General features: G+C 41.7%; 1 protein-coding gene across 1 annotated transcript; it reads right to left on the bottom strand.

Moving 5' to 3' along the window:
- Positions 1-11,053: 11,053 nt before the first annotated feature.
- CYP2J2 (cytochrome P450 family 2 subfamily J member 2) lies at positions 11,054-55,450 on the bottom strand. The gene is made up of 9 exons (XM_014844655.3): positions 55,121-55,450; positions 45,686-45,848; positions 40,975-41,124; positions 40,420-40,580; positions 37,510-37,686; positions 34,911-35,052; positions 20,092-20,279; positions 17,068-17,206; positions 11,054-11,538 (listed from the first exon to the last, which is right to left on the bottom strand). Exons 1-9 carry the CDS (start codon positions 55,325-55,327, stop codon positions 11,252-11,254), a joined length of 1,614 nt encoding a protein of 537 aa, XP_014700141.2. The 5' UTR covers positions 55,328-55,450; the 3' UTR covers positions 11,054-11,251.
- Between the last annotated feature and the right edge of the window lie 7,695 nt (positions 55,451-63,145).

Below are 63,145 nucleotides of genomic sequence, written 5' to 3'. Positions count from 1 at the left end.
AGATCTGAAAGTAGAAATTGACAGCAGTACAATAATAGTAGGAGACTTCATTATTTCACTTTGGAGTAGGATAGGACATCTAGAAGGAAAATCAATAAAGAAACAGCTGACTTAAATAGCACTGTAGGTCAAATGAACCTAACAGACATATACAGAACTTTTCACCCCAAAGCAGAAGAATACACATTCTTCTCAAGCACAGAACATTCTCTAAGATAGATCACATGTTAGGCCATAAAACAAGTCTTAACAAATTTAAGAAGATCAAAATCATATCAACTATCTTTTTTGACCACAAGAGAATGAAACTAGAAGTCAATAACATCAAGAAAATGGGAACATTCATGAACATGTGGAAATTAAACAACACGTTCTTGAATAACAATTGGGTCAGAGAATTAATCAAAAAGAAATTTAAAAAATACCTTGAGACAAATGAAAATGAAAACACAACATACTAAAACTTATGAGATGCAGCAAAAGCAGTACTAAGAAGGAATTTGATGATAAATGCCTACATTAAAAAAATAGGAAACATCTCAAACAACATAACTTTACACCTTAAGGAACTGGAAAAAGAAGAAGAAACTAAACCCAAAGTTAGCTAAAAATTAGAGCAGAAATACATCAAATACAGCATAGAAAAATGATAGAAAAAATCAATGAAACTAAGAGTTGGCTTTTTGAAAAGATAAAATCAAACTCTTAGATATACTAAGAGAAAAGAGAGAAGTTTCGAGTAAAACCAGAAATGAAAGGGGAGAGAGACGTTGTAATGGATGCCTCAGAAATAAAAAGGATCATAAGGGACTATAATTATATGCCAACAAGTTGGATAACCAAAAAAAGGATAAATTCCTAGAAAAAAACTACCTCGACTGAATCAAGAAATAATGGAAAGTCTGAACAGACCAATAATAAATAAGGAAAATGAAGCAATAATCAAAAACTTCCCCACACAGAAAATCCCAGGGCCAGATGGTTTCATGGGTGAATTCTACCAAATATTCAAAAATAATACCAATCCTTCTTAAGCTCTTTCAAAAAACAGAAGAGAAGGGAACACTTTCAAACTCATTTTATGAGGCCAGAATCATCTTGATTCCAAAGCCAGACAAAGACATCATAAGAAAAGAAAACTACAGGCTAATATCTGTAATGAACATAGATGCAAAAATCTTCGATAAAATACTAGTAAACCAAATTCAATAGAGCATTGAAAGGATTATACACCATGATCAAGTGGGACTTATCCTCAGGATACAAGGATGGTTCAACACATGCAAATCAATGAATTTGGTTCACCACATCAACAGAAGAAAACATAAAAATCCCATGATCATCTCAGTAGACAAAGAAAAAGCATTTGACAAAATTCAATATCTATTCATGTTAAAAACTCTCAGCAAAATTGGTATGGAAGGAAATTACATCCACACAATAAGGCAATATATGAAAAGCTCACAGCTAGTATCATAGTTGAGGGGAGAACTGAAAGCTTTTCCTCTAAGAACTGGTACAAGGCAAAGATACTGACTCACCACTTCTATTCAATATAGCCCTGGAAATCTTAGAGCAATTAAAAATGAAAAAGAAATGAGGCATTTAAATTGGAAAGGAAGAAGTAAAATTATCTCTTTATGCAGATTACATAATCATATGTGCAGAAAACACTAAAGACTCAACAACAACAAGAAACTGTTAGGGCTAATAAACAAATTCAGTAAAGTTGCAAGATAAGAATCAACATACAAAAATTGGTATTTCTGTATACTAACAATGAATTATCCAAAAAGGAAATTAAAACAATTCTATTGACAATAACAACAAAAAGAATAAAATACTTAGGAATAAACTTAATCAAAGAGGTGAAAGACTTGTACACAAACTATAAAAAACAATTAAAGACGACACAGATAAAAGGAAAGACATCCATGTTCATGGATTGGAAGAACTAATATTGTAAAAATGTCCATGCTACCCAAAGTGATCTACAGATTCAGTGCAAAACCTATCAAAATCTCAATGGCATTCTTTACAGAAACAGAATAATCCTAAATTCATATGGAAGCACAAAACACCCCAAATAGCCAAAACAATTTTGAGCAGAACCAAGCTGGATGCATCACACTTCCTGATTTCTATAGGAATCTATAGCTATAGAAGTCAAAACAGTATGTTACTGGCATAAAAACAGACGTATATACCAATGGCCCAGAAATAAATCTACACGTTTATGGTCAACTGACCTTCAACAAGAGAGCCAAGAACACACAATGGGGAGAGGATAGTCTCTTCAATAAATGTTGTTGAGGATCCCAGATAAACACAGAAGAATGAAATTGGACCCTTATTCACACTATATACAAAAATCAACTCAAAATGGATTAAAGACTTAAATGTGAGACCCGAAACTGTAAAAATACCAGAAGAAAACATAGGAAAAAGCTTTTTGACATTGGTCTCGGCAATAATTTTTTGGTCATGACACCAAAAGCACAGGCAACAAAAGCAAAAATAGACAAGTGAGACTACATCCATATAAAAACTTTTGCACAGCAAAGGAAACAACCAACAGAGTGAAAAGGCAACCTATGGAAGGGGAGAAAATAGTTGCAAAGCATGTACCTAATAAAGAGTTAATATCCAAAATATATAAGGAACTCATACAACTCAATTAAATGGGGTCAGGAAAGTAAAGGAGCCTGTTTAATTAAGAAGCAAAAGTTCATAAATGTAAAACCTGGAATTGAATTCTGGCCAGCCTATCTCCAAAGCCCTGACCCCTCGTTCATCTGACTCCCCATGCAACCCCCCTGAGTCTTGTAATGTTGTTTTATGTGCGTCAGAGTTCTGTGGTATCTCTGCACTCGATGTACCAGGCGAAGAGCAGCCTCTGCTCTGACCCTGGCTGCTGGAACAGGCACCATCAATAACTCAGTGCCTGTCCTTGAAAGCTACTCTCTACATTTGACCCTTTCTTCAAGATTTTGTATCTGTTTCAAAAGCAGAGGGAAAAGTTCTTAGCTTTTCAGAGCAGAACAAATAGTTCACAGTGAATGCATAAAACCACAATGTGACCCAGATACTACAACATACCAATCCAGGGACATCAGCCTGTTCTTGAGAAATAAGCATGGGGAAATGGAATAGGTCACCATTCCAGAAAGCCAGCTGAGAAATGAAATGGAAACAGTGAGGTAAGAACAGGCCTATACTCCTCCACTGTGTTCCTGAAGAGCTGTAACAGAAGTCTGCATCAGGACTAAAAAAAAGATCATTGGTGTGAGGTGACAAGAGCAGAGGAGTAATGGCAGAGATCTAATTTCGGGCAATAGGTCCAATCTAGCACGAGCCCACAATGACTCTACCTTATTTTACTCAGTAACTCACTATTTATTGAGTTCTACCGTGTTCCAGGCACTGTTCTTGGTACTGAACAAGACAGATACTGTTCCTGCCCTCAAGGATTGTATCAGTTAACTATTGCTATGCAACAGTGCACCTCAAAACATACTGGCTTAAAACAACAAACATTCATTAACCCAAAAATCTAAGGTTGGCAGTTTAGGCTGGGCTCAGTTGGGCAGTCCTTGTCTCAGCTGGGATGGCTCATGTATCTGCATTCTGCTGCTGGATATGCTTGGGTCCAGCTTCTCTCAGATGATTTATGCACAGCTCTGGGGGTTGACCAGCTGTCAGCTAGGGCAATGTGACAGGAATGACTGGGTCACACGCTTTTCATCATCCCTCAGGGTAACATGGGTGTAAATGGTGGTAGCAGAGTTCCAAAAGAGCAGGCAGAAGCACAGAAGATCTCTTGAGCCCTAGCTCAGAAAACTCACGTCATCACGTTCTACTAGTCAACACTAGTCAGCAGGCCAGCCCCGCATTAATGGGAATGTAAATAGCTTTTGTCTCTTGAGGGGAGAAGTCATAAAGGGGCACTAAAGTGATGTAAACACAGGGAGGGGAAATATTAGGGACAATTTTGCAAATGTTCTCAGCCAATCTTAAGTTCCAAACAAACTACAACAATATGATGAAACTTCTGTTTCACACTATGAGAGTATCTGGCACTGGACCAGCCCTTTCGCTACAAACAACCAGAAAAGTAAGCAAAGTAAATAAACATAAGTTTTCAAATACTGGAAAACTGACAGTTCAGGACTGTGATCCCCAAGAGAAAGGGACAAATGAACTGAGCTCTACAATCTCTTTGACTTTATGCCTAAAGCATTTACTTGACCCCATTACAAGAAGCGGGGGAATCAGAACACAATTGTCTCATTGTGCTAAGATGAGAAAATACAGATTGGAATTTAGGGTGATGACATGGTCAGAATTGGTAGGGCAGAAATCAGAGAGGAGGAAGCTATGCCAAGAAAGAGCTCCATAAATATTCAGAGAGATCAACTAAATACCAGACTGCGCATATGCAGGGTGAGATTCCATGAGGCTGGCCAAAGAATATCTACTACAGATAAAACAACTGCCAGAGAGCTACCAGCTTATTGACCACCATGACTTTACGTGGTTGGAACTATTTGAATTCTGAAGAATGGAGAGACCATGTTGGACACCTTAAGTGACCAGTTGAGGCCCTAGAAGGCCTCTTTAGGAACCCTAGAACAAAAGCTGCCCTAGAACCACTCTAACAAAGCTATAATACAAGCCTCAAAAAGATCAAGGTGTTCTTCAGGTAAATTAACTGACTGTCAAAAAAACTCAACACTCTTTAAAAGAAGACAACATAATCCAAACACTCAACAATGAAAATTTTACATAGCTAATCCATAATTACTAGACATATGAAGAAGTGGGAATATGAGACCCATAACCAGGAGAAAAATCAGTTAATAGAATCAGACACAAAAGTGACAGAAATGATGCAGATATCAGACAAAAACTTTTAAATGGATATGATAAATGTATTCAAGGATTTATAGGAACATATGAAAATATCTGAGAGAAATGTAAAGTATAAAAATAAGAATTGGTACTTTTGGATTGGAAAAATAAAATACATGAAATAAAAAAATAATGGATGGGCTTAATGGCAGATTAGACACTTTGGGAGGAAAAAAGTGAACTTGAAGATAGGGCAATAAGGTCACTGAAATTCAATCAGGACAAACAGAGAGAAAATTATACAAATACTTGTTATAACCAAGTTGCTGAGGAGTAATGATAAAGAAAAAAAAACCTTAAAAATAGCCAGGGGCTGGCCCTGCAGCCTAGTGGTTAAGTTTGGCGTGCTCTGCTTTGGTGGCCTAGGTTCAGTTCCCAGGCATGGACCTATGCCACCCATCAGTGGCCATGTTGTGGTTGTGACCCACATACAAAATAGAAAAAGATTGGCACAGACGTTAGCTCAGGGTGAATCTTCCTCAGCAAAAAAAAAAAAAAAAAAAAAAGTCAGAGAACAAAAGATCCATAAAGAATAGGCAAACAAAGATATGAATCATTGTGGACTTTTCATCAGAAACAATGTAAGCTAGAAAATAATGAACTGACATCTTCAAAGAGCTAAAAGAAAAATCTGGTTAATCTAGAATTCTATATCTGGTAAAACTTGTTCTTCAAAAATGAAAGCAAAATAAAGATTCTGTGACATTAAAAAAAGAAGAAGAAGGATAAACATGGAGAGAATCCAGGGCACAATGTATTACACTGGTTTTCCAGAGAGGTGAAGTGGGGAGGGGAATCAACCTGCAGGACTTTATTGACACATCCCTCCCCATGAAGATTGTTATACAGTGATGAAAGGTGTTGTGAGGCTGCATATGTTTCCGAAGTTTTCCTTTGGTACCCATCCACAGTGGGAAACACCAGTGTAAACTTATTTGTCTGTTTATAATCCCCCATACCCCACTGCTATCAGCAGTGGACTGTGAGCTCTAAGAAGAGACAGGTCTGTACCTCCCGGGATAACCACTGTCTACCTGGCTCATGGTATGTGCTGAATAAATCATTGTTGAATTTACTTGAAAATACTATTTATGTGAGATGTGGTTCCAAAGCACAGCTCTATCCACTCTTTCCAAGCAGAAATGACAATTCCTAACTTTCGGTTTTTCCATACTTAGCAGACACCACAAGAGTACATGGATATTGAGGGAAGCAATACAATTTTATCGAGTAAGAAAATGTTAACTTATTAACCATACTGTAGGATGCTGCCATTCATCCAGAGCTCATCAGAGCATCATGAAGGAGCATCTTCCATTACAAATAGATTTGGAACTTTACTTTCAGAGACTTAATGGCAGAAACACCAGTGTACACATGTGATGATAGAATAAAAGTTAAAGAATCCTTCATGAAGTGTCTCACAGCTCTCTAAAGCTTTGGTTCAATCTCTGCTCCATTTACAGGCCTGTCCTGTCTGTGCTGTCCACAGTACTCACCTTGGGACACAGCAAGATTCTGAAGTTCCCTGTGGGCCATTCACCTAAACGTTCATTTAACACAGAAAGAGAAATAGCATTCATCAAGGTCTTATTGTGGGCCGGATACTATATTTGCAACAGGATATGAAAATGGGGTTCCTCCTTTCTCAGTTTCAGCTGGAGTCCCAGTTGCTGCAATCAACTAGTACATGCCAAGTGCTGGTGCAGCCCACAGTTCCAAGGAAGGCACTTGAAACCCTATGCAGGTCACGTCCTCCGCATCCGAAAACTGTGTTTGTGCCCCTTGTAGCCCAATGCCTACAGAGAGGGTCATAGTAGTTGAGAATTAAGGGAAAAGGGAGAGAGACTTCTGTGGTAAGGGGTGACAGAGACTGTCTCTTTGAGCAGACTTGAATCAGGCTGCTCTAAGTCCTGTCGGCCTTGACCTTGGTGTCTGTCCTTGCTGGGCTTGCAAGTTGTAGCAAGAATCTTGTTAAGTTAGTTTCGAGAGAACTCCCCACCCTCAATATCCAATCTCCCGGCCCGCCTTCAGCAGGAATCTTGTCAAGTCAGTTTAGCCAGAGTCCTCCCTTATTCCTGGTGTTTCCTCTGAGTAATTTTCTGTGCACTCACCCGCACCCTGCTCCTTGGCTCTAAATGGCCACTTGTCAGTGCTGTATTTGGAACTGGGCCCAGTTCTATACCAAAGTCTTTTCGTCTATTTCAGTAGTCCTGAATAAAATCTGTTTTGCCACTTTACTACTGTTGGTTTTCTTTGACAGGAGGGCCCTCCTTACTTCCTACCATCTCCTGTGAGGGAGGGAAGGGGCATAGTTTCTGCTCACCAGGTGAGCAGTTCAACCAAGAGGGAGTTACCTGTGCCTTGTGGAGGTCCCAGAGTACCAAGAATCAGTGCTCCATGAGGCTTTGAAACTTCCTATAGGACAGAGACTGGGTAAGCCATCTGTGGTGATGAGAGGGCTCTTTTGGGAGGGAACTCCACAATGTGCGACTGCAGGGGAGGAAGAAGTACTCCTCTACCCTCTAGGTCCTTCTGGCTGGTCTATGAATTAAATTGACATGAGACACAATAACAGGAGAAAATCAAAGTTTAATAACATGTATACATGGAAGAAACCCAGGAAAACTGAGTAAATTGCCAAAATAGCTGAAGCCACCACCTTAAATATTATCTTCAGTTAAAGACAAAGGACAAGGTTGAGGGTAGTGGTTTGGGACTACAAAGAGGAGAAAGGCAATTTATACAGAGATGGAAAAGCAACTGTTTGATACACAGTGTTTGCTGGGCCATCTATAGACTATGTGACCCGAGGGAGAGAACTTGGATAAAAATGGGCTCAGCGAGGATCCTCCCAGTGTATTATACCCAGAGTTATCTATGATGGTGACTTGTCCTGGCGACAGGCCTTCTAACTCAAATTCTTTTAGGCACTTAGGGGGAAGGTCCAGGTTTCTTTCAGAGTCTTTTGTCCTCAAAAATAATCAAGCCAAGAGATATGTTTTGGGTGGTCAATTCTGATGCCCCACATCAACTTTGGCACAATGTGACAAAGATGTGGGACTTAAGGTGGACCCTGTGGCACAGCAATCTTGGGGCCATCTTGGATCCCAGCAAGAGGACTGCCTCGAGGGTAATATGGCCTAAAGAGGCACTGAATTAGCAGATGCCCAAGAGTGAGAGAAGGACGTGAGCTAAAGGAGCAGCACATCCAGGTCCAGGGCACTGTATGATGGTCTTGAAGGAGGCAGCACATGGCACAGGGAGAAGTGCTGGCTGCACCCCCAGCTACCTCGCCCGGAAACCTTCCGGTTCTAAAACTGGGTTGCGCAGCTGAGTTAAATTAGGAAGTTATGTAAATTGTGTACTCACTGGCCGGCAAGTTGTAATGACCAAAATAAGTTCTTGGGAATGAATGTGACAAGAGGGGCATGTGTTATCTAAGAGTGAGGAGAAAAGTGATGGGCCCTGCCCAAAATTTCATTCAGAGGCAAAAAGGAGTAGTTCACAGAGTAGTGGGGGCTTGGTGGAGGAAGTAGTTTGTTTTTCCTTGTTCCCTATTGAATCCTAGGCCATCAATCTGCTACGCAGACAGGATTCCATGTTTGTGAATTTTATACTCACCACCACAGAGTAAGGTGTGTTTTTTTTTTTAAAGATCGGCACCTGAGCTAACATCTGTTGCCAATCTTTTTTTCTTTTCTTTTCCTCGTCTTCTCCTCCCCAAAGCCCCCCAGTGCATAGTTGCATATTCTAGTTGTAGGTCCTTCTGGTTGTGGCATGTAGGACGCCGACTCAGCATGGCCTGATGAGTGGTGCCATGTCTGTGCCCAGGATCCGAACCAGCGAAACCCTGGGCCGCTGAAGCAGAGTGTGCGAACTTAACCACTCAGCCACACAGCCGGCCCCCAGAGTGAGGGTTTTACCCTCAAACCCATGTTTTAGAGGAAGAAAATGGAAGCTTGCAGGGTTAAAATTCTTGCTCCAAGTCACAGTAAGGGGTTGAGGAGAGACAAAACTGGATGTCCCTCTCAGACACTCATCTCTAATGCCCTCCCCCTTCCCTCTCGGTAGCCTAGCAGTAAGCTGGATCCGATGCTGGTCAGCTCAGGGGCAGAACAGCTTGACACCAGACCTAAAGCTCTGGAGTCCCCAGTTCTGACAAAGCTGCCTCCTCACCCAGGAAGCTGTCCTTGTTACCCAGACAGGCCCCCTGCCAGCCCGTGCCTCCTGTCATACATACACAGGGCATTGTGAAGCAGTTCCTCTGTGGAACCCCTCCCCGGTGCCTGCACTCCAGCTGTGCTCAACCTGGCACATTTCCCTAGGAACTTGGGGTTCCTGCACACCCTGCTTCTTCTCTGCTCCTGAGTCCTCTGCTCTCCAGCCTCATTTTAAGTTTACACCGCAGCCTGCGTGTGTGTGTCTCTCCACAGGACAAGGCTGGAGAGAAGTTTCACAGCCTGGGTTGCTTTCCAGTAAAGTCTGTGTCTCGTCCACAGCCACAGAAAACGTCATATGCCTGCGCACTATGTGTCAGGCACCCAGACAAAGGAAGAGGGTAGGGGCCCTGGAGCTTCCAACATAGAAAGGGACTAAGAGTTACAAAAGTGCAGATAACAAAATCTTCCATATTCAAATGAGTTTTGAGAAAAAAGGGAGACATTTCACGTGGCCAAAAAATTCAATTACTCCCAATCATCAATTCCTCAAGGTTTCTGGTTAATTGTGGTCACACTCTGCTTGGCTTTGGGGCCCATTCCATCCAGTAGGTCAGGGTGAGCACCCAGTGGTTTTACAGTTACTCCCCAAGGCGTGGTGAACCCCGGCCCATCCAGAATCACAGACAATGCAGAGCAGAGCAAGAATGGAACTGAGAGATGACTTTGACAGAGTCCTTCATTTTCCCAGTGAGGAGCCTGAGCATATAATATAAAGTATTTTGTAAAGTAGAAGTCTCCTCCTTGGGTGATCTGATTGGAGGGGCAAAAAATGGAATACAAGCTGTTCGGGAAGTTCAAGGCCTGATTTGGTTGGTCTTCTTCTAGGACTATCATTTGGGTGTTTTCTAGAGATGCAGCTTTCCAGCAGGTTACAAAGAAAGTGCGCCCGGGTGGGGGTGGGTCCTTACTTCCCATTCTTCTACAAGGCAAGTGGGACCAAGTCCTGTTCCCACACATTAGGAAACCCAATCCTTTCTTCCAGAAGTACCCGTGGCTCCCAGACAAGCTCAGGCCAGCTCCAGCCAAACTCTCTCTCTCCCCCTAACTCTGTTTCCCTTTCCAATGGTGTCCATTGAATTTGCTTTTCTCTGCAGCCCAAACAACAGAAAAGAAAAGCCCTATGGTCTCATGGCCCACTTGGCTCTGAGCTGTTCACATCATTTGGGACTAACAGAAAAAGCCCTTCTGTACAGTCGAGTCCCGTTTACCGGTTTGTGTGTGTGTTTCGTGGCACTGGGCTGCTGTCAAAGCTCTGTGGAGCATCAGTGTGACCTGGCCTCGCATTTCACGGCCACTACGTCCCCTCAGCGACTCACGCAGGAGGGTCAGGTCGAGCAGGACTCCAGCATTTCTGGGTCCCCACCAAAAAATACTCTACCAGGCGCCTCTGAGTTTATGCTGGTGATGCGTGCCCTCAAAGGCTGACAATCTATTGGCCAGAAAAGACCACACCCACCACACAGTAAATCCAACGTGAAAGGGCTTGGGAATAATTGGTTGATAAAGGACTTGAACCAAGAAGGTCTCTTTAAAGATAGGAAGTATTTCCACATTTGTTCCCCAAACCTGCTTTCCAGGTTTATTTATCGTGGTCACACTCTACTTGGTCTTGGATCTAAGGCCAAGGTAGTGTTTCCTTAGGTAAAGCACAGACGCCACTTCTTCCCAGAAGCCTGCCTCATATCCGAATAGGGAGTGCCTGCCCTGCGGACTGGACTGCCCGAGCCCCCGTTCGGAGGCAGGAGCCAAATAAATCTCCCACAGCGCTGCCAAGAGTGAGCGCCTTCACGGCCAACCTCTGCGGCCACCCCAGGGCCCAAGGCGCCACCCTCACCAGCCACGTGGTGTCACCTGGACCCGAGCCCTGTCAACAGGCCAGAAGTCAATCCATGGTGAAGGAAGGAAGCAGACCACAGCTATCACTTTTATGATGTGCTTTATGCTTTCAAATCACTTAAAGTCCATTGTTTCCTCTGATTCTTAGGGCAATTCTTCCTTCAGAGAAGGAATTATTATTCTCTGTGCATCTCATTCACAACACAAATGATTTGCTCCAGGCTACACTGGAGGAGACCGCAAAGCGGCTATTTGGATCCTGTTTCCTCTGAGCTCGCTTCCTATGATCTTTCCTCGGAGCCGCCTTCATCCTGCTCCCTCACTTCTGAGAAGGGGCCAGAGCCCTCAGAGGACTCCTCTTGCTCACTTTCTCCTCTGGCTGCAACACCTTCCTGCCGAGGAACAGCACAGATGCGGTGGCCGGCGGGGGCGATGGTGAGGCCCATTCTAAACCTCAGGCTCAGCTGCTCATTGCTTGGGGGCCTGAAGGTAAATCTTTGCAGAAGGGACGTAAAGAAAATGAACAACTCAGACTTGGCCAACTGCTCTCCAAGGCACATGCGCTTTCCTGCAAGACCAGAAGAGAAGAGACGTCACCCTCCAGGTGGTGCCAGTGTGCAACAAGGACTGGAAGCTTCACCACATCCTCCAAAACCTGAGCAGAGGAAGGGCCGGAGAGGCCCCAGGGCCCTACACACAGTGACTCCTTCAACCTGGCAACCACCTGGGTTAACCAAAGCACAGAAAGCATAAGTCCGTATTCACAAACTCCAACGCATTCAGGGGTGAGGCAGGTGCGACGCAGGGGTGAAGACGCAGGGCATAGGACGACAGAAGTGGGAGGCCTAGGTGGACCCAGAAAGTGGATGTCTACTCTAACGGCTTTTAAAAATTCACAGAAAGCAGAACAAAAAAACCCTGTGTTAATGTTTTCAATCCTTAAAAGAAAACTGTCCCAAAGTATAAGCAAGTAAGTATCAGAGCAGGGTTTCTAGTGTCCAGAGCATCCTTCCCTACGTTTCCCCCTTACTGACTGTGGGCCTCGCTGCCATGGATTCCGTCCTCCTTATACACAGCAGTCCTTCCCCGAAAAGGGTCTCTGCTTCTAATGTGGGAGCCTAGGCTGGATCCTTCACTCCACGGCTCCCACTTGGCACTGTCCATCCATATCCCACTACCTGTGACGTGAGTTCAGAACTGGGAGCAGACGGACGGAGATGCGGTTCAACTCTTCCCACTTTCCAGTGATTTGGGGTAAATTGAGTGACCTCTCCAGGCATTTGTGGAAATGCGTGCGTATGCTTAAGATGGGAATTTCATTTTATATACTGTGTGGGCTGCACACTGAATGCAAACAGACCAAATCATTTAATAATTTATACAGCAAAACCAAGTATTTTATCGCATCACCCTGATAATAATAAACATTTTAGCTGTAAAATAGCTTATCATTAACTTCACCTGGTTAATTCTCGAAGAATGGAGACAGTTTAAAGCACTACCTTTAAATAAGATTTTTTGGGTGGTAACATTACTAAAATAGCTTTCAGTATATCACAAGTCTTTCCTGGGATCCTTTCCATACCATGCCTCTTAATCTAAAATAATTTCAAAGTACAGAAAACCTGTAAGAATAAAACAAACAACTTGTTTCTCATGAGTTATCTGAGAGTAAATTGCCTACCTTACCCATGAAATCTTTAGTATGTATTTCCTACAAATAAGGACATTCTCCGCCATAACCAAAACAGAACCACCCAATCAGGAAATCAGAACTGATGCATATTTCTTCTTCTCCTCAGATCCCAATCAGATTTGGGCAGTTGTCCCAATAATGTCCTTTATTGTAAAAGGATCCAGCTGAGAGTCACGTGTTGCATTTGGCTGTCACGTGAGTGACTCCGCAGCTTTCATGCCTTCAGCATTTTTGAAGATGACAGGCCAATTATTTGGTAAATGTCTCTCATGGTCCCTCACGATTAGATTCAGGTTGGGAGGCTACGCATTTTGGGGAGGAATTTCACCAAAGTGATACTGTGTTCTTCTCATTTCACCCTATCAGGTGGCTCATGATTTTGACTTGTCCCATTATTGGTGATGGTAACTGTGATCTCTTGATTAAGGTGTTTACCAAATTCTCTCCTGTAAAATTATTCTTTTTCTCTTTCTCACTAATAAATACTTTGAGACTATGTTAATAAACCATTCCTCACGGAACTTTCATCTACTAGTTCCCACTGCTATTTCTTGGACAAATTATTTACTATTCTGATGGTTGCCAAATATCCTTAGTATGTTTCCTTCTTGGATCAGTCTCCCTCATATAAAGCTTATCTCCCATCACTGCCCCAGCCACCCATGCAAACCCCACCTCAGCTCCCTTGAGCTCTGACACCCACTCTCGGTTTCAGCTGCCCCTTCTCCTTTGCTAATCCCGCCTCACCCACAACAGCCCCCAGTGGTCACTACCACCATCTCTCTTGCGTGGTCTCTAACAACTTACTTCCTCTCTAAGTAACACATTGTCACTGCAAAGAAAAAAAAAGGTGTGAGAAGACAAGTATAAAGAAGACAACAAAAGATGTAAAAGATGTTTGTAACCCCATAATCCAGACCACATCCTTGTTAACACTTTGACATATTTCCTGCTGTCTTTGTGGGGAGTACCCTGCAGACCATTGCTGTATTATCATCCATAGTTAATTCTACGTGCTGCACTTGCTACTTTGTATTTTCCCATGTAGTGAAATGCTCTTGGAAATCGTAGTGTACGCATGCCTCCATTTTGCCGTCTACCAATTAGGGATTGTTGAGGAAAGAAAGTTAGACTGGACCTGCAAAAGTGTGCAGTTAATGTAAATGTGCTTCACAATGGTATCATCGTTGCATTGTTTTGTGCCTGTGTTTCTCACCAGCATGTGTCCAATGCCCCTGTGCTCCCCTCTTCCTTATCTCTTTACCTGTCACAAAGAATGCGATGAGGAAATTTGTTAGAATAATAAAAACTCAGCAGTATTGCAAATACCCAAGAATAATCCTCCTGGAAGAGTCCATTCATCAGGACAAAACTATACCCACAGGTCAGGAACTAGGGTCAAAGGACTGGTTCCGTCAGTAACCAGCTGTGGGCGGCGGGTCACTCTCACACAGTTAAACATTCACCACGTGTCAAACACATGAAATAATCTCTCCCCTAACTATATTATGTGGCTGGCTGAGGATACCAATAAGGTGGCAGGTATGAATTTGCTTTCAAAAGCATGAAAATGAAGACTACTTGATTTCAAAGCTTCAGCCTGGATTCCAGGAAACTTGGGCCTTGTCCTTGGGGTTTCAACTAACTAGCTGACACTAACTAAGCAGGCCAGTTAACTCATTAGTAAAATGAGAGAACAAACCTAGGGTTTTTTGGGCAAAGTTCTTCCCAACTTATCTCCTATGATCCAATGATTTTATTTGAACAGTGCGGACCTGGACTCTTGCCTTTCATGAAGCTGGCTGCTGCCTTGTTGAATCAAACAGCAAGGGCTTACACGAGGAAAGAAAATAGGAGCCTGCAACAAAAGCTTTGCAATCTGCCCTGATTAGGCACATGGAATGCCACACCTGGTGATCTCGTCCAAGAGAATGGAAGAAGCTGTCCACATCTCCTTCTTCCAGGGAGGCTGTCTTTAGAAAGTGCAGGGCCAAGAACAAGGGGAAGCCACTCTGTGCCAAAGACGACAGTGTGGTGGAAAAAACCCAGACAGTTGTGTTGACATGTTGTTAATTCATTGGATTTTTCAGGTTTTTATTTCTTGTTCTAACTAGTCCTCACTCTGTCAGACGTTCTGTGGTAATCCTCAAATTGCTTGCCTTCTCTGAATTTCATTCTTCTCAGTCAAAACAAGAGACAGTGACAACAATTGACTGAAAAAATGGCTCCAATTGCCTCCCCTCTCCCTGTATCTACATCATTTGTAATGTGAGTTCATAGCCCTTCCCACCAGAAATTGTACAATTCTCCTCCTCGCCTTAATTGGGGCTGAGCTTATGACTTGCATTGGCCAACAGACCGCAGTGGAGGTGACGGTGTGCCAGTTCCCAGCCTCGATCTTAAGAGGCATTGTGTGCTTCCATTCTCCCTCTTGGGATCTTATCACCACCAAGTCAAGAAGCCAGGCTAGCTTGCTGGAGGACGAGAGAGAACATGGAGAGCAGCCTCACTGATCCAGCTGAAGTCATCCTAGATCAGCCCTCAGCCAGCTGACCTCCCAGTCAAGATCAGCAGAGCTACCTAGCTGACCTGTAGACTTGTGAGCAATAATACATACTTACTGTTTTAAGCCACTGCATTTTGGACTGTTTATTATGCAGCAACATGCTAACTGATACATTTGACATGAACTCAGTGAATCTTAAAGTGGAAGGGCCGCTAAGTGGGAAGGTGAGTCACATTCTATCTGTGCTAGAGAGTATACACTACACTAGAAGTATAAAACTTCAGTCTTAGGCCCTGTCCTGCCAGTTCCTTGGGTACATGATCTTGGATAAGAAACAGTTCTCTCTTATTCTTAGTTTCCTTATATTAAGAAAGGAGATACCAATTCACTTCTTGCCTAACTATTAATAACTGGGTTTCTATAAGGATTAAATGAGATAACTTTCTTGCAAATGAAGACTTTCATTAAGGGAATGTGATATAATTCTCAATAGCAAAGCACAAGTGGGGCAAGAATAATTATAACACTGGAAATATACAGCTGAAACGTACTGTAATACAAAACGTGAAGCTATTGTAGACAGAAGACTGAAGGTATTCCTACGTCTCGTATCAGCTTTCATACTAGGAAGTGACTTGTCTCATGTGAGCAAAGGTGACAGAGAACTAGATGAAGAAAGACAAAGAAAATCCAATCAGAACTGGCCTGGATACTCTCAGGACAGTGTCACACATAGGCTTTGGGTCACGCCGACATGGTTCAAATCTCAGTTCCTCCCTTTCTGAGCGTCAGCGTCATCATCAGTAAAATGATACTGTCTCAGAAAACCAATCTGCATTTAATTTTAAGTTAATGATAAGCAAACTAGCATGCATCCACACTGTGGATGCTGTGTAGCATTTAGTTACTTTTTTTTAGGAGATAGTGTTAGGGAGAGCACAGGCTTTAGTTTTTGGTAAATCTTGTTAACATTAAGTTCTAGCTCTGCCACATGAGTTTATGACTTTAGATGTCATAGTTCTCCCTCTAAGCCTCAGCTTTCTTATCTCTACAGCGGTGACAGTAATCTGAACCTTGTAAGGTCGCACTAGAACACATGCTCCATGAGAGCAGTGTTTTCTACTTCTTTCATTGTCATATCCTCTGGGCTGAATGCTTGACACAGAACAGATGCCCAGGAAATATTTATAGAATTAAGCAATTGGGAAATTACTTGAAATAATCCAGGCAACACATCTAACTCGGTAGCTGGAATATACCAAAAATGTACATTATTCATTTTACAATTTTGTAAGTTAAAACACCCTTCTGGAACTGGCTGGCTTGGAAACATGAGTTTTCACTGCATCCTCTTTTGTACCTTTCAAGTTGTGTACCATATAAATGTATTAACTAGATGTTTAATGGGTAATTAAAATTTAAAAAGGCAAAAGGACCTCTTGAAGGAGCACTTATGGAGTAGAATCCCATTCAGGTAAGCCCAGGGCATTCAGAGTCACTCGATGCCCATAGTGAGAAGCAAGAACCCCTTTCCTTGTCCCCTCCTCGTCTCCTTATTATAAATTGGCTCTAGTTCTGTGTGTGTGGGTGGCCCTTAAAAAGAATTTCGGACATTTAAAAACTCCAGGAAGATGGCAAGTGTCCAACCTTCTTCGGGAGCAAGAGGCAGGGTCTGCGTCTCTGTCCCCAGTGTCCCCCCAGAGGGAGGATTTAGGAAGTGCGGATAACCTGAAGCAACACCCAGCTTGGGATCCTGCGGGCCGAGGAAGAGCAAGAGGGAGTCACGCTCAGCAGGCTATCTGGAGACACTCCAACCACAGCAAAGGATGTTGGGAAAAGACCTGGGAGGGCTGAGGGGAGGGCGGATTCTTCCACTCCTGTGTATCACAACTCACCTGCTGAGAAAGGCAGAAAGGTTTCCCTTTTCTTAAACTGTCCATTCTCCAGGAAGTGCTCCGGATTGAAGGTGTTTGGAGTGGCCCACTCTGCAGGGTCCCGGTGCAGCGCAGTGAGATTGGTCAGGATCATGGTCCCCTAGGGAAGGCAGCAAAAACTCAGGCAGGCTGGTCCCAAGCGACACACCTATGCAGAGGACTGGCAGTCCTCGGGCTCCCCCGCCAGGACCCGACCACAATCTGAACTCCCTCACCCTCCCCAAACCACCGTCTTCTGAGACAGTCCCCAGAACCCTGCTCTTGGGCACAGGACAGCTTACGATGATGAACTGGAATTACCTGGTGAGAAGTTTACCAGGGAAGTGCAGCCACTCTTGACTGCAGAACAGATCTTCTCTCAGGGGACTTGTCAGTTAAGAACTTGGGAGGGGACACGTATGCCCCAATGAGAAAATAACGCAACAGCTGATCAGTCAGTACTGTACCAAAATTAACTCAACTGCTCAGTGAAGTGATAACTATGGCATCTCTACCAAGGTCTCAGCTCTGTTTCTTCCATTCTCTTCCCTCCAATGTCTAGGACACTCCACAGGAGGGTTCATAATAGATTCAGGTCGCCCAGCGAAAGGAACAACGAGCCATCCAGGCACATGGCAAGAAACCCAGGAGTTCTCCTTAATGCCTCCCCTTCCGCCTTCACACAACTCTTCAGCGAGCCTGGTCAACTTTAAATTTCTCTTGATTCTGTCACCTCCATTCTATGTCCACTGCTGCCATCTTCGTCCAGGCCATACTGCTTGCCCATACTTCTATAATAGATGCCTAGCTATGCCCCATATCCCTTCTTTCCCCTTTCAATCTGCTCCACAATCTGAAACCCAAGTGAGCTTTGACCACAATTTAACCAAGTCATACCCACCCACCCACACCTTGAACTTGGTACCCTTCAATAGCTTCCCATCATTCTTAGCTGAAGGACCCATCACCTGACCCCTGTCTGCGACACTCTCCTGCCTGCACTTCCACTACAGCGCCCTTCAATCAGTTTCTCAAAAACACCATGTCCTCACTCATTTCCATGCCTTTTTACATGCTGCTCACCTCGCCTGGAACGTTCTTCCTCCTCTGTCATGGAGCTAACTCTTAATCATCCTTTAATCCTCAGCTCAAACATCACTTCCTCCAGAAGCCTTCTCTGACCACTCCTGCCTCTACTCCCCAGCCCAGCTCACCTGCATCTTTATAGAAACCAGTGAGTTTTTTCCTTTGGGCAGTTATCAGGGTTTGCAAGTACGTACTTGTGTGATTATTTTACTCAGGGTTGTTTTCCGAGACCTGAGCATTATTGGTGCTTAATGAACATTCGTTGAATTAATACAAAAAATAAAAACTATTATTTTGAGCACTTTCTGTACTAAGCACTAAATTAAATGTTCTACATGCATGACCTCATTTTCCCTCCACCTGTGAGGTACGTTTAAATGCATTCTGCAGACAAAGAAACTGAAGCTCTGAGAGGTTAAATAACGTGCCCAGAGTCACACAGCGGGACGAGGTAGAGCTATGATTTGAACTAGATCCCTGTGACATCAAAGATGCGGCTCCCAGCCTCTACAACACACAGTCGACTAGCTCTCTCAGTTTCCAGGATGGTTATTAAAGTCGATCTTAAAAATCAGTGGTAGAACCAGTCTATTGAGCTGGGCTGGTTCCCTTGAGCTAAATGAATTGCTTGAAAAACACAAACAGTACCTGTGAAATAATTTAGACCTCTGCCTGCACCCACACGATGGTCAACTGGTAAGAAAACAGTGAATGCAACAGCTGCAGAAATAGCTGCTCCTCCTAGCTCTGCAGGGACAGTGACCAAGTGGTGTCCAGTGGGTAAGGTCCTCTGGGTCTATCTCCAGGTAGGACATATGCAGAGGGACACAGACAAATTGGAATGGGTCCACAGAGGCTGACCCAGGTGGTGAGAAAGCAAGGACCTGTGAATGTACAGTGTGCACAAAGGACACGCGGGGGCGCAGGACAGCTGTCTGCTGAGATCATCTGACCCGTGGGCGCAGTGAAATGGAACTTCCTCTGTGAAGGCGGAATCCATCGTGGACCTACCTACTGAGCACAACTGCAGGGAGATGCGTTCACAAAGTAAAGCACAGCCTGTGTAGAGAACACGGTGTAGTGCAAACAAGATAAGCCTGGGAAGCAGAACAGATCTGGTCTGGAACCCAACTCCCATCACTCTGCAGTTGGGACCTTCCACAGGCTCAATCCCCAGGAGCCTCGACTTCCCAACTGATCAAACATGAATCACAGAGCTACTCTGAGCCCTGAGGAGACACTTTGAAAGAACCTATAGAGTCTGTGGCACATAATTATTGCTTAATAAGCATTGGTTCCTTTCTCTCCCTGTCTCATAATTAATACTGCACACACTTGCACTGGTTTCCCTTGTGGACAGCCCCATCGCAGAGTTGTAAGTAAAAGCAGGAAAATACCTCTGGGGGTATTATGTTAGAAACACCAGCAGTAATGTGATGCTGGCCCAAGTGGTCTCAAACGTCCCTTGATATTTTAATATTCTAGAACCCCAGGATTGTGAAGCAGAATTTTCCAAAGTCAGTCTGGCAGGCCCTAGTCCTGAGATGCTCTACCAGGCAAAGAAAAAGGTTGCACGGCAAACTCTGGCTGAGACCTGCTGCCCTGCAGCCCCACACACTCATGGCACACACTGCACAGTGAAAACGCGGAGAAATCCCACAGCAAAGAAGATCAGCATGTGCCTAAACGCATCTCACTAGGAGTCCCTTTCCCCTCCACGATAACGATTAAGATCTACTTGAATTAATGTTCTGAAGACCACACGTGGAGAATAAAACCCGGTATTAAGTCACGCATCATACATCTCTCTCCCCATTTAAGTGATTCCTCAGGACAAGAATACACGTCACTTTTCAAGTTCAGATTCCCACCATTTAAAAAGATGAGCGTGAAAAGCTGAGGCTGGGAGGCCCTCATCACCTTGGGCAGGTGGTACCCGGCCAGGCTGGTGTCGACCACCACCTCCCTGGGCACGTTCAGGGGGATGATGTTCCCCATCCTCTGCACCTCGTGGATGACGGCATTGGTGTAGGGCATGGACGTGCGAGCCGCTGTGCTCGGCTGCTGCCCCGGGCCTATCACGCTGTTGATTTCAGCGTGTACTTTTTCTGGAAAAGAAGAGATGTTTCCATTATTGCATTATTTCATAACTTCCCTTGAGCGTAGTTAAGCCAAGGAATGGAATCACCAGGATCAAAATGGCTAAAGTTACAGTAGGCCCTAGAGACGCTAATTTCTCAAGAAGCCAGGGGAGAGCGGAGAGCAGGCTGCGCGATACACAGATCGGCTGGCAAACTCTTGCCCTGCAACGTTACTGCTGCGAGTTACCTCGACTCTGAGCCTCAGTTTTCTCTTTTTATTGATGAGGAGAAACCTTCATCTTAAGGCTGTTTTGAGATGTACATGAACTGATGTAGGTGAGCACTCAACAAATGACAGAAACTTCTGTCTCACAATTTTCCTCTTTTTCTACAATAATAGAGATTTTAGCTGGACACCTGGTTGCCCAGCTAAAGATTACATTTCCCAGGGGCTGGCCCAGTGGCATAGTGGTTAAGTTTGTACGTTCCACTTCGGTGTCCCGGGGTTCGCCGGTTCAGATCCCGGGTGTGGACCGATGCACCACTCATCAAGCCACGCTGTGGCAGGTATCCCACATATAAAGTACAGGAAGATGGGCACGGATGTTAGCTCAGGGCCAATCTTCCTCAGCAAAAAGAGGAGGACTGGTGGCAGATGTTAGCTCAGGGCTAATCTTCCTCAAAAATAAAATAAAGATTGCCTTTCCCAGATTCCCTGTGATCCAGTGGACCAAATTCTGGCCAGTTGAATGTAAGTAGGAAGGATGTTCAATATCTGAAACAGGCCCTTAAAGGAAGCATGTGGGCCCCTCCCCTCTGCCTTTGCTGCTGGTGGAGGCAGACCGGACAGGGCCACCTCTGAGAATGCAACAAGAGCGCCACTCTAGATACGACAGGGCAGGGCACTGGGAGGACCTGGAATGCAGAGGGCTCTGCAGAGTCCAGCTTAGATCTGTTACCTGAGAAAGAAATAAAACTTCTGCCTGTTTTTTTTACTGTCCATGAAAATTTTTCTGCGGGGGCCAGCCCCATGGCCGAGTGGTTAAGTTCACACACTCTGCTTGGCGGCCTCGGGTTCACAGGTTTGGATCCTGGGAGTGGACCTACATACTGCTCATCAGGCCATGCTGAGGCAGCGTCCCACATAGACGAAGTAGAATGACTTACACCTAGTACAACTATGTACTGGGGCTTTGGGGAGAATGAAAAAGAAAAAGAGGAAGATTGGCAACAGATGTTAGCTCAATCTTCCTCACACACAAAAGATTTTTAGCTGTGGTAAAATACACCTAACACACAATTTACTATCTTGACCATTTTTAACTGTACAGCTTAATAGTGTTAAGTATATTCACAGTGTCAGGAAACCAATTTCCAGGACTTTTATTCTTGCAAAACTGAAACTCTACATCCATTAAACACTAACTCCCCACTTCCTGCTCCCCCAGCCTCCAGCAGCCACCATTCTACTTTCTGTTTCTATGAATTTAACTACTCCAGGAACCTCATCTAAGTGGAATCAAGACAAGACTTGTCTTTTTGTGACTGGATGATTTAACTTAGCATAACATCTTCAAGGTTCATCCATGTTGTACCATGTGCCAGAATTTCCTTCCTATTTATAAGGCTAAGTAATATTCCATAGTATTCCAGATTTTATCTATTCATCCATTGTGGACACTTGGGTTGCTTCCACCTCTTGGCTATTGTGTATAATTCTGCTATCAACATGGGTATAAAACTGCTATCATTTTAAGCCATTGCTATTTTGAAGCCTCTATTACAAAAGCCAAATCTATATCCTAACTAGGCAGCTTTTAAACTTTTTAAAAAATGTAATTCACAGTTAAAAATGCATTTTACATCATGACTCAGGACACATAAACATACATATATACACATATTAAACACACTTTTATGCATACATACAGAAAGAAAGCTTCATGAACAAACTTACACTTAGTACATGGGAGACACTGATCTTTTCTATTCTATTTTTATTTTAGGAAAAAAGTGAGTTTTGATCCACTAAATTGATTTTATGTCCCATTAATAAACTGTCACTCATAGTTTGAAAAATTGTATCCTAACAGATCCCATTCCCGATGTGCTCAAACTGCCTTGGGACCTGGAGAAAGAGATAAATGATTAGAACAGTCACTGCCCTTGAGTGGACTACAGTCGTGTGGAAGATACATAGAGTACATGTGTTAAGGACAGTAATGGAGGAGCACTCGGTCATCTCTAGAGGAAAAACATGCTAGTAATTTCCCAGAAGAGCGGGAACACATCTTAGAGGAAGTTGTATGTGAGCAGATTCCTCAAGCAGAGCTTGTGGTTTTAGAGAAATACACTCTTGGTAGAGGGAAGAGCAAGGGCGATGGCACAAAGGCATAAATGAGGACAGCACAAAAAGAATGACACATGACTCAGTGAGGCCACCATTGGGGTGGGTGGAGTTGGGGCTGGAAAGGCACAAAGAGGCACAGCAGAAGGTACAATATACCAGACTGAGAAGTTGAACACTATGTAAAGAGCAATGGGAAGGCATTACAGTCATGTGTCACACAACAATGTTTTGGTCAACAATGGACTGTATATATGACAGTGGTCCCATAAGATTAGTACCATATAGCCTAGGTGTGTAGTAGGCTATACCGTCCAGCTTTGTGTAAGTACACTCTGTGACATTTGAACAATGACAAAATCGCCTAATGACGCATTTCTCAGAATCTACCCCCATTGTTAAGTGACACAGGATTATACTCAAAGAAGGGAAGGCGATAGCTTTGGATCTTGTCAAGATGGCAGCATAGGTGGATTCTGAACTCACCTCCTCCCACCAACACAACCAGGTTACAACTATTCTTGGAAAAATTACCCTGGAGAGAGAACTGAAAACTGCATAAAAAGAACCACCACAACAAGGGACAGTCCTGGCTGAGGTAGGAGAGGCAGAAATTCCTTCTGGACAGAAAAACCACCTTCGTGAGCTGCAGGCCTTCAGAGCTGGCTGGACAGGAGCCATTCTATGGTACACAGCCTTCCCTGGAGGAGTGGGGGACCTGAGTGGGGGCACGTTACTGCTATAAGCATCCTTCAGACTCAGCACAACTGAGACAAGTCTCATAATATCTGGCTTTGCTGGCTATTAACTGCAATGGGGAATACCCCCAGGACAGGCATCTGACATAAGCAGAAAAACCCAGCTGTTAAAGGGCCCATGCACAAATTCACCTGTCTCAGAAAGCAACTTAAAATCACCAGAAAGAAAGGTGCACATTCCTTTGGTGAAAAGAGACTCAGCTCATAAGCTCTGGGTGCATCTTGGTAAGAAGTGAGACCTCTCTGGAGACTAAGACATTGGCAGCAGCCATTATTGTGACCTACTGCAGGTGTGCTGACACAGACACTAACAGATGCTATTGGAGTTCTTGCATTCACCTGTTAGCCCAGGGGTCTGCCACACCCACTAGAGTGCAGACTTAATCCTGCTCAGCCAGGGCAGAGAGCCTGCCGTAGGGACTGGCCCCACCCAACAACAAGCACTCAGGCTACTTGTTGGCCTGCATAGACTAGGTGCCTGGATCCTCTGCAACCTGGCAAGTATGTCTGCCTCTGTGGGGCAGAGTGTGCACAAGGAGCGGGTGGAGTGTGGGGGGCGTGGTTGGAGAGTGTGGGGCCTCTGCAGTGGAGCCACTGAGTACAAGCCAGGAGGTCGGGAAGTGTGCATGGAGCAGGATTGTGTTGATGGTGTCTGTGGACCTTTGGGGATGGGGCTTATCAGTGGCAGAAGACCTGTGCTTCACAAACAGCCACACAGGGCATCAGCCCTGCCTTCCAAGGCCTGAAACAACTGGGTGCTCCTGTGCCTAGGGCCAGCCCCACTCAGCTGCCATCCTAAGAGAGCTGACAACAGCCTTGCAGGCCAGAGGCCTACAGCAATTCTAAGCCCCTGAGCCTCAACCAGCCACACTGGGGGCCTGCCCACTTAACAGGAAAACTGCAACAGGAATGTGTTATTAGGCCTTGCAGCCAACTGTACTGGGGCTCCCCAAACCTGATAAATGGACTGAAGGGTTCACAGCAGCCACATGCAACTGAACATTACAACCAGCCATCCAAGGGCACAGCCTAGACTCCCTGGGCACGTGCAGCAAGAGCAACCCTGCTGCCACAACAGAAGGACACAAGCAGCTTACACAGAGTTCACACCTGGGACATTTGGAACTGGTAACAAGAGAGAAGCACAATGCTGGGCCTGAAAAGGTGTCTCCTACATAAGGCCACCTCTCCAAGATCAGGAGACATAGCTGACACACCTAATACATAGATATAGGCACAGAGAAAGAGGCAAAATGAGGAGGCAAAAGAATACATTCCAAGCAAGGTAACAGGACAAAACCCCAGAGAAAGAACGAAATGAAACAGAAATAAACTATCTACCTGACATAGTTCAAACAAAGAGTCATAAGGATGCTCACTGATCCTGGGAGAAAAATGGATGAACAGAGTGAGAAAATGAACAAATAACTGGAAAATATAAAAAAAAAACAAATCAGAAATAAAGAATATAATACCACAAAAGAAAAATTCACCAGAGGGGTTGGCCCCTTGGCTGAGCGGTTAAGTTCATGCACTCAGCTGTGGCGGCACAGGGTTTTGCTGATTTGGATCCTGGGCGTGGATGTGGCACCGCTCATCAGGCCATGTTGAGGTGGTATCCCACATGCTACAACTAGAAGGACCTGCAACTAAGATATACAACTATGTACCAGGGAAGTTTGGGGAGATAAAGCAGAAAAGAAAAAAAGAAGAAGATTGGCAACAGTTGTTAGCTCAGGTGACAATCTTTTCAAAGAAAAGAAAAGAAAAGAAAAATTCACTAGAGGGACTCAACAGCAGGGTAGATGATACAGAAGAATGGATCAGTGAGCTGGATGAAAGACTAGAGGAAATCACCAAATAGATAAAAGAAAAAAGGACTAAAAAGAATGAGAACAGTCTAAGGGACCTCTGGGACAACATCAAGCACACTAACGTTTGTATTATAGGTGTCCCAGAAGGAGATGAGAGAGACAAAGGGACAGAAAATCTATTTGAAGAAATAATAGCAGAAAACTTTCCTAACCTAAGAAAGGAAACAGACATCCAAGTACAGGAAGCACAGAGGGCACCAAACAAGATAAACCCAAAGAGGCCCACCCCAAGACACATTATAATTAAAATGTCCGAAATTAAAGAGAAAGAGAGAATCCTAAAAGCCACAAGAGAAAGGCAACAAGTGACATACAAAGGAAACACCATAAGGCTATCAGCTGACTTGTCAGCAGAAACCTTCCAGGGAAGAAGAGAGTGGCATGATACATTTATTTAAAGTGCTGGAAGGAAAAAACCTACAGCCAAGAATACTCTACCTGGCAAGGTTATCATTCAGAATGGAAGGAGAGACAAAGAGTTTTCCACACAAGCAAAAACTAAAGGAGTTTATCACCAAGAAACAAGTTCTACAAGAAATGCTGAAGGAACCTATTTAAGTGTGAAAGAGAAAATCACAAATAAGAATAAGAAAATCATTAAAAAAAAAAAGCAGGCAATAAAGTCACTGGTAAAGGCAGAAAACCTATTCAAAGAAATAATGGCTGAGAACTTCCCAAATCTGGTGAGGGAGATGGATCTTCAGGTGACAGAAGCCAATAGATCTCCAAACTTTATCAATGCAAGAAGACCAACTCCACGGCATATAGTAGTGAAGCTAGCAAAAGTCAACGACAAGGAGAAAATATTAAGGACAGCCAGGCAAAAGAAACTAACCTACAAAGGAACCCCCATCAGGCTATCAGCAGATTTCTCAGCAGAAACTTTACAGGCTAGAAGAGAGTGGAATGATATATTCAAAAATCTGAAGGACAAAAATCTACAGCCGAGAATTCTCTACCCAGCGAAAATATCCTTCAAATACGATGGAGAAATAAAAACTTTCCCAGATAAACAAAAATTAAGGGAGTTCATTGCCACAAAACCTCCTCTTCAGGAAATCCTCAGGAAAACCCTAATTCCTGAAAAATCCAAAAAAGGAAAGGGGCTACAAAACCAAGAGCAGAGGAGATAAGTAGAAGGACAACAACAGAGAGTAGCAGCTCTACATCAGAACAGATTAAACCATGGGACGAGAAACAAAGGAAACTGAAGAAAACTGGAAAACAAGACACAAAATGGGAGTGGTAGGCCCCCACGTCTCAATAATCACTCTAAATGTAAATGGATTGAACTCCCCAATCAAAAGACACAGAGTGGCAGGATGGATCAAAGAACAAGATCCAACAATATGCTGCCTCCAGGAAACACACCTCAGCCCCAAAGACAAACACAGACTCAGAGTGAAGGGATGGAGAACAATACTCCAAGCTAATAATGAACAAAAGAAAGCAGGTGTCGCTATACTAATATCAGACAAGGTAGATTTCAAAGCAAAACAGATAAAGAAAGATAAAGAGGGACAGTATATAATGATAAAAGGGACTCTCCACCAAGAAGACATAACACTTATAAATATATACGCACCCAACACAGGAGCACCAAAATTTGTAAAGCAACTCTTAATAGAACTAAAAGAAGACATCAACAACAATACAATAATAGTAGGGGACCTCAACACACCATTAACACCAATGGACAGAACATCCAGACAGAAAATCAACAAGGAAATAATAGAATTAAATGAAAAATTAGACCAGATGGACTTAATAGATATATATAGAACACTTCATCCAAAAACAGCAGGTTACACATTCTTCTCAAGTGCACATGGAACATTCTCAAGGATTGACCATATTTTGGGAACCAAAGCAAACATCAATAAATACAAGAGAGTTGAAATAATATCAAGCATCTTTTCTGATCATAACGCTATTAAACTAGAAATCAACTACAAGAAAAAAGCAGAGAAAGGTGCAAAAATGTGGAGACTAAACAACACGCTTCTCAACAAACAATAGATCATTGAAGAAATTAAAGAAGAAATCAAATATTATCTGGAGACAAATGAAAATGAGAACACGACATACCAAATCATTTGGGATGCAGCAAAAGCAGTCCTAAGAGGGAAATTCATCGCAATACAGGCTCACCTCACTAAACAAGAAAAAGCTCACGTAAGCAACCTCAAACGACACCTAACGGAACTAGAAAAAGAAGAACAAACAAAGCCCAGAGTCAGTAGAAGGAGGGAAATAATAAAAATAAGAGCAGAAATAAACGATATTGAAACAAAAAAGACAATAGAAAGGATCAATGAAACAAAGAGTTGGTTCTTCGAAAGAATTAACAAAATTGACAAACCCCTAGCCAGACTCACCAAGAAAAGAAGAGAGAAAGCGCAAATTAATAAAATCAGGAATGACAGAGGAGAAATCACAACAGATACCAATGAAATACAAGAGATCATAAGAGAATACTATGAAAAACTATATGCCAACAAATTGAACAACTTGGAAGAAATGGACAAATTCCTAGACTCCTACAATCTCCCCAAACTGAATCAGGAAGAAATGGAGAATCTGAATAGACCAATCACAAGTAAGGAAATAGAAACGGTAATCAAAAACCTCCCCAAAAACAAGAGTCCAGGACCAGTCGGCTTCTCTGGAGAATTCTACCAAACATTCAAAGAAGACTTAATACCTATTCTCCTCAAACTGTTCCAGAAAATTGAGAAAGATGGAGAACTCCCTAACACATTCTATGAAGCCAACATCACTCTGATCCCCAAACCTGACAAGGACAACACAAAGAAGGAGAACTACAGGCCGATATCACTGATGAACATAGATGCAAAAATCCTCAACAAAATTTTGGCAAACCGATTACAGCAATACATCAAAAAGATTATACACCAGGATCAAGTGGGATTTATACCAGGGACACAGGGATGGTTCAACATCCGCAAGTCAATCAACGTGATACACTACATCAACAAAATGAAAAACAAAAACCACATGATCATCTCAATAGACGCAGAGAAAGCATTCGACAAGATCCAACACCCATTTATGATAAAAACCCTCAGTAAAATGGGTATAGAAGGAAAGTACCTCAACATAATAAAGGCCATATATGATAGACCCACAGCCAACATCATACTCAATGGACAAAAGCTGAAAGCCATCCCTCTGAGGACAGGAACAAGACAAGGGTGCCCACTTTCACCACTCTTATTCAACATAGTACTGGAGGTGCTGGCCAGAGCAATTCGGCAGGAAAAAAAAATAAAAGGAATCCAAATAGGTAACGAAGAAGTAAAACTCGCGTTGTTTGCAGACGACATGATCTTATACATAGAAAACCCCAAAGAATCCACAGAAAAACTATTAGAAATAATCAACAACTATAGCAAAGTAGCAGGGTATAAAATTAACGTGCATAAATCAGTAGCATTTCTATACACTAACAATAAACTAACAGAAAAAGAACTCAAGAACTCTATCCCATTCACAATCGCAACGAAAAGAATAAAATACCTTGGGATAAACTTAACCAAGGAAGTGAAGGATCTATACAATGAAAACTACAAGACTTTCTTGAAAGAAATAGGCGATGACATAAAGAGATGGAAAAACATTCCTTGCACATGGATTGGAAGAATAAACATAGTTAAAATGTCCATACTACCTAAAGCAATATACAGATTCAATGCTATCCCAATCAGAATCCCACGAACATTCTTCACAGAAATTGAACAAACAATCCTAAAATTCATATGGGGGAACAAAAGACCACGAATTGCTAAAGCAATCCTGAGCAAGAAAAACAAAGCCGGCGGAATCACAATCCCCGATTTCAAAACATACTACAAAGCTACAGTGATCAAAACAGCATGGTACTGGTACAAAAACAGGTCCACAGATCAATGGAACAGAATTGAAAGCCCAGAGATAAAACCACACATCTATGGACAGCTAATCTTCGACAAAGGAGCAGAGGGCCTACAACGGAGAAAAGAAAGTCTCTTCAACAAATGGTGCTGGGAAAACTGGACAGCCACATGCAAAAGATTGAAAATCGACCATTCTTTTTCACCACACACCAAAATAAACTCAAAATGGATCAAAGACCTAAAGATTAGGCCTGAGACAATAAGTCTTTTGGAAGAGAATATAGGCAGTACACTCTCTGACATCAGTTTCAAAAGAATCTTTTCGGACACTGTAACTCCTCAGTTGAGGGAAACAATAGAAAGAATAAACAAATGGGACTTCATCAGACTAAAGAGCTTCTTCAAGGCAAGGGAAAACAGAATTGAAACAAAAAAACAGCTCACTAATTGGGAAAAAATATTTACAAGCCACTTATCCGACAAAGGGTTAATCTCCATAATATACAAAGAACTCACACTGCTTAACAACAAAAAAACAAACAACCCGATCAAAAAATGGGCAGAGGACATGAACAGACATTTCTCAAAAGAAGATATGAATATGGCCAATAGACACATGAAAAGATGTTCATCATCGCTAATCATCAGGGAAATGCAAATCGAAACTACACTAAGATATCACCTTACCCCCGTTAGATTGGCAAAAACATCCAAAACCAAGAACGACAAATGTTGGAGAGGTTGTGGAGAAAGAGGAACCCTCATACACTGTTGGTGGGAATGCAAACTGGTACAGCCACTATGGAAAACAGTATGGAGATTTCTCAAAAAGTTAAAAATAGAAATACCCTATGACCCAGCCATCCCATTACTGGGTATCTATCCTAAGAACCTGATATCAGATATCTCAAGAGTCCGTTGCACCCCTATGTTCATCGCAGCATTATTTACAATAGCCAAGACGTGGAACCAGCCTACATGCCCAGAAACTGATGATTGGATAAAGAAGATGTGGTATATATACACAATGGAATACTACTCAGCCATAAAAAAAGACGAAATTGGCCCATTCACAACAATGTGGATGGACCTCGAGGGCATTATGTTAAGCGAAATAAGTCAGTCAGAGAAAGACGAACTCTATATGACTCCACTCATAGGTGGAAATTAGTATATTGAGAAGGAGATCTGATCGGTGGTTACCAGGGAAAAGGGGGGGTGGGGGGAGGGTACGGAGGGGGAAGTGGTGTACCCACAACATGACTAACAAAAATGTACAACTGAAATTTCACAAGCTTGTAATCCATCATAACATTAATAAAAATAATAATAATAATAATAATAATAAAAAAAAAATAAAGAAAGCCTTCAAACCACAAGGGAAGAGAGCAAGAGAAGAAGAAAGGAAGAGAACTACCAAAACATGCAGAAAAAAAGTAGCAAAATGGCAATAAATACATATTTATCAATAGCTTCTTTAAATGTCAATGGACTAAGTGCTCCAATCAAAAGTCATAAGGTGGCAGATTGGATCAAAAAACAAGACCCATATATATGCTGCATACAAGAGACACACTCCAGACCTAAAGACACTCACAAACTGAAAGTGAAGGGATGGCAAAAGATACTCCATGCAGATGGCAAAGAAAAAAAGTTGAGCTAGCAATACTTACATCAGACAAAATAGACTTTAAAACAAACACTGTGACAAGAGACAAAGACGGGCACTACACAACGATAAAGGGAACAATCCAACAAGAGGATATAACACTTGTAAATATCTATGCACACAACATAGGAGCACCTAAATATATAAATCAATTATTAACAGACATAAAAGGAGAAATAGACAGTAACACAGTAATAGTATGGGAATTTAACACTCCACCTACACCAACAGATAGATCATCCAAACAGAAGATCAACAAGGAAACGTTGGTCTCAAATGACACATTAGACCAGATGAACTTAGTAGATATAAATAGAACATTCCATCCAAAAACTGTAGAATACACATTCTTTTCAAATGCTCACAGAACATTCTCCAGAACTGATCACGTATTAGGCCACAGAACAAGTCTCACTAAATTTAAGAAGACCAAAATAATACAACCCTCTTTTCTGACCACAAAGATATGAAACTAGAAATCAACCACAGGAAGAAAATCAGAAAAGCCACAAACATGTAGAGATTAAACAAAATGCTACTGAACAATGATTGGGTCAATAGAGAAATCAAAAAATATGTGGAACAAATCAAAATGAAAACAAGACATGCCAAAATCCATGGAATACAGCAAAAGCGGTTCTAAAACAGAAGTTTACAGCAAGTCAGGCCTAGCTCAACAAACAAGAAGAGTCCCAAATAAACAATCTAACAGTGCATCTACAGGAAAACTGGAAAAAAGAAGAACAAACAAAGCCCCAAATCAGCAGAAGGAAGGAAATAAAAACCAGAGCAGAAATAAATGAAATAGAGACTGAAAAAACAATAGAAAAAGTTAATGAAACCAACAGCTGCTTCTTTGAAAAGAAACAAAATTGACAAGCCTTCAGCTAAACTCACTAAGAAAAAAAAGAGAGAAGGCTCAAATAAATAAAATCAGAAATGAAAGAGGAGAAATTACAACAGACACCTCAGAAATACAAAAGATTCTAAGAGAATACTCTGAAAAGCTATACGCCAACAAACTGGATAATCTAGAAGAATGGATAAATTCTTAGAATCATACAACCTTCCAAAACTGAATCAAGAAGAAGTAAGAGAATTTGAACAGACCAATCACCAGTAAGGAGTTCAAAATAGTAGTCAAAAACCACCAAAAAAATAACAGTCCAGGACCAGACAGCTTCCCTGGTGAATTCTACCAAACATTCAGAGAAGAGTTAATACCTATCCTTCTCAAACTTTCAAAAAGCTGAAGAGGAGGGGAAGCTTCCTAACTCATTCTACAAAGCCAATATTATCCTGATACCAAAACCAGACAAGGCCAACAGAAAAAAGAAAATTACAGGCCAATATCACTGATGAACATCAATGCAAAAATCCTCAATACTAGCAAACCAAATACAACAATACTTTAAAAAGATCATACATCATGATCAAGTGGGTTTCATTCCAGGGATGCAGGGATGGTTCAACATCCACAAATCTATCAACGTGATACACCACATTAACAAAATGAAGAATAAAAATCACATGATCATCTCAATAGATGCAGAGAAAGCATTTGACAAGAGACAGCAACGATTTATGATAAAAACTCTAAATAAAATTGGAATAGAAGGAAAATACCTCAACATAATAAAGGTCATATATGACAAACCCACAGTAAATGTCATTCTCAATGGAGAAAAACTGAAAGCTATCCCTCTAAGAAGAGGAACCAGACAAGGATGCCCACTGTTACCACTCTTATTTAACATAGTGTTGGAAGTCCTAGCTAGAGCAATCAGGCAAGAAAAAGAAATAAAAGGGATCCAAATTGGAAAAGAAGAACTGAAACTGTCACTATTTGCAGACGACATGATTTCAGATACAGAAAACCCTAAGGAATCCACTAAAAAACTTTTAAAAATAATAAATGAATATGGTCAAGTTGCAGGATACAAAATCAACATGAAAAAATCAGCTGCATTTCTACCCACTAACAACGAAGCAGCAGAAGGAGAAATTATGAATACAATCCCATTTACAATTGCAACAAAAAGAATAAAATACCTAGGGATAAACTTAGCCAAAGAGGTGAAAGATCTGTACACCAAAAACTATAAAACATCATTGAAAAAAATTGAAGAAGACACAAAGAGATGGAAAGATATTCTGTGCTCTTGGACTGGAAGCATTAACATCGTTAAAATGTCCATACTTCCTAAAGCAATCTATAGATTCAATGCAATCGCTACCAAAGTTCCAACAACATGTTTCACAGAAATAGAACAAAGAATCCTAAAATTTATATGGAACAACAAAAGACCCTGAATAGCCAAAGGAATCCTGAGAAAAAAGAACAAAGCTGGAGGTATCACACTCCCTGATTTCAAAATATACTACAAAGCTATAGTAACCCAAACAGCATGGTACTAGGACAAAAACATAAACACAGATCAATGGAATAGAATTGAGAGCTCAGAAATAAACCCACACATTTATGGACATATAATTTTGACAAGGGAGCCAAGAACATACAATGGAGAAAGGAGAATCTCTTCAATAAATGGTATTAAAACTGGACAGCCACATGCAAAAGAATGAAAGTAGACCGTTATCTTATACCATACACAAAAATCAACTCAAAATGGATTAAAGACTTGAATGTAAGACCTGAAACCACGAAACTTCTAGAAGAAAACAGGCAGTACCCTCTTCGACATGGGTCTTAGCAGCATTTTTTCAAGTACCATGTCTGACAGAGAAAGGGAAATAGAAAAAATAAACAAATGGGACTACATCAAACTAAAAATCTTCTGCACAGCAAAATGAAAAGACGCCCTAACAATTGGGAGAAGATATTTACAAACCATATATTACATAAGGGGTTAATAGCCAAAATATACAAAGAACTCATACATCTCAAGAACAAAAAAACCAACAACCCAAGTAAAAAAATGGGCAAAAGATCTGAATAGACATCTCTCCAAAGAAGATATACAGATGGCCAACAGGCACATGAAAAGATGTTCAACATCATTAACTATCAGGGAAATGCAAATCAAAAACTACAATGAGATATCACCTCACTCCCATAAGAATGGCTATAATTAACAAGACAGGAAACACAAAGTGTTGGAGAGGATGTGGAGAGACAGGAACCCTGGTACACTGCGGGTGGGAGAGCAAACTGGCGCAGTCACTATGGAAAACAGTGTGGAGAGTCCTCAGAAAATCAAGAATAGAATTACCATATGATCCAGCTATCCCACTGCTGGGAATTTATCCAAAGAACTTGAAAACTCTAATGTGTAAAGATATACGCACCCCTATGTTCATTGCAGCATTACGCACAATAGCAAAGACTTGGAAGCAACCCAGGTACCCACCAAGGGACAAATGGATAAAGAATGGTATATATACTCACTGGAATACTGCTCAGCCATAAGAAACGATGAAATCCAGCCATTTGTGACAACATGGATGGACCTTGAGGGTATTATGCTAAGTGAAATAAGTGAGAGAAAGAAAGTCAAATACCATATGATCTCACTCATAAGTGGAAGATAAAAACAAGGACAAACAAACACATAGCAACAGAGATTGCATTAGTGGTTACCATAGGGGAAGGGGGGAGGGAGGTGGGCGAAAGGGGTGATTAGACACATGTGTGTGGTGATGGATTGTAATTAATCTTTGGGTGGTGGACATGATGTAATCTACACAGAATTTGAAATATACTATGATGCACATCTGAAATTTATATAATGTTATTAACCCATGTTACTACAATTAAAAAAAAAAAAGAAAAGAAGGGACGGCTACAACCAGATTCCATATGAGACTGTAAGTCTTTCCTGGCACTCAGTGTAATGTCAACTGACTTCACTGCTCTCTCCACTAGACTCCAAGTCCCCAAGGGCATGGACCCTCTGTTACATTTGTATTACATGGACCCAGCACAATATTGACATAAACTGAAGAACGTGCCTGCTATGAAGTCCACATGGCCTTGGACTGTCCTACCTATCTTTCCATTCTACCGTGTTATCTTATGGCCTTGCCTTTGGGGCAGTATGCTCCAGGAAGAACCACTCTGTCCGGGCCCAAGCACACTCACTGCCGTGCTCACCTTGGACTTCTGGGTAGAGGGCCAAGTAGAGCAGACCCCAGCGCAGTGTTGTCGAAGTCGTCTCGGTTCCAGCAAAGAAGAGGTCCAGGGTACTGTAGATGAGGTTTTCTTCATGGAAACTTGAAGTGACATCGCCCTTATACTAGAAAGGACAGTGTTTATTGGTTTATTCAGAGGGTTCTTGCTTGCCACAACATGCAGCGGCATCATCCGAGGGAGAGAACATGGAAGGAAAGACCCCCAGGAGGAACGACTCTCTCTGTGGCCATCTCAGGAGGCAGAGGCTTATCAGAGCAATATCACCAGCATCCTCCTGCCCCAAGAGCTGGAAGCTTTTGTTAGCTTGGGTGGGTGAAAATCAAGACTATTATTTCTTTATGCCTATAATTTGGGAAAAGCTACTAGTACAGTGGAAAGATAGACTTGGGTTTCAATATCAGCCACATCATCCACACCTGAATGACCTATAAGGCAAGTTAACCTCTCTGTGCTTCAGTTTCCTGTTTTATAAAATACAAATAATAGGGGCCGGCCTGGTGGCGCAGCGGTTAAGTTCACACGTTCCACTTTGGCGGCCCGGGGTTCGCCGGTTTGGATCCCGGGTGCAGACATGGCACTGCTTGGCACGCCATGCTGTGGCAGGTGTCCCACATATAAAGGAGAGAAAGATGGGCATGGATGTGAGCTCAGGGCCAGCTTTTCTCAGCAAAAAGAGGAGGATTGGCAGCAGTTAGCTCAGGGCTAATCTTCCACAAAAAAAAAATTGAAATAATAACACTCTCCCCAGAAGACGACATTATAAATTACGTGAGATGCGAAAGGCAAATAGCAAATATTCAGCAAATGGTTGTACTGACACCAGAAAGTATAGGCTGAATTCCTCTTCTGTACAACAATCCTCATAGGCCCCCATTAATCTTTCGCATTCTAGGTTAAACTTCTCTGATTCCATCAACCATTCCTTACGGCATTCCATCATCTTTACCACCTTCCTCTGGAAGCTTCAATTTGTCAACATTCCTCTTACTGTGTGGTCCCATACCTGCACACTGCATGGCAAGTGAAGTCTCCTCCTCTGAGCAGAAATCAATGTTTCTGTTAATGCTATATCAATAAGATGAAAAAAAGAGAGGATATGGAAAGAAATCCACCATTCTTCCAACTCCAGGAGGAGGAACAAAGAATCTGATGAGTCAAAGATTCTGACGCTGATGCAGTGATGTATATAAACAGACGCTTTTCTGTGTTAAAGGCTGTATATCCAATTTGGGTTTTTTTTTTCCCTGCTTCTTTCCTATAATGTTGGAAAGTGAATGATATGGGCTCCAACTTAGGCCCTGAGGCTAAACTCTGGCCTCTGACTCAGCTTTACTTTGTTCTGCACTGGGGGCTGAGGGAAGGTGTCAATAGCTGGGCATAGGATCAACTAATAATGAAACAGTGCTTTGAGGTTCAATTCTTATTTTTCCTTTTGTGTACAGCTCCTCCAGACATGAGTACAGGGTAGAGAAGAGACAACGAAAAGGCAGTATTTGGGCATTCCCACAGCCTCAAGACGAACGCTATTAAACCCCTATCTTTATTTCCACTTGCCTCATCAGTCCTGAGTTAATGCTATTCCTGCACTCTGTGAAATACTGCCTCTTCAGGTAAGAGGCTGAACAATGACCCACAAAGATGTCCACTTCCTAGTCTCTGGAACCTGTGAATATTACCTACTATGGCAAAAGAGGTTTTGTAGATATGATTAAATTAAGGGTCTTGATATGGGAAGATTATCCTGGATTATCCCAGTGGGCCCAATATAATCACAAGAGTCTTAAGAGGGAGGCAAGAGAGTCATAAAGAGAAGATGTAAAGATGGTAGCAGAGAAGATGCTACATGGATGGCTTAAAAGATGGAGAAAGGGCCATGAGCCAAGCAATATAGGTAGCGTCTACAGGAAGCTGGAAAGTCAAGGAAAGGAAAGGATTCTTCCTTGAGCCTCTAGAAGGAGCCAGTCCTGCTGACACCTGGACTCGAGCCAGTGAGGCTAATCAGACTCCTGACTGCCCGAACTGTGAGAATCAACTAGTGTGGTTTTAACATCCCAAGTTCTTGGTAATTTGCTATAGCAGCAATAGCAAACAAGCCTGCCCTCATTTGCTTGTTAAAAATGAAACACAGGAGGGGCTGGCCTGACAGCACAGAGGTTAAGTTCGCGTGCTCCACTTAGGCAGCCAGGGGTTCGCCGGTTTGGATCCCGGGTGCAGACCTATGCACTGCTCATCAAGCCATGCTGTGGCAGGCGTCCCACACGCAAAACAGAGGTAGATGGGCATGGATGTTAGCTCAGGGCCAATCTTCCTCAGCACAAAGAGGAGGATTGGCGGCAGATGTTAGCTCAGGGCTAATATCTCCCTCAAAAAAAAAAGAAAAGAAAAGAAAAATAAGTACTACAAGAAGCTATACAAAATAGAAACCAAGGACAAAAAAAGAGGTGTTAATAATTGTAGAAGTAAAAACCTGAATACATAGGTTGAGCAAAAAAGATAAATAGATGGAAAACAGACTTTAAAAAAAAGAATAAAACACAGGAAACAACTTTGGTATCCTCACCTTTTCCATTTCCTTGAGGTAAGCATCAATAAAGTCTCTTGTTTCGGCAGGGTTCCAGTCTCTTTTGTGGTTTTCAATTACACGAGCAACAAACAATTTCAGTTTCTCCCAGTTGCTAAAGAGTGTTTGGTGGGGGCCAGGAAGGAAGTTCATTATCCGTGGAAAGGCATTGTAGAGCTGGTGGAGAAAAACAAGACAATCACACGACTACGTGGTGCCAGTTCTCCCCTTTTAAGACAACAGAAATCATCTTCTCTTTCTCTCTCTTTTACTTGCTTACGCTTAAACCTTGGGGTCATCCTTGACTCTCATTTCTCTCATCCCTCTTCTCAGCGCTCTAGCAAGGCATTGCAGTGCTTAGTTCCAAAACAGATCCAGTTTCAGACCACTTCTCACCACCCCAACTGCTTCGTCACCTTAGTACAAACCACCAATACTTCCTATCTGGTGTTGTAATCACCTCCAGCAGTCCTCCTGACTCCATTCTGAACACCGTTCCCAGTCTGTTCTCCACAGAGCTGCCAGAGTGATCATTTAACAGTCCCATCAGCTCATTTCACTCTGGCTGTCACTCTTCAATGACTTCCCATGACACTCAGATAAAGTTCTAAGTCACTCTCCAGGCGTATAAGCTCTGTGTGAGCTGGCCCCTGCACACACCATCGCCTCCTTTGCTATCACTCCCCGCCATCTCACTCTCTCTCACTCTCTCCAGTCCAGCCCCATTGGCCTCTGTGGTGACATCAAGGATGCACCTCTTGAGGTGCTGCATTTGCTGTTCCTTCCACCAAGAATGCTCTTCTTCTGAAATCTGTATAACTCCAGCCCCCCATTTCATTAAGGTGCTGCTCACATGTCACCTCCTTGGAGTGCTCTTACCCAATGAGCCCATAAGTGGAAGCACCCCTGTCACCCTCTTTCCATTCCCTTATCCTGTTTTATTTTCCTTCATGGCAACTATCACTAATATGCGTGTCTGTGTGAGATTATATACATATATATATATGCGCTAAACATACATATGCAATTGTCTGTCCCACTAAGATGTAATCTCCATGTGGGTAAGATATTTTTTACTGAAATAAAGTGTTTTCTTAAATATATTTGCTCTAATAATTTCTGGTAGAAAAGAGATAGCATAAGATAATGGAACATCACCCAGACATCAAAGGAGACAGCCGTGGCTTTGACTGTTAGTTCTGCTGCTTTGCAACTATAACGCTTTGGTAATAATAATTAAGATGATGATGTGACTTGTTGCTCCTTAGTTTAGCTAGCTGCCAATGGGGCCACAGGGTTATTATAGTGGCTGAATGACATGAGCTCCAATGAGCACTTAACACAGAGCCAATGGACCACTATCTGGAGTTACTCACGCAACCCGTATCTGCTTGCACACACATCATGGTGCTTCATTTTATCTTTATGGGGTTCTTGTAAAAATCAACTGAGATAAAGTATGGATAGCTGTTGATCAAAGTGCGCGGTCTATTTTGGGACTCCAAGAAGCACTTACTATCCCTAACCTATTGCCCCTTCTTACCTCCCAGGCATTTATTTTCCCTGGGAAAAGTCAGCTGTGTACCCACTGAACTCTCAAGACTTCCTAGATTCTGTCTAAATAGGAGAAAAGAAAATGGAATTACTGAACTGGGGACGACCATGGCTAAAAGTGAGAACAAGGAATTCAAAATAAGTCGACAATAATAACAATAGGCCACATTCCTTACACCCTTTCAATGCGCCAGGAATCATGCTAAGTGCTTTAGCAGTTTTGGTGTGGCAGGTCCATAAAACTCCAGGAAAATATGTTTTCCAGGAATAAATAAAAATAAATCCACTTCTAGATACCAGAGAGGTGACCATGACACTTGGGGCTCATTTTCCCCTAAACTTGTCTTCCAAATCTAGAAAAGTGGCTCAGAGACCAAGAAGCTGAGCAGAGTTGGGTTTTTTTTTGTTTTTTGCTGAGGAAGATTCACCCTGAGTCAACATCTTTGCCAAGCTTCCTCTATTTTGCACCTGGGTCATCGCCATAGCATGGCCACTGATGAGTGGTGTCAGCCTGCTCCTGGGAACAAAACCAGGGCTGCTGAAGCAAAGCATGTCAAACTTACCCACTAGGCCACAGGGCTGGTCCCTGAGCAGAATTTTTGACAGACTCAAGGCCTAGAGTAATAAAACTGGAGTGAAGGCCCACCAAGAAAGTGGTGGTTTGAGGTTTGAATCTCAAAGATCTACACCCTATGAATTAGAAGATTGATAACATCAAATGTCAATGTGTATGTAAATAGTGCAACCACTGTGGAAACTTTTAGGACCTTTGCTGTCCAGGTATACACACAAGAGAGATAAGTAGACGTGTCCACATGAACAACTATGTAAGAATGTTCATGTCGGCTTTATTCATAACATTCAAAAACTGGGAACAACCCAAGTGTCTGTCAATAGAGAACAGAATAACAAACAGTGGCATCTTCATACTATGGGATACTGCTGAGAATTTTAACAAGAGAGCAGCTAACACAGATGAATCTTAATACAGTCTGCCAAGTGAGAAGCCTGGCACAGAAGAGCGCCTGAGGGAGGAAGGAGATGCGTGGTCAGGGAGGGATGTGGAGTGGAGACGCTCAAGGCAATGGCAACACGCACTTCTCAAATAAAACATACATGCGCAGGCGTGTGTTATGTAAAGTCTGTACTTTCCAGGAATACTAGATATGTTTTTTGTATACAGTAAATATTTAATATTATCAAAAACACTAAAGTCAACAGATTGATTTCAAATAAGTCTGAGTTGAAGTCAATTTAATAAGCTTATATTTTAGATTAAAAAATAAAGAACAACTCATCTGTGTCTGACATCAGCTCCAATATCCTCATCCAAGATATGGAAAGAGAAGCCCTTACTTGGCACCACAGTGATGCCTCCAGATGGGTGACCTCATCCAGCATCCTCAGGAGTTCTCGAAACTGACCATCCTCGTACTCAAAGCGCTCTCCAAAGGTGATGGAGCAAATAATATTGGAAACTGCATTGTTGATCTTGAAGTGAGGGTTAAAAGGCTGTCCTGGAGACGGAAGAAGACAAGGATCTTTCAGAGTGGTTGTTTCTTTTTTCTACTGAACGTCTACGCTACACGCACATGACACACCGAGTACAGAACCACATATGCGGCTCTGGTCACAGCACCCTACACATGGTCTGACTTATGGCAAGTACTCACTCAATGCCTGGGAAGTCAAAGTGATGACTATGATTTCAGATCAGTAATGTGTTTAATACTCATCTTCTTGTGCTTAATCCTAGAGCTCCATGACGGCAGGGTCATGGTTAGTTGTTCACTGTTATATCCTCAGTGCCTAGTACAGTCCTTGGCACAAGACAGGCACTTATGTACGTAATAAGTATCTGCTCAGTGAATTACTGAGCCAGCCTCCTGCACCTGTGCTAGGAACACTCACCATTCTCCTCCTCTATTGCCTGGATGAGGTGGTGGGCCTCCTCCTGAATGCGTTCCTCCAAGTTCTTCTTTCCCAAACCAAAGTTCCTCAGCGTTGTCAGGGCAAACCTTCTTTGCTCCTTCCATACCTGGCCATTGGACATGATCAGTCCTGGGAAAAAGAAAGGCAATATTCTATAATATGAATAAATGGCAAATGGTATGAGGATGTACACTGGAGGGAAGAAGGGCATTAAGGCACTTGAAAACTATTCAGAGAAATAATCCCAAGGCAATGGATACTATGGCTAGCATTTACTGCCTGCTTGCAATGCTAGGCACTTTAGCATTTTTAATATATTATGTAATTGAGTACTCACAGAGACTCTATGAGGTAGCTACAATTATTATTGTCCCCCCTCATTATGCTGATGAGAAAACTGAGGCACAAGGGACAAATCAAATTTTGCAAGGTCACAGAATTAGTAAGCAGGTGAACAGGCATCCAAATCTACATCTGCCTGACTCTGAAGCCCAGGCTTTAATCACCAGTCACACAAGTAGATTCAAGTTATCTTACACTACAAGCATAAGATGAAAGATGAAGGAATGATCTTAAAAGATGACAGAATGACTCAAGAAAGCAAGGAGGAGTGAAGATTCTATGCAGAAAGAACAGCACAGGCCAAGGAAAAAGAGCTCAGTGTGTTGAACAGACCACCCTTTGTTTTGTAGCACAAGTAAGGCCACACTCCTTTCATTTTTTCACTTCCAGAGCACTCTTCATCTCCTTTTAACATCTGGCTTTGGCTTCCACATTTAGATGAAATGGTCCTACTAGTTGACAAATTGAGGGATACTTTTCAACCTTATCTTACTTGATACTTCAGCAGCGTCAGACACTTCTTTCTTCCAGTGGTACCCAGGACACCAACCTCTCCAGCAGAGAGCTTCCATACTTTTGCTAGTTCATCTTCTCCTACCAAATTTTAAAATGATGGAGTTCTTCAAGATAAGGTCTCTTCTATTCTTACCCTATACTCCATTTCTGGGAAATCTCATCAACTCCTAAAATTTTCAATAACATGCCTTGATAGTGACCACCTATTTTTGTCTTGAGCTCCAGACACATAAATACAACTGTCTGCTTGACTCTGCCAACTTAAAGGCATTTCAAACTCAGCATATTCATGATTGAATTCATGATTTTCTCCATACAACTTGTCACTCAAGCCAAACCAAACACCTTGTCCTCCTCCAAATGTTCCTTCTTTCCATCATCTTGCTGATGAAAATAATCCATAACCAATCTATAAATGAAAATTTGGGAGAGTTTATTCTGAGCTAAAATCTGAGGACCATGGCCCAGGGCCTCTCTTCCCAAAGGAAGAAAGGGCACCGAAGAAGTGGGGTGCACAGAATGGTTATATACCCCCATACAGGATGTTTCACATAGGATTGAAATGTCCCTTTTACAACAGTCGCGAGACTGCTCTGTCGGCACAGTGATTGATGGAAACAGCAGGTAGGTCTGCTGTCTCGGTGAACACAGCAGGGTGGCAGGTCTGTTGTCCCGAGCTGGGTGGTCACAGGTGAGCACAGCAATAAGTTCCTAGCCTAAGGAAAGATGCTTATCCCTAAGGAAATGCCAATGTCGGGGGAAGTCACGCCTTTATCTTAAGGCCATTTGCTCTTGCCGTAGGACATGTTTAAAGCAGATATACAATGCATGCTCAATGCCACAGTCAGGCCCTTTTGAAAAAAAACAAAGTCAGGCAGAATTAGGTTTACACCAAATGGCTTCCTCCTATACTCTAATATATCCTATTGCTTGCCATTTCTATTTGTCATTTACCCCTTTTGATCTATAATCTTTCGAGAGAAAGCACTGATGATCAAAATATTGTCCCTCAGCGCCAGGGTGGTTGCTGCCTGCCCTGGGTCCATCATGTCCCTCGGTGCTAGGCTTTTATCTCATTTATTTGCCCAGTTGTCCACGTTGGGGGGAAATAGCAGACAAGCATAGAGGCATATTAACAGAGGAAGCATCTCATAGCTTATGTAAATTTCAATTAATTTTAGATTGTTGCACAAACATTGTATATGTGCTTTTCTATGACTCTTCACGTTTACATTGTATATGATCATAGAACAAGTACAGTAACAATAATAATTCAACATATTTGAAAACATTAGTTTAAAATGAGTTCTTAGGTAAAGTCTTTATCAGAAAATGAAATTCGTCCAGGATTATAAGATAGATGGACCATTTTAAGCCATCGAGCAATCATTTCTCTAGTTTGTATGCTATTTTTACAGCACTGATTAAAGAAAACAACAATTAGTTTGATTATGACTAGTACAAGAATTCCAATAAGTAATAGAAATAGGAATTGCAATCCAGATCAAAAAGGGAACTGATACTGAAGGGGAGCCAACCAAACAAATCAAACTGGGTGCAGGATCACTTAAGTCATTCACCCGCTTTTTCATGTGCTTTAGCAGAGATGACACATTGGAAGACTCATCAGGTATAAAAGCACAGCATCCAGTCTGAATGACTGTATATGTACCACCTTGGCATGCAGTAAGAACATCTAAAGCCATTCTGTTTTGAAGGACAGCCCTTCTCATTAAAGACATTTCAGTATTTAAATAAGGGTATTCCTGCTTGACTATCATTAAGGACTTTTTGAGCAAATTCACTCAGAGCTCTCATATGTAATAATGACATTTTAGCTCCAAAGAAGGAGCAAATACAGCTGAAAATATAGCCATACCAGTGGAACACTGAACAAGCCCATCTGGCCTTAAAGAGAGGGAGATTGGCAACAGGTTTTAACTCAGCCTGACTCCTTCCCTGCTTTTAAAGGTAACTCAGGGTGCAGTGTTTTAGCCATCCAGGTGGTAGCCAAGGCCAAAGATTTGTTCCACATAACCACTGAGTTCCATTAGGAGTCACTCAATAAATTCCTGGCCTTCAAGACCAGTCTGTTCCAAATTAATCCCTTTCTTTAAGTAGGATAGTATTCCAAACAAATTATAAAATAGGTATACAGTTTAAGCATAACAAATGTTTAAATGAGGAGATAGGAAGTTGGAAATACAGGCTTGGTCCGGAGTCTTGGGACAGCTGTCTACAACAGATGCCGTCTTCTTCTCCTGGTATGGTCCTTTTCAACAGGGCTGTATGGAGTCTTTTATTTGATGTCTATTTCAATAAATAAATTCTCCAGGTTATAGTCCATGATCCTTAAGTTCTGGGAGCTCTGTGAAAGAATCAGCTACCAATCTTTCATTTCTTTTTAAGGCACCTCAATAAGACCATGACAACAACGTAATACATCCCTTAAGCAAAGTTTGTTCATATATTTCTTCATCTAACTGCATAGGCTGTTTTATCATTATTTCAAAAGGAGTCAGCAAATGTTTACAAAAAGTACAGATCTAAGATTAAGGAGCACTAGCACAAGAGCTTTTGGCCGTGAGAGAGTAAACGCTTCTGAAACCTTGCCAATTAAGTTTTGGTTGTGTCGTTAGTTCTTTTTACCAATCCTGAGGATTGAGGATGGTAAGCACAGTGGAAATGCTGCAATATTTGCCAAATATTACAAATAGATTTGAGTTCCCCAGTCACTGTAACTTGGGAGGAATTCCTCAAACAGGAATTTCTTCTTTTTGATAATAATTTACCTAAAGCCATCGCTCTTCTGCAAGGAAAAGCCTCAAAACAATGTGAGAACATACAGATCATTACAAGATATATTCATCCTTGAGATGGTAGCATTTGGACAAAGTCCAATTGTCATACCTCAAAGGGTCCCTTAGGAAAGGGAAAGTGGCCTTGTGATTCATGAAATGGCTTCTCTGGATTATGCTTTGGGCATATAGCACAACAAGTAGATACTGTATGAGCCACCGGGAGGAAGTTTCCAAAGTTCTATTTTTCCCTTTTGCTGTAACCTTTATGTATATATATATATTATATATATATATATATATATATTTTTTCTTCTGTGGCAATTTCTTAAGCCTGTAGAAGGAAATGTTTTTACTGGATTAGCAGAGTTAACAGAAAGTAGCAGGCATTCTTGAGGCTGGACAGCATATCCAGCTTGATCACATCCTTGTTTATCATTTAAGTAAGATCCATTTGTAAACCAAATTAAAGAATAGAATGCAGTCATGCTCTTCTCCCCTTGTGATGTTGGAAGCATCGTAGCTGATGTGGGGTAGGTGAGCCAAGGAGTCGAAAGAGAGATTTCTTGGACTCTCAAGGTCTGGCAGTAATGCCGTTTTATTTAGCGATAAGGATAAAGCTTGAGGAACTACAAGCAAGAAGGAGGAATTATTTAAGCCGAGAAGGAAGCAGAACCACATTCATTTTCGGAGGAGAAGAGATTTGGAATGGGAAACAAAAAGAGAGAACACATTGCCTTTTCCTCTGCTTAAAAAACATCCCATCACTGAGTGACATGCTTATGTATTTATCAAAGCATCCAGAGTGAGTTCCCGCAGGAGACACAGCTGCTGCCCAGTGCCTGGTGTCAGGGCCGACCCTGCCGAACGCCTGCGGCGGGAACGTGAGGAGTCAGCCTACCTCCTCCAGAATGGCAGGAATTCTGTAACAGGCCCGGTCTCTGGGGGCACTAGAGAATCATAGTCACAGAGGCACCTTCAAGAGACCAGAAGAATATCAAACATACAGATCTTACACTGGTCAAGAAACTTACCATTTTGCTTAAAGACACGTTCTCGGAGAGGGAGTACAGGGCGGTTCACGAAGTTTGGGTCCTGGTGGACAAGGGCTTCCTTAATTAAGGGCAATCCAGTTATAACAACTGAAGGCACATCACCGAAGTCCAGGCTAAAAATGTTCCCATATTTCTTCACAAGCTGAAAAACAGTAAAATAGTCACAACTGAATATGCACATGTGTATGTCCAGGGATAGAGGCTGTGTGTGCAGCTGGGGGCTTGTGCTGAGGGGAGTCTGTGTGTGCATGGATATGTGTGTACCTCTTGGTCTCATGGGAATGTTTCTCCGTTTCCTTTGTCCTCCTCTCAACTAGACTCATATTGAATTCTCTGTAAGACATGGACATTCCTTATGAAACATTCATTCTTATAGTCAACCTCCATAAATTGAGTGAGCGTCCACCATGTGTCCTGAGAACAAGGCATGAAGATGTAACTATAATAAAATAAACAAAGTCTCTAACCTCAAGCATCTTAGAGCCTCGGGAAAGGAGAGAATGCAGCACACGTGCCTCACCAAAGAAGGCTGGGTACATTTAGTGTAAGCCTGGTGTTGCAAGTATGGGCCTTTTAGTAAGTCGTACCTGTTTAACAGAAGAGATTTTCCTCTTACTCAACATATGCTAGATGATAGAAAATGCATTCTAGGGCTGGGGCCAAGTATGGAGAAAAGCTGTCTAGCCCTGGAGCTATGTGCCAATCTTAGCTCCACAGTTCACCAGCTGAGGGCTCTTGGGGAAAGTTGCCTCATTTTTTTGGAGCCTCAGCTCCCCAGCTATAGAAGACAGAAAATTACTCGTCCCCCAAACGGTTCAGTGAAGAAGAATGAGAGCAGCAATGAGAAAGGCGCTTTGTTCCTGGCACCTGGCACACAGCCACTAAGTCTCTGAGGAAAGAACGAGCTCTGTGTTGAAAGGGATGCGATGCACGTTCATGGAGACCGAGAGGACAAGAGCACATGGATGACATGCAGGAGGAAGGCACTCATGGTCACAGACAGCCAGGGACCCTGGGCGCCATGTTAAGCACCTTTCACGTTTCATCTCATTTAATCTCACAACCACCCTACAGCAGTAATGATTTTCCTCATCTTCCAGAAAAGGCAAATGTGTTGTAGCTGAAGTAACATAGCCAAGGTGACAAACCCACTGAGTGCTGGAGGGAATATGCCAGGCATCACATAAGATTTGAGGACAAAGACATGGGCCTCAGATGGTGTCAGGACCTTAGAGTTTAGTGGGAGTGAAAGTAAGAATGAGAGTGAGAGTGGGGGGAGGAGGAAGAGAGAGAGAAAGAGAGAATGGATGAGTGTGAGGGTGTCATGAGTATGCACAAAAGTGCAGGTACGTGCAAGTATGAGTTGAATGACAGTGAATGGTCACTAATCAGGCTTTCCTGACCTTTCTATTCAAGAGATGACTCTAAGTAGAACTTGCCCCTGCCTCTTGTCTGCCTGGGTTGTGTCTAGCTGCAGACAGTAGTATCAACAAGAAGGCCTCATTTCCTCCAGGTCTGTGACCCCCCCCTCCCCAACTGCCGTGCACTTATGCTCCCCCATGTCACCCTTAGTGTCCTGCACCCCATTGCCTCATAAAAGTAAATACAATGGATTTAGTCTGACCCCACCACTCTGCTCCCACACTACAGACTAAGCCTGAACTCAATCCTTCCTTTGTTCTTTTGGCCCAGAGGCTTCCATCAATCTTTGTTCATCTCTAGCATAGTATGTCCTGTCTTGCTATAAAGGACAGAGCCAAGATTCCATCTCAAGCTAGTGTGCCTCTAAATACATGGCTTTGCTTCTGAGAAATGGCAGAAGTGGTTCCATATACATCAAGCAGATTTTTCACTTCTTCTTGCTGAATGTCTAGGTGAACTTCCTTGGCTCTACAAAAGGGATTTCTTGACTAGTTTATGGTATTCAAAAGGATGTTTCTGGAATGGCTAAAAATCTCAGGTTAAGCTAAATGACTCCTGACTGACAACGTGTATATCCTAGAATCTCGGCTTGTACTTGGAAGGGACTCAGCACTCCATTAGCATTTTGTGAAATGAACTTCTGAGTTCCATCTCTACCAGCTCTCTGCCCATGTTTATTTCTAGTCCAACAGGACTAGATCAGAAACTTTTATGGTGTGATCAACTGTGTAAACATAGCTAGGTCAAACGAACCCCTGGAGCCCTGGTATTGACGGTGGTGATGTCTAACAATTCTTATGTGCGTTGCTCAAGTCACTGTGCTTTACATGGATGTAAATGCATAACCCAGAGTGCACGTGAAAAGCCTTTGGAAGGTAGGGCATATTTTTCAATGTACAACAATAAACAAGTTACTGAAAAAAGGAGAGAGAGAGAGTAAGGGAACAACTGAAATTAAAAATAAGATTGCTCAGGAGGCTAAAACACCCTTAAAATCAGAAATGAAAATAGAAAAACAAAGAGAAAAGGATTAACAAAGGAGCTATGAAAGGCAAACAAAAGTAAAAGGAGACAGGAAATTTAATACAAAGGATAAAAATTCCAAATGTAGGATTAAGCACTGAAATAATAAAGTGAAGCAAAATAAATGTTTAGAGTAAAGAAAAATGAGAAGTGGAAGGTAGTGAAACAAGAGATTGAACCATGATTACCAAGACCTGTAACGTTGAGAGAGATTCCACTTAATCTAAGTTCTGAAACTGAAGAACCAACAAAACAAAGACACAAAGGGAGGAAACAGGAGAGGGTACAATTCTTCTGCCCACCAGCAGTAGGTGAGAGGTACTGCTCCTCCAAATTCTCACCAGCACCAAACAATGGGTGTGCGAGGGCACATGTGTGTGAGAGTTCATGCAGGTATGCGTATCATTCCAATAGGCCAAAAAAAAGGCCTGCATCATTCTAATGATTGTGTTAGAACACTCTAACAGAGCATACAGATAGTCATTATTGCTACCATTCTGTACAATACATTCTGTGATGGGGGAAAGCCAGGCAGCACATAAGGTGACCAGGGGCCAGGATGGGTTCTTCTCACTTGAGTAGGGAGATAGGAGACAAGGCCGCAAGGTAATCTGAGCTAGAATGTGGAGAGTCTTAACGTCAGGTGAAATATTTTGGATCTTGTTTTGTTTGTAATTAGAAGTCTGAAGATGTCTGAATAGGAGAAGTGACGTAAGTGAGTGCTTAAGAGCTTGGATTTTCAAGTTCTCAAATCCAGTTAAATCTAGATTCCCCTTACTATTTTCTGTGTGAATTGGGGGCAAGTTACTCAAGTTCTCTGTGTCTCAGTTCCCAAGTCTATAAAATGGGAGATGTTACTAGTTCCCATCTTTAGGATTGTTGTGACAAGTAACCAAAATACAAGAATTAATAATAAAATTATTTCTTGTTATTGATAGACTTGGGAGTGTATTTTAGCAAAAGGACTCTGGTAAGATATTGACAAAGGAGTGGAGGGGAGGAAGCCAAAGAGTAACTGATGGAGCCCATCCATCAATCAGGCCCGATAAGTGATGCCTGGTATGCAACCAACAACTGGCTCTCCTCGAGCTGTTGCTATAAAATTTCTTTTTTATTTTCTAAAGTATGCTTTTTGGTGAGGAATATTAGCCCTGAGCTAACATCTGTTGCCAACCTTCCTCTTTTTTTCCTTTTTCTCCTCAATAGTTGTATATCCTAGTTGTAAGTCCTCCTAGTTCTTCTATGTGGGATGCTGCCACAGCATGGCTTGATGAGTAGTGTGTAGGTCCGCACCCAGGATCCGAACCAGTGAACCCCAGGCCACCAAAGCGGAGTGTGCGAACTTAACCACTCAGCCACGAGGCCGGCCCCAAGACTTTTAAACAAAGGAAGAGACTGGTTGATAGAGAAATAAGCACCGAAGATGTGCTAGGCACCCTGGCAGTAAATTGATATTCATTAACGTATCTGATTCTTATAATAACCCTATAAAACATTCCAGTTTTCAGAAAAAAAGGCACAGAGATTTAGCACATAGCTAGTGGGCATAAAGTTTGAACTCTTTCTAACTCACTCTGTCCCATCCTTAAACAAAGGATGAAGACATTCTCTCTCTCTTCTTCTGAGTGATGGAGCCCCCTAATTATTAGCTGGCCACATGACTTCCCAATCAAAAATCACATTTCCCAGCTTCTCCTTCCACGCGTGGCCAATGGGACATGAGTAATGGTGATGTGTACATTTTCTGGGTCACATCCTTAAATGAAAGCTGCTTGTTTGTTACCTTTCCCTTTCCCCTTCCCATGGAGCAGAACTCACACACATCGGTGTTGCAGGACTAACAGCAAGAGGGCAGAGGGAACTGGAGTTTTTTGATGACCTTGTGGTACAAAGCAGCCTCCTTATCCTGGATGTCCTGCCTACATCTGTGAGATGTACATCGCACAACTCATTTGTGAGAGAGAAATACATTTCAACCTTTTTTACACCACTGTATTGTGGGGTCTCTTTGTGCCAAGCAGCTCAATGTACATCCTAACTAATACACTTATCTACATTCTTCCATTTCAGTGCAATAAGATTTTCTCTTATTTAAATAAATGCTCCTATAATAAGCCATAGAGCTATGGTAGAGAAAGTTTAGAAAAGAGGGAAAAAACCAAGAAAAGTTTCCCTCATGCCATTCAAACAGACCAGTCTCTTCCCTGGGCCTCACTGTGTGTTAACATCACTTTCCCCCATTTAAAATCTCCTGTCCCCCTTACACCACTTAGCCACTTGCCTAACATTCCTTTAAAGTTCACCCCAGTTTATCTGAGCATTCTACAAGATGTTATCCCTGGGGTTTCCCACTAGCTGTGACCCCAGCTCCCGAAATCTCACTTGCTTACCATAAGTTTACAACACACATCATCACACACTGTCTTGCACTGTGCCTGCCATCTATGCTTAAGGTTTGTTGAATAAATGAACCCATGAATAAATCAATTATCCTCCAACTATATAATGAAAAGTCAGGTGGCAGAAGGTGTACCACTCAAAGAGTCCTGGGTCCAAGTCCTTGTTTTGCCATTATTTATGCTGAATAACTCAGGCAAATCACTTTGCTGTTTTCCACCTGTTTCTTCAGTACTAAAATGGAAACACCACCAGACAATGCCGAACTTGTGTGTCTGTTGTGGAGATTAAATGAAAGTAAACATATAAATCCTGAAATAAGACCTAGCAGATCGTTGGTACTTAATGTTTCCAAATTGCTAGAATGTAAATTTAATTATGACTAAATCACACCATTTAACTCCATTTGTCTTACAAACTAAAATCTAAAAAATGCAAACCTATGTAAAATACAATTTAAAAGTTCTGATGAGAAATCATTGGGCCAGGGATAAGATCCTAGTCTCAGTTTCATCACTGGCCAGTTTTAGGACATTAGGCAATCACTTAACCTCTCTAGTCCTATCTATCTTAGCAGTAAAACAAGGGCACAGATCAAATTTCCAATTCCAGACAAGAGTGAGAAAAAGCATTCCATTTTACTTCTCCTAATCAGTACACCAACGGGCACAGAAAAATAACTCCAAGAAAAGCCTGCTCTCTCTAGCCACAGGACCTGGAAGAGGGTGGGCCAGCAGGGCAGAAAAGTTTTAACCTTTCTACCTCCCTGTTCTGGAGACAAACACCATCAGGACTCTTCGTCACCCTGATGGGTGCTGTGGCACTGGAGAATAAGGGTGGAAACTTGTCTTCACCCCACCTCTGCAGCAACAAGGCGACGCCCCTCCCCTGCCGAGTCTGTGAGCTGAACTGTGACTATCAGCCCTGAACTCCGGTCAAGACACCCCCTGGAATAGTCAGGGGGTAACATTCTGATTTCCAACCTTCTCCAACAGAAATCAGGAGGGGTCCCTTCCCTATGGAGCAGATATGAGTAGATCTCTGCCTTCCATCTCCCACCCCTCCTCCTGCAGTAAGGAAGAGGCTACTCCACCCAGAGGGGCCCCGTCTTTTGCCCCTATCCTCATTCTCTCCAGCCTGCACTGATGAGAATGTGGATGGAGAGTGTGGGAGTGGGCAACACATAAGTGGGGCAGACCCGAGTAGCACTGCAGAGGCTCTACAACGTAAACTGCCATTTGAACCACAGTCCACAAAACAGGCTATCTGGCAAAATAAAAGATTTACATAGAATCCAGAGTCACAGAACACACAAAATGTCCAGGATACAGCCCAAAATTACTCACCTTACCGAGAACCAAGAAAATCTCAACTTGAATAAGTTGACACCAATACTGAGACACCATAGATGTTGGAATTATAGGATAGAGATTTTACTTTTTTTGTGTGAGGAAGATTGGCCCTGAGTTAACATCTGTGCCAATCTTCCTCTATTTTGTGTGGGATGCAGCCACAGTGTGGCTTAACAAGCAGTGCTAGGTCCGCACCTGGGATCTGAACCTGTGAACACCAGGCCACGGAAGTGGAGTGTGTGAACTTAACCACTATGCAATCAAGGCAGCCCCTAGGCTAGAGATTTTAAAGCAGCTATTATAAATAGGTTTTGGACAACAATTACACTCTTGAAAAAAATTTATTTAAATAGAAAATCTTAGAAAAGGAAAATATATATGAGAAGCAAAGAGAAATTTTAGAACTGATAAATACAATAACTTAAACAAAAAACCCAATAAGTAGAGCAACTCAATAGCAGAGCGGTAATGACAGAAGAATCAGCAATACTGAAGACAGATCAATAGAAAGTATCCAATCTGAACAACACAGCAAAAACCCAAAACTGAGCCTCAGGAACCTATCTTAGAATAACAAATGACCTAACATTTGTGCAATCAGTGTCCAAGAGTTCCAGAAGAAAAGGAAAAAAATGTGGATTTAAAAAACATTTGAAGGAAAAAATGGTTGAAAACTTGTCAACTTTGGTAATAGACAAAGCTACAGATCTAAGAAGCTGAGCAAACCCAACAAACCCACAGAATTCAACACCAAGACATATCATAATCAAATCTCTGTAAACTCAAAACAAACAAAACTTGTTGAAAGCAGGCAGAGAGAAACAACTCAGCACTTACGGGGAGCAACAATTCAAATGACAACAGACTTCTCACTAGAAACCACGGAGGCAAGGAAGAAATAGTACAGCATTTAAGAATGATGAATGAAAGAAACTGCCCACTTAGAATTCTGTATCCAGTGAAAATATAGTTCAGAAATGAATGTGAAATAAGGCATTTGCAGATAAAGGAAGGCTAAGAGAATTTTTTTGCCAGAAGACCAGCTCTAAAAGAATGGCTAAAGAAAGTTCTTCACATAGAAAGGAAATGATAATGGTAGAAAACTGGGAACACTGGGAATGAACAAAGAGGAATAGAAAGGGTAAATAAATGGGTAAATTTAATAGACTATTCTCCTTTTCAATTTAAAAAATAAAGTTCGGCAGTTAAAAGCAAAATTACAATATTGTCTGATGTGGTTCTCAATGTATGTAGAGATACTATTTAAGACAATTATATTCTAAAGCAGGGAGGGTAAAGGGACCTAGACAGTCTAAGTATCTCCATTCCACCTGACATGGTAAAATGTTGATACTAGTAGACTGCAATATGCTATGTTTGCACATTGTAATCTTTAGAGCACCCACTCAAAACACAATACAAAGAGGTATACTCAAAAATGCTATAGATAAATTAAAATGGAATTCTAAAACAAAATGTTCAAGTGACCCCCAGGAAGGCAGGAAAGGAGAAACAGAGGAATAAAAAACAAAGGGAAAAATAGAAAACAAATAATAAAATGGATGACTTAAATCTTAACATATCAATAGCTTACATTAACTATAAATAACCTAAATTCACTAATTAAAAGACAGACTGGGAGAATGAAAAAAAAAATGACCCACCTATGAGTTATCTACAAGAAACTCATTTCAAATACAATAAGAAGGTTAAAAGTGAAAGAATGGAGAAGCATATACCATGCAAATACTAATCAAGAGAGAGCTGGCATGATTACATCAGATACATAAAGTTCAGGCAAAGAAAATCACCAGGGATAAAAAAGGATATCACATAATAATGAGTCAATTCACCAAGATGATGTAACAATTTTAATGTGAATGCACCAAATAAAACAGCTGCTAAATACACAAAGGAAAAACTACCAGAGCTGACTAGAGAAACAGACAAATCTGTAACTATAGTTGGAGACTTAAACATGCCTCTCCTAGTAATTGACAGAATCAGCAGCTAAGAAGTCAGCAAGCGTACAGAACTAAACAACACGATCATCCAGTAAGATCTAATTGACATACATAGAACATTCTGCCCAACATGACAGTACACATTTTTTTCAAGCACGCATGGGACTGTATCTTGGGTCATAAAACCAACCTTAACTTATTTTTAAAAACTGAAATTATACAAAGTATGTCCTTTGACCATAATGGGATCAAGCTGGAAATCATGAACAGAAAGAAAACAGGAAATTTTCCCAATATTTGGAAAATAAACAACACATTTCTTAAAGGTACAAGTTTAGGAGCCTAGCTTTAAAATTCTGTGTCTAATCCTGTCACTTAGGAGTTTTTCTCCCAGAAAACGATAAAATCTTCTGCACCTGTACTTGAGGATACAGGCATGTGTTTAAAGAGCTCCAGGCATTTCTAGGGAACGAGAACTCCTATTTGTCGCGCACCTACTACAAGCTATGTTAATATTGACTATTCACTGTTTTATTAAATCTTCACAGTGTACCAGGTACCTGTGCTGTGAGGTAGGAAACCAGCTGAGGATTCTTGAGAAAATGATGGATGTTGGAGGGAATTTTAACGAATTCAGAGCGGCCATTGTTAAGGGAACTCTGATGGGAGAAGATTATAAAGAAGTGGAAAGAGGGTGAGTCAAGAAGGGTTCCATGTGGCTCCCGAAGCAGTCTGAACTCCGGGAAGCAGCAGGAAGCACTGAGAAAATTTAAGCTGCAGAGGAGCGACACTGTAAAGTGATGACTTCGGTGAGAGCGGATTGCAGGGAGAGGAGGCTGAAGGCGAGGGGCTCAGTCATTGGGATGGTGGGAGCAATTCAGTTGAAAAGTGGTCAGGATTTAGGGAGTATTATCGTCATTTTACACACAGAAAAAGGTGCCTCCGAGAGGGAAAGGACAGCATTTTTTTCAAGGATAATCATATTAAAGGCGACAAGGTGATCATATTATAAATAGAATATTCCAATAACATTTCACAAGACACCCAATTAAACGCGTTAAGGAACGTTACCTAGCCAACACACCCACCTAGTAAACAATATTTCTCTCTACAAAGGGCAGGTAGAAACATGCCAGTTGAGGTGACGAACGCGAGGCTCGCGGGGTGCTTTGCCAGGGCAGCGGCAGAGCCACCCGTCCTCCCGCCCCCGGCCCCGAACGGCCCCCGGCCCGCAGGTCGGCGAGGCCGGCTCCTACCCGCTGAAGCGCCAGGTGCGCCCGCTCAAAGTCCAGATGGAACAAGTTGCCGACGAAGGGCAGGCGCGGGGGCCCGGGCGGGTAGCCCTTGGGGCGCCGCCTTTGGAGGACGCGAGCACAGAAGAGGAAGGCCACGGCGCCCAGCAGGAGCGCGCAGGGAGGCAGCAGGGTCCAGACCGCCGCCAGGGAGCCCGCCACCGCGAGCATGACGTCCGCTATGCGAGCAGCTCCGGCCGGCCTCTGCGCCTGCCTTCGCCGGGCCCCACTCCTGCCGCCTGACGCTCCCCTCCCGCCCAGACCCCCTTATCCGGCCCCACCGCCGGCTCCTCCCCGGCCCCGCCCCGGACCCCCTCTGCCGCCCCGCCGCCGCAGGCTCCGCCTCCCGCCCAGGCCCCCCTTCTCCCGCCCCACCGCCGGCTCCTCCCCGGCCCCGCCCCGGACCCCCTCTCCCGCCCCGCCGCCGCAGGCTCCGCCTCCCGCCCAGGCCCACCTTCTCCCGCCCCACCGCCGGCCCCGCCCCGGCCCCGCCCCCGGCCCCGCCCCGGCGCCCCTCTCCCGCCCCACCCCCGGCTCCGCCCCGGCCCCGCCCCGGCGCCCCTTTCCCGCCCCGCCGCCGGCCCTCCCCCGCCCCGTTCCTGCCCCGCGGGGCTCTTCCCCTCCGCCCAGCTCTTCCTGTCCTGCCCCGCCATCGGCCCTCCCCGCCGCCGATTCCAGGCCCGGACTCTCGGGAGAACCCGCAGAAGTCTTGGAAAGTCTTCCTCTGAGATGTTGGGGCTCTTGGGTTTATGGCTTCAGTGCATCTCGGAGAGCGCCTCAGACATTTGAGCTCCAGGTTTTTCCATCACCGTCTCACCCTTCGACTGGAACTGTGCTTGGTAAACAGTCGTGGTAACAGCAGCACCTGACATTTCTGGGGCACTTCCTTTGTGCCAGGCAGCGCACTCCCCTCTTGACATAAATTGCTTCATTCTGACAATTAGACGGATGCTCTTCTTAGTCCCATCTTGCAGGTGAAGAAACTGAGACAGAGTACCAAATATGTGGTGAATAACATCTAAAGGAGGTCCTGCATTCGTGACTTTTGAAAATTAAGAAGCATTACATTAAAGCTTCTGGCACTGAGCGTAGTGCTAAATTAACATCGAAGGAGGATGTCTTGGTCCTTGTCCTTTTTGGTTTGCCATGTGAGAGTCCTCCCCTGAAGCCCCTGGAACCGTGTTGGGCCCCCAGGTTCCAACCTTCCATGCCATCCTGTGTGCCTACCTGTGTCTCAGCGTTTGTAAGATTCTCAGAACACGAAGGACAGGAGCACACATTCGTGTACTCAGCATATTTATACACCGTCTGCTTAAAAGCTTTTTTTAAAAAGGAAAGGAAATAAAACAATTGAAGTCTCTTTTCTAGCTTTCCAAAATCCCGAGGGAGATAGTAGTCAGAGCTTAACTTGTATCCTTTCGGCCCATATCTTCCTCTTTTACTACAGTCTTTATGCATCCATACAGTGTTCCTAGTAGTTACATAAATTTTATCTTTAAACGAATTATTCTACATCTGCATTTTTTTTCTCAGTATTGTTTGAGATCTATCCAGATTGATAGATTGATAGATGTGGCTTTATTTCATTCACTTTAACAGGCATTCTATCACTACTCCACATTTATTTATCCATTTCCATAGCAACGGACATTTAGGTTTGTTATCTCCCATTTGCCCTTTTTAGGTTGGGGTTTTTTTTTTTTTTTGCATTAAAACCAATGCAGCAGGTGAGAGAATGTGTCTTGGACTTGAATGGATGATGTCACGATTGATTCAGGATTAGATAATCTCTACTGACCTCTTCTCACACACTTGGTATAAATGAAGTGCTGGACTTTACCTAAAAGCTGCAAAAATTAATGCTTTAGATATGTTTATCTAAATTGATTTAACCTTCTATAAGGAGAAAAATTAAGACCGTTTATTTGAAAAAATATGTAGCTTCACCTTCCAACTTGTTTTCTCGTTAGTTCCTTGTTAAGTAAGGTCTTAAAGATGTGACTGGCATTTTTGTCTCAGAATAAATACTCTCAGGAACGTTGTGTAGCCTGTGGAAAGTACAAAGGAAAAGGAAGATTTTTTTAACTTTAAGGATTTATCATCAGTATAACCTTCCCTAGTCTAATATTATTTTCTTTGTGGCCGTTAAGTCAAACTACAAATCAACGCAGGTATGGGGTTCCTAATATTTTAAAATGTAATGTGACTTCTGAAAAGTATTTTGCATAAGGTTGCGTCTGTATGGTGTATATACCACAGCCTTAAGTTAGTGGCTCTGATTTGTGTTCTCAAGAGAAGTGAATAACACAAAAGTTAATAATATCCTTAGTTATAACCGTATGAAGTGAGTACTGCCATTGATGTTACATGCCGTTTTGTACTTTCCCTCTTATGTTCTTTGTTTTGTATTAACCAATCTCCCAAATCATTGAGTTTCTCTACAAAAAAAGGGAAAACAGAAAGAAAGAAAAAGGAAAAAGCTTTGATATGTATACATATTTTTTTGCTGATCAAATCACACACATGGAAACATGTAAAACAACTACGTAGAATATTAATCAAATTATTGGCTTAATGTTACTAATAGGCAGAATTATACAGTGAGAAATTATCAGATTAGTCCCTTCATTGGTCCTATGCCACATGAATTCCTGATTAAATTGGTAATCCATTAATAATCATTAATTGTGATAACAACTAAGTTATTTTTTATAGCATTAATTGAAAATTGTGTGAAACCTATCTACCTAGAGAAGTAACAGTCTATAAATATTAACAAATAATTTAGCTAGAGTATTTTTACGTTTTGAATTATATGTCAACCATTTAAAGTGAATTTGAGATTAAAAGTAAGGCGTATTTTCTAAGCAAAAACAATAATTTCTTTTTCTTTTTTTTTTTTTTTTGAGGAAGATTAGCCCTGAGCTAACTACTGCCAGTCCTCCTCTTTTTTGCTGAGGAAGCCTGGCCCTGAGCTAACATTGTGCCCATCTTCCTCTACTTTATACGTGGGATGCCTACCACAGCATGGCATGCCAAGCCGTGCCATGTTGGCACCCGGGATCGGAACCGGCAAACCCCGGGCCGCCGAGAAGCAGAATGTGCGAACTTAACCTGTGCGCCACCGGGCCAGCCCCTAACAATAATTTCTTAATTTGAGAATTTCTTATTGCAGGAACTAGGGTAGCTTGATTTTTAAATTTTTACTGGTTGTTTTATATCTCTTTCCACCACATGAATGCATCACTTGACAATTGGAAGATACAAATGTTTTTGAATGCTTTTAAGGATTTAGTATAAAAATTGATATGATGTATTATTTTTACTAAGAAATAACTTGGCTCATCATATCTTTCGTGTTTGATTAGGATTTTTTTCATTATCTGAAAGTTGAAGGCATCTCTGTCATAACTGTAAACAAACTTAACATAAGTGTATTAAACATATTCCTGGGTGCTCTATTTGTATATCCTTAATGCTCTGAAAATCTGAAGGCTAACCTAAACTTGCAGTTTTTAGAATATTCAAGAATAAAAATTACTACTTTTAATACCAGTGATTTAGATTGCATGAACATTTTGATGAGGAATAATAGTTCGTATTATAAGTATTGACAAAAATCTGAAAGTTCCCTTCTATAAAATACTCACTATTTAAATAGAGTCAGGCATGGGAGATCAGTGTTTAACATTGGATATTTTGTGTTTTGTGTTTATATTAGATGTAAATTTCAAGTATAACATTTTAATATTTGCCAACATGCTTTTATAAAAGAAAATCCTATCTTACTAGGCTTTAAAACAAGTGAAGAAGTAAAGATTTTCTCAAACAAGAATTGAGGAAATTTGTTTCCAGAAGATGAAGACCTGCCTTACAAGAAATGTTTAGAGAAGTTCTTCAGAAACAAGAAAAGAGATAAAGGTCAGAAACTGAGACCTACATAAAGGAAGGAATCGCATTAGAGAAGAAATAAATGAAGGTAAAATAAATCTTTTACTTTCCTTATTCTTAATTGATCTAATAGATAACAGTTTGTTCAAAGTAAAAATAGCAACAATGCATTCAATGATTATAGGTTCTAGATAACTTATATGAATGATGCAATAATATAGGGGACAAAAGGAAGGGATTCGGAAAACTCTGTTATAAAGTACTTGCACTACTGAGAAAGCAGTGTGGTGTTATATAAAAGTGGGTTCCAATCCGTTGGAAATATATTTGTAAATTGTGGGGCAACCACTTAACAAACTTAACTAAAGAAATATAACGGATATGCTAAGACAGAAGAGAAAATGGAATTATATAAAATGCTCAATTAAAACTAGAGAAGGAAGAAAAAGAGTGAAAGACAAAAAAGAAACAAAAAATCGAGAGTGACAAATAGAAAACAGTAATGAATATGGTAGCTATTAATCTGACTTTATCAATAACCACGTTAAGTATCAATGCCCTAAATACACTAATTAAAAGACAGAATCTGTTAGAGTAGATAAAAACAATAAGACCTCTTTCAGGTTGTTCATTGTTAGTGTGTAGAAACACAACTGATTTTATATGTGGATTTTGTATCCCACAACTTTGATGAATTCATTTACTCGTTCTGTCAGGTGTTTATTCTTTCTTTTTTGGGGTGGAATCTTTAGGGTTTTCTACATATAAGATCATGTCATCTGCAAACAGAGATAATTTTAGTTCAGCATCAAAAAGAATAAAATACTCAAGAATATCTTAACCAAGGAGGCAAAAGACTGATACACTGAAAACTATAAAAGATTGTTGAGAGAAGCTAAAGACACAAATAAATAGGAAGGCATCCCACATTCATGGACTGGGAGACTTAATATTGTTATAATGTCCATATTACTCAAAGTGATTCAACACAATCCTTATCAAAATCCCAATGGCACTTTTTACAGAAATAGAAAATATAATCATAAAGTTCATATGGAACCACAAAGGACTCAAATAGCCAAAACAATCTTGAGAAAGAAGAGCTGGTGGCCTCACACTTCCTGATTTCAAAACATATTACAAAGCTATAGTAATCAAAACAGTATGGTACTGGCATAAAAACAGACATCCAAACCAATGGAACAGAAAGAAGAGAGAGCCCAGAAATAAACCTACACATATCTGGTGAAACGATCTTCAACAAGGGACCAATATTAGACAATGGGGAAAGAATAGTCTCTTCAATATATGCTGCTGGGAAAACTGAATATCCACATACAAAAGAGTGAAATTGGACCTTTATCTTACACTATATACGAAAAATCAACTCAAAATGGATTAAAGACTTAAATATTAAATTAAATATTAAATTTTAGATTTTATCTAAAAGTATAAAACTCCTAGAGGAAACATCTGTATAGCATTGGCCTTGGCAATGATTTCTTGGGTATGACAACAAAAGCACAAATAGAAAAGTAGGAGTACACCTAACTAAAAAGCTTCTGCATCAGAAAAAATAGTCAACAGAGTGAAAAGGCAACCCACAAGAGGGGAGAAGATATTTGCAAACCATATATCTCATAATATCCAAAATATATAAGGAACTCCTACATCTCAAGAGGGAAAAAAACCTAATTAAGTTTAGGTTAAAGACTTGAATAGACATTTGCTAAAAAAGACTTACAAATGGTTGACAGGTAGATGAAAAGATGCTCAGCATCACTAATCATAAGGGAAAAGCAAACCAAAACAACAGTGAGATATCATTTCACACCTGTTAATATGGCCATAATTTAAAAACACAAACACACACAATAGAAAACAATAAATGTAGGCAAGGATGTGGAGAAATTGGAACCCTTGTGCACCACTGTGTGAACGTAAAACAGTGCAACCATTATGAAATACAGTGTGAGGGTCCTCAAAAAGTTTAAAATAGGTCTTTCACGTGATTCAGAAATCCCACTTCTGGGTATTTATCCAAAAGAATTGAAATCAGGATCTTTTTTTTTTTTTTTTAAGATTTTATTTTTCCTGTTTCTCCCCAAAGCCCCCCGGTACATAGTTGTATACTTTTAGTTGTGGGTCCTTCTAGTTGTGGCATGTGGGATGCCACCTCAGGGTGGCTTGATGAACGGTGCCATATGAGCGCCCAGGATCTGAACCGGCGAAACCCTGGGCTGCCGAAGAGGAGTGCACGAACTTAACCACTCGGCCGTGGGACTGGCCCGTGAAATCAGGATCTTAAAGAAATATTTGCATTTCCTTGCCCATGGCAACATTATTCCCAATAGCCAAGATGTGGGAACAAACTAAATGTCCATTAATGAATGAATGGATAATGAAAATGTGGATTATACATACAACGGAATATTCTTCAGCCATTAAAAAAAAGAAAGAAATTCAGTCATATGCTACACCATGAATGAACCTTGAGGACATTAAGCTAAGTGAAATAAGCCAGTCACAGAAGGACAAATATTGCATGATTTGACTTATATGAGATGTTTAAAATAGTCAACTCATAGAAGAAAGCAGAATGTTGGTTTCCAGGTGCTGCAGGGAGGAAAAAACAGGGAAATTTCTTTTCAATGGGAATAGAGTTTCACACATGCAAGTTGAAAAAGTACAAGAGATCTCTGTACAACATTGTGCTTACAGGTAAAGCTACCATACTGTACACTTAAAAACTTTGTAAAGTAGGTAGATCTCATGTTATTTTTTACCACGATCAAAAAACCCACAAGACCCAACTGCATGTTATCTACAAGAGACCCACTTTAAATATAGAGACACAGATAGACTGGAATTTTTTAAAGGACAAAAATATACCATGCTAACATCAATGAAAGGAAAGCTGGAGTAGCTATGTTAATCGCAGACAAAGCTGATATCAGAGCAAGGAAAATTATCATAGATAAAAAGGGCATTACATGATGATAAAGGGTCCATTCTTCAAGAAGATATAACAATCCATAATGTGTATGCACCTAAAAGCAGATCTTCAAAATACATGAAACAAAAATTGAAGGAATTGAAGGAAAAATAGATGAATCCACTCCTATAGCAGAGACTGCAATACCATTCTGTCAGCAATTTTTTAATGAATAATTTAATGATGATTAAAAATATCTTGTTTTTAATTGAAGTATGCTTGACATATACAACATATAGTTGACTATATACATACAGTTGATAGTAGTGAGCAGCCCCTCAATCAACCAAAATCTAATTGACAGTTATAGACTACTTCACCCAACAAGAGCAGCATCCACATTCTGGTCAAGCTCTGTGAAACACTCATCAAAAATAGACAATATTTTGGGCTATAAAACACACTTTAACAAATATAAAGAAAAGAAGTGGAATTAAACTAGAAATCAATAACAGAAAGATAAGCAGAAGCCTCAAAATCCTTGGACATTAAATAATACACCTCTAAAATAAACATGGCTCAAAGAATAAATCACTAGAAAAATTAAAAAAACATTTTGAATGGAGTGAAAATATAACATCAAAATTTGTGGGATGCAGTGAAAGCAGTGCTTAGAGGGAAATTTATAGCATTGAATGCATACATTAGAAAAGAAGAAAGATCTAAAATAAATAATCTAAGGTCCTACTTCAGGTATTAGAAAAAGAAGGGGAAAATTAAATCCAAAGATAGCAGAAGAAAATAAATAATAATAATTAGAGGGGCCGGCCAAGTGGCACAGTGGTTAAGTTTGCACATTCCACTTCGGTGGCCCAGGGTTCACTGGTTTGGATCCCAGGTGTGGACCTATGCACCGCTTATTAAGCCATGCTGTGGCAGGTGTCCCACATATAAAGTATAGGAAGATGGGCATGGATGTTAGCTCCAGGCCAGTCTTCCTCAGAAAAAAAGAGGAGGATTGGCAGTAGATGTTAGCTCAGGGCTAATCTTCCTCAAAAAAAAAAAAAATTAGAGCAACAACCAATGAAATGAACTGTTGCCTGCAGCTGCAAAGGGCAAGGAATGACAGGTACTGCCAAGGCTACTTGGTTGTTTAAGTACTC

Source organism: Equus asinus, chromosome 5 (assembly GCF_041296235.1).
Source record: "Equus asinus isolate D_3611 breed Donkey chromosome 5, EquAss-T2T_v2, whole genome shotgun sequence".
In the NCBI taxonomy this organism is placed as follows: Eukaryota; Metazoa; Chordata; class Mammalia; order Perissodactyla; family Equidae; genus Equus; species Equus asinus.
Note: the sequence above shows the minus strand (reverse complement) of the source record. Positions and strands in the feature narration are given on the sequence as shown.

Coding starts and splice junctions, on each gene's coding strand:
- CYP2J2 (XM_014844655.3), bottom strand. CDS start 55,327: ATGCTCGCGGTGGCGGGCTCCCTGGCGGCGGTCTGGACCCTGCTGCCT. Junction 37,687..40,419: donor AGGCATCACTGTGGTGCCAA/GTAAGGGCTTCT, acceptor TTTCTCCACCAG/CTCTACAATGCCTTTCCACG. Junction 11,539..17,067: donor CTTTCTGCCTTTCTCAGCAG/GTGAGTTGTGAT, acceptor CTGGTCTTGCAG/GAAAGCGCATGTGCCTTGGA.